The sequence below is a fragment of the Phragmites australis genome, chromosome 16 (genome assembly GCF_958298935.1).
Source record: "Phragmites australis chromosome 16, lpPhrAust1.1, whole genome shotgun sequence".
Classification (NCBI taxonomy): Eukaryota; Viridiplantae; Streptophyta; class Magnoliopsida; order Poales; family Poaceae; genus Phragmites; species Phragmites australis.
Window position 1 is genome coordinate 1,795,014 of NC_084936.1, and position 68,491 is coordinate 1,863,504.

The 68,491-nt window shown below is 44.8% G+C and overlaps 7 protein-coding genes and 1 pseudogene across 10 annotated transcripts in view; 3 read left to right on the forward strand and 5 right to left on the reverse strand.

Annotated features, from left to right (window-relative positions):
* Window positions 1-16,462: 16,462 nt before the first annotated feature.
* Window positions 16,463-19,806, forward strand: LOC133895865 (uncharacterized). The gene is made up of 4 exons (XM_062336384.1): window positions 16,463-17,141; window positions 18,216-18,647; window positions 18,735-19,047; window positions 19,246-19,806. Exons 1-4 carry the CDS (start codon window positions 16,626-16,628, stop codon window positions 19,416-19,418), a joined length of 1,434 nt encoding a protein of 477 aa, XP_062192368.1. The 5' UTR covers window positions 16,463-16,625; the 3' UTR covers window positions 19,419-19,806.
* A 199-nt stretch (window positions 19,807-20,005) lies between these two features.
* On the reverse strand, window positions 20,006-27,596 carry LOC133895866 (actin-related protein 3-like). 2 transcript variants are annotated; one of them, XM_062336386.1, is made up of 11 exons: window positions 26,917-27,596; window positions 25,768-25,790; window positions 25,556-25,617; window positions 25,210-25,464; window positions 24,210-24,356; window positions 23,015-23,107; window positions 22,492-22,611; window positions 21,136-21,246; window positions 20,921-21,046; window positions 20,679-20,771; window positions 20,006-20,434 (listed from the first exon to the last, which is right to left on the reverse strand). In XM_062336386.1, the coding sequence occupies exons 1-11, from the start codon at window positions 26,961-26,963 to the stop codon at window positions 20,354-20,356; spliced, it is 1,158 nt and encodes a 385-aa protein (XP_062192370.1). In that variant the 5' UTR covers window positions 26,964-27,596; the 3' UTR covers window positions 20,006-20,353. The 2 variants fall into 2 exon arrangements, with proteins under 2 accessions (XP_062192370.1, XP_062192369.1); XM_062336385.1 differs by having other exon boundaries at window positions 25,556-25,790.
* A 3,611-nt stretch (window positions 27,597-31,207) lies between these two features.
* Window positions 31,208-33,826, reverse strand: LOC133895864 (subtilisin-like protease SBT1.4). The gene has a single exon (XM_062336383.1). The coding sequence runs from the start codon at window positions 33,730-33,732 to the stop codon at window positions 31,369-31,371; it is 2,364 nt and encodes a 787-aa protein (XP_062192367.1). The 5' UTR covers window positions 33,733-33,826; the 3' UTR covers window positions 31,208-31,368.
* Window positions 33,827-35,004: 1,178 nt separating this feature from the next.
* On the reverse strand, window positions 35,005-42,055 carry LOC133895978 (BTB/POZ and MATH domain-containing protein 1-like). The gene is made up of 2 exons (XM_062336502.1): window positions 41,118-42,055; window positions 35,005-35,116 (listed from the first exon to the last, which is right to left on the reverse strand). The coding sequence occupies exons 1-2, from the start codon at window positions 42,053-42,055 to the stop codon at window positions 35,005-35,007; spliced, it is 1,050 nt and encodes a 349-aa protein (XP_062192486.1).
* Window positions 42,056-42,371: 316 nt separating this feature from the next.
* Window positions 42,372-43,352, forward strand: LOC133895980 (BTB/POZ and MATH domain-containing protein 1-like). The gene has a single exon (XM_062336504.1). The coding sequence runs from the start codon at window positions 42,372-42,374 to the stop codon at window positions 43,350-43,352; it is 981 nt and encodes a 326-aa protein (XP_062192488.1).
* Window positions 43,353-44,615: 1,263 nt separating this feature from the next.
* LOC133894838 (uncharacterized) lies at window positions 44,616-48,788 on the reverse strand (annotated as a pseudogene).
* A 1,251-nt stretch (window positions 48,789-50,039) lies between these two features.
* LOC133894857 (protein CHUP1, chloroplastic-like) lies at window positions 50,040-58,181 on the reverse strand. 2 transcript variants are annotated; one of them, XM_062335041.1, is made up of 8 exons: window positions 58,034-58,181; window positions 55,736-56,604; window positions 54,686-55,642; window positions 54,444-54,575; window positions 54,168-54,349; window positions 53,949-54,060; window positions 50,564-50,707; window positions 50,040-50,394 (listed from the first exon to the last, which is right to left on the reverse strand). In XM_062335041.1, exons 2-8 carry the CDS (start codon window positions 56,519-56,521, stop codon window positions 50,311-50,313), a joined length of 2,397 nt encoding a protein of 798 aa, XP_062191025.1. In that variant the 5' UTR covers window positions 56,522-56,604; window positions 58,034-58,181; the 3' UTR covers window positions 50,040-50,310. The 2 variants fall into 2 exon arrangements, with proteins under 2 accessions (XP_062191025.1, XP_062191024.1); XM_062335040.1 differs by having other exon boundaries at window positions 57,575-58,181.
* An 8,105-nt stretch (window positions 58,182-66,286) lies between these two features.
* The window catches only part of LOC133896155 (probable UDP-arabinose 4-epimerase 3), a 5,461-nt gene continuing 3,256 nt past the window's right edge, over window positions 66,287-68,491 (forward strand). The window contains exons 1-3 of one of the 2 annotated variants that reach the window (XM_062336676.1): window positions 66,287-66,627; window positions 67,337-67,463; window positions 68,329-68,453. In XM_062336676.1, coding sequence (XP_062192660.1) covers window positions 67,424-67,463; window positions 68,329-68,453 — 165 coding nt within the window. In that variant the 5' untranslated portion in view covers window positions 66,287-66,627; window positions 67,337-67,423. Of the gene's footprint in view, window positions 66,628-67,127; window positions 67,222-67,336; window positions 67,464-68,328; window positions 68,454-68,491 lie in introns of those variants that run through there. The other variant, XM_062336677.1, reaches the window with a different exon arrangement.

The window sequence follows — 68,491 nt, forward strand, 5'->3', positions numbered from 1 at the left end:
CTGCAACCCATTTTGCCATCCTTCCTGTAGCTTCCCGATTTTCAAACATGTTGCGAAGGGGTAGAGAGGTTGGCACTGTAATCTTGTGAGCCGTAAAGTAATGGCGAAGTTTGCGCGATGCCATTACCAGTGCGTATGCCACCTTTTCCATTTCGGTGTAGAATCTCTTCGGGCCCGCAAGAGCCTCCGACACGTAATATATTGGAAACTGTTGTAGCTTGTTATTTTCTTGCCTCTCCTGCACAAGTATGGCACTTAATGCCGAAGGGGATGCTGCCATGTACAACAACAAATCAGCCTCGGGATCGGGACTGGATAGGCCTGTGAGCTTCGTTAGATAATTTTTCAGTTTGTCAAAGGCTTCTTGCTGCTCCGTGCCCCATTTGAATGGGTCGGAGCCTTTTAGCGTCTTGAAGAAAGGTAGGCTTCGTTCTGCGGATTTTGCAATGAACAGATTTAGCGCCGCCAACCTGCCTGCCAGGCGCTGTGCTTGTTTCCTGCTCTGCGGAGGTCTCATGTCAATTATTGCCTGAATTTTTTGGGGTTCTACTGCAATGCCCCTCTTTGACACCAAGAACCCCAATAACCTCCCGGACTGTACTCCGAAGGCGCATTTTTCAGGGTTTAGCTTTAGGCCTGTGCTTCACAAGTTTCCGAAAGTTTCCCGTAGGTCTTCGAGATGTTGGTTCTTTCTGGCACTCTTGACCACTATGTCGTCGACGTATGCCAGGATATTTCACCCTATTTATGAATTTAACACTGTTTGCACCAACCTGGTGAAGGTAGCGCCAGCATTTTGAAGGCCAAAGGGCATCCTTACAAAGCAGTATATGCCGAAGGAGGTTCTGAAACTTGTTTTCTCCACATCCTGATGGGATTGTTGGCCTGATCTTCCGATAGGTAGCGATAAGTCGGTGGGTGGAGAACTCGACGTTGATGATCCAAAGGCTACGACCCGAACAGATCGTCTCCCTTGCAATCACTACACCACAGCTCCGTTGGTTATCAACCGTGCCGCGCGGTTGACCTCGCCAAGAAGGCTCAATCCCTGCAAGCGTACCGAGAACACAAGCAAGAACGTAGAAGATGCAATCTGAAATATTGCGAATAGAATTCAAGCACTCGAAGTTGGGGTTCCACAAACACTTGCGGCGGCCTAGTCGGTCCGGAACAAGAGCGAAAATCTCATAATCTGTGTGTAGATCAATATCTAAGCAAAATCCAACCCTAATTGGGGTGGCGGCTACTGTATATAAGATACTAGGGTCGGCCAAGGACCCCTGGACGCGTCCCTAATGGACTCCAACACGTTACATGGCCCAACGGGCCAAAAGATGGTGGCGCAGCACCCTGACAGATTCTGGATGTCCACTTGTTTCGACGATTCCTGTTGACTCAGAAAGAATTTGGACATGGGACCAGTCCTGTTGGAAAGTCTATCTCCTTAGCTTTCCAACCATGTGTAGAACGTCGAAAGCGGAGTCTGTATGCGTCCTGGGAGATGATTTTAGTGCAGTCTGGTCCTGGACTCCGAAACGGACTCGAACTTGATTGGACTTCCACCTTGGCTTGGGCGCCCTTGCTGGTCTTCTCCCGTGTTACTAAGTAACAATACATCACAATTATTCAATAGCATCCCATCCTTATCAAAATATAAAGGAACACTAAGGAACGAGCTCACCTCATGATTTAGTTGACGTGCACGAGCTCGTGTCAATGGACCTATTGTTGGAGGAATACTCAGTGTGTGTGTGTATCCGAAAGAGTGATGTCCTCATCACATCCTCCTTCGCCATCCAAACTTGGTGATACCCAGAGTATGCATCTAGGAAACTCAACATTTCACAACCAGCAGCAGAGTCCACCAGCTAATCAATTCTTGGTAGTGGGAAATCATCCTTCGGACAGGCCCTGTTTAGGCCTGTGAAATCTACGCACATTCTCCACTTGCCATTACTTTTCCTAACTAGCATCGGGTTTGCTAGCCACTCTGAGTGTAACACTTCACGTATCACACCAGCGTCGAGCAGCTTCTTTACTTCAGCCTTCGCCGCTTCTTCCCTCTCTTTTGAAGCTTTCCGCAACTTTTGCTTCTTTGGCTTCGCACTAGGGTCTACATTTAAAGTGTGCCGAATGATTTCCCTACTGACTCCTTGCAGATCCTTTGGAGACCAGGTGAAGACATCCTCGTTGCTGCGAAGGAACATTATCAATTCTCGCTGGTCTTCCTCTGGGACCTCCGCGCCGATGAAGATTTTTTTATCTGGCTTATCTGGACACAGCGGCACTATTTTGGTCTCCCCTTCCGGTACAGCCATCGCCACCTTCTTTACCTTCGGCTGGATCTCACATTCCCTGAGATCCATCGAAGGTCCCGTCACCACATGGACATTTCACCGACCTGGAGTGATTCCCACTTCGATCCTACGGGCCACTTGCTGATCTCCGAGCACTGTTATGACACCTCCGGGACCCGGCATTTTCATACACAAATATGCATGCTGCGGTATTGCTCCAAATGTGTTCAGGACTCCTCGCCCGAATATTGCATTATAGGGACAGTTGATATCGACCGCATCGAAGGTAATGTCCTCCGTCCAAAAATTTGACCCTTCGCCAAATGACACCGGGATTGTTATCTTTCCCAAAGCGTTGATTGCGTTTCTGCCGAAGCGTAGTAGTGGAGACCCAGCCTAGTCAAGGTCGCTTCACCGTAAACCCATTTTGTCAAAGGCATCCGCAAAGATGATATCTGCCGAGCTTCCGCCATCTATCAGGATTCTATGCACTTCATTTCCTGAAATGTTTGCTGTAACCACGAAGGTGTCCGTGTGGGTAATCTAGAACACTCATGTCATCCTGTGAGAATGTAATGGGCACATTGGACCACCTTGAGTGAACATAAGTTGGCCATACGCCAACGTGGTTAACCCTTCGCACATATTCTTTTCGCTGCCTCTTCGATTCTGTCTCCTGATTGGATCCTCCTAAGATTGCCAACACCACGTTGTATCCACGATTCACTATGTTTACCGACCTGCTGGTCTCCGGTGGTGCTTCGATCGCTGGTCTTGGTGGAGGCGGAGGTAGCTCCCCTTGGAAGGCCAATTGTCCAGTCATCTAATCCAGCTGGGTTGAGGCTATGGGAACATATTGTTGTGCCAGCACGAGCATTGGTCACCACTGGTTAGCGAACGTTATGCCTGGATTACGGTTCTGATTGTTTTCCCATGCTTCTTCGCACCTGAACTGTGTGGCGTGGTGCGCGGTTCTTGCTTGATCGAAGGATTTCTTCGCTAAGCTTTCTTTCATGGCCATGACCTGTGGGCACTGCTTGGTCCTATGACCGGCGCCTTCGCCATGTAACTCGCAGTAGAACGTGGCCGGATCCTGCGGAGCCCATCCACCTCGACCTCCTCGGCCTCAGCCTCTGCCACTTCGGCCTCCTCGAGTAGCCCCACTTTTCCCTTCGCTTATCACTTGAGCAACTTCGACTGGCCCGGAGTCTATCTGATTGACCTCTTTTTGCTTTGTTGTGTACTCGGATGCTTCGGCTTTTCTCACATGCCTCAATCCGTCTCTGGAGTGGCCAGTGCCTGCCTCCCTGGCCAATGTATTTGTTTTTAGTGCTTTTGAGGCTACCATTTCATTCTTCCTCCGAAGGTGATCGAGCTCGGACCTTGCGTATTCTTCCATCTTATTAAGCAGCTCTTGTACACTCCCTAGCCTCTTTCTTGTAAGCTTTCCTGCCAGAAGTCCCCCTCTGATGCCCTGTATGGCGGCATCGATGATTGTGTCTTCACTCAGCCCTTTCGCCTGACAGCGGATGTGTACGAAGCGACGCATATAGCTCTGTAAGGTCTCTATTGGCTGCTGCTTCAGTGCGAAGAGGTCGCTTGCGGTAATCTTGTCTACCCGATTTCCTTGGAAATTGCTGTATAGGGCGTTGCGCAGTTGCTCCCATGAATAAATGGATCCTGGAGGCAACACGGAGTACCACGACCTTGCTATCCCTTTTACAGCCAAAACAAAGGCCTTCACCAGTGTTGCGTCGTCTCCTCCAGCGAATTCGACTGCCGCCTCGAAACTCATTACAAATTCTCTTGGATCTGACTCTCCGTTGAACATTACTACTCTAGGCATCTTGAAGCCCGAAGGCCACGGCTGGTTCTGCAAGCCAATGTAGAGTGGAGACTCTGGATCGCCTGCGCATGACCGTCGCCGAAGGTCCTGCGCCGATCGTGCTGTGATTTTCGACGGCGTCACGTGGCGAGCTGTTTCCTCCGCGCGATGCAGCATATCGATCTCTTCTTGCATTTTCTCCAGTGTTTTCCTGGCTTCCTCTGCTCGCTTGCGATATTCCGTGCCTTTTCGACTTGCCGCCAGGCTATCCAACATGCGCTTTTTCTGCGCAATCTGCATCTCCAGTTCTTTGGCTTCCAGCCTGGCTGTTCTTTCCTCCTGTGTCTCATCTTCGTCTTCGTATTCTATGAAGTCATCCAGGTCTTCCCACTCTTCATCTTGCGCCTTGCCTCGCTCTTCTGCCGAAGCCTCCAAGCGGACGCGATCGCTAGTTTCTATGACCCACACTGCTGCTGCGTTTTCCTGGACGGCCGCTCCGTGCCTGTCTCTGTTGTCTCCTGGGGGCGCGGCATCAACACCGTAGTGTTGTTCGTGCTCACCGGAAGCTCCTCCGGCCGAAGCGTTGCTTGAGCCTGGTACCGCCGAAGGGGGCCTTTCGGCCGAAGCTCCAGCTGCAGCCGAAGGCTCCGGCAATGTCTACGATGTACCAAGTTGCTTCGTCTTCTTTTTGGGTGGCATAGCTTGGGTCCGTTCGATCGCCACGGACGGCGCCAACTGTTCGAACCGCTAACCCCAACCAAAGAAGGCCTTCGTTCTAGGGGAAAACCGAAGGCTCCAGGGTGTGACACGTGTTATGAGTAAATAATCTTGATTTCTCCCGTCACTTCAGGTACAGTATAGTCCTATTTATAGCCCGTACCTAACTACCTAATGCTAGGATTTACAGTTTAGCCCTCTCAACTGCCGCATTCCCGGCATATTCGAGGGCATTATGGTACAATCAAGTACATTTGCATAATTACAACTATGCCCTGGGCGGTTAAGTGGGCCTCGACGTCCATTTGTGGTCTTCGGCCAGTCTCATGGCTGCGCTGAGGGCCCCTCTCTAGCTTCCAACCGAAGGTTCGCCACGACCTTCACTCCTGCCCTCCGGCACCGTGGGTCGACCTTCGGCCTCCGGCCGAAGACACGCCAGTACCTTCACCCGCTCCGATGAGCTGAATCGCCGGTCAACCTTCAGCTTCCGACCGAAGGCCTGCCGCAGCCTTCACTTACGCGGGCGGCAGGGGTCGCAGACATACTTTCGGGCTTCAACCGAAGGTCCACCGTGGCCTTCGCCTGCACGGATGGGGGAGGTTGTAGGCCAACCTTCGGGCTCCGATCGAAGGTCCGCCATGGCCTTCGTTCTGCATTTCCTGAAACACCACTGCAACACCCATCAGTGTTTAGCCACCGGTAGACTTTGACTTGCCATACGAAAGGGGGCAAGAGATCATCCCCAACACTTACATAAATAGACCCCGTCGCTCAACCAATGGGCGACAAGGGCTAATCACCTGACCACTAGGTATTTTTTGCAAAAATCAGGTAAATACTGTGTTTCTTTGCTCTCAACCTTCAAAATGCCATCGACATAGTAAAAAAATTCTAAAAATTTGGTAGTACAGAGTATGGTATCTTCAAGTTTTCCACAAAAATGCAGCCCAAATGACTTGTAACATGAGAAACAAGAAAAAGACAAATTTCAGGGAAACATAAACTTATCTTTTTTTTCTTCTCGTTGTACAATCCATTATTTAAGCTGAAAATTTGTAGAGCACTTGAATATAGCATCCTATACGCCACCAATGTTTTTTTAGAATTTTTAGTAACTATTTGAACGGTGTTTTAAAGGTTGAGAGCAAAAGAACATAGCATTTTCCTGATTTATTCAAATATCGCCCAACAAATTTGCGAATCGAGGTTTTGTCGCCGGTTGGTCATGCGACAAGATCTAATTTTGTAAATTTTGAAAATAAGCGGTCTAATTTTATAATAATAAATAAATAAATATACTACTCCCTTCAGTCATAAATAGTTATCACTTTGACTAAGATTCAGTCAAATTTTTAAAACTTTGACCGTCAATAGCTTCCAAAATATTTAGTTAGAAAACATAAAAATAACACGTGTAGATTTATCTTGAAAAACACTACTACAAAAACTATTTTTAGAGGCAAAATCTGTTTTTACAGGCGTTTATCGAATCCGCCTGTGATCAAAGGCCTGTGAAAATCGACGATTTTCACAGGCGCAAAAGAGACCGTCTGTGAAAACCTTTTATCACAGACGGTTCTCTTAAGGAACTGCCTGTGAAAATCGTTTTCCACAGGCAGTTCCTTAAGAGAACCGCCTGTGGAAATGATTTTCACATGCGGTTCCTTAAGTGAACCGCCTGTGAAAATCGGTCCCCAAATCGACTTTTTTTTCTAAAAAAACGATTTTTTTCCAAAAAATGATTTTTTTTTTTAACCTGAGGAACCCTCGCTGCCACGCCATCGGAACTCACCCATCTCTCTATTTTTTCACACTGTTTTTAGCGTTTGCGTTCGGTAAGAATCGAACCCGGGAATCTCCCCTCGCACGCGACCTTCCTTACCGCCTCACCTATCAAGTACTTGCGATTGAAACGGGATATTTTATCATTTTGACCTTTTCTGCCGAGGATTTCCACAGGCGGTTCACTTAAGGAACCGCCTGTAAAAATATATTATCACAGGCAGTTTCTTAAGTGAACCGTCTGTGGAAATCTTCGGTTTAAAATTATAAATTATCCCGTCTTTGGTAAAACAGGTATAACTTTTGCATACGGACTCCGAATTTAACATTTTTTGACTCTACGGATATTTACAGAAAAAGTTACATCCGTTTCTCCCCGACTCTGTCGGGTTTGACCAACTTTTTGAGGCCAAAAACGGCTTGGAAGATTGAGTTCTCGTCCCCGGAAGTCTCTGCACCGTTTTTGGAGCGTACGTTCGTGTCGATAGCCATCACCTCTTACATCAAACTTGAGCAGAAATATACAATAGTTCCTATTCTAGTCTTACTGAGGTGAGAAAAAATAAGAGAAAAATAAAATAAAAATAAAAAATATTTGTGATTGTGCTAACGCTTGATGACACTTGATGCTATTGTTATTATCACTACTAATTCTGTAAGCCAAGTCTTGTTGTTGATAGTGAGCTCTTTGCTATTCTTCTTGTTGATCTTGTTGGAGATGTTGAAGTTGGTAGTATTATTTTTCTTCTCTGAGTTTACTTATATTAATAGGACTTGGGATAACAATAGTATATGTGTAATCGAAACTTATGTGTGAAACTTTAACTGATTATTTGGATATTTAAATGAATTTAAATCAAAAAAAATTCAACTACAAAGTTGTAGATCTGGTCGAGAACTACAATTTTCATATAAATTTTGTCTTCATCCGAGTTCATATGAAAAAGTTATGAATTTTTTAAGATAAGCTGTCCTTTATTTTCACAGGCGGTTCCTTAAGTGAACCACCTGTGAAAATGAATGGCTATTTTCATAGGCGGTTCACTTAAGGAACCGCTTGTGAAAATCAACCCATTTCCACAAGCGGTTCACGTAAGCAACCGCCTGTGAAAATGGCTATTTTCACAGGCGGTTCCTTATGTGAACCACTTGTGAAAATCAACCCATTTTCACAGGCGGTTCACGTAAGCAACCGCCTGTGAAAATAGCTATTTCCACAAGCGGTTCCTTATGTGAACCGCCTGTGAAAATCAACCCATTTCCACAGGCGGTTCACGTAAGCAACCGCCTATGAAAATTTATTTCTACAGGCGGTCCAAAACCACAGTAGTCCGCCGCAGACTGCTCAGGCGGATTTTCATATGAACCGCCTGTAAAAAGACCACTTATGTGTCTTGAAAAATAGTTTTTTTAGTAGTGAAATACTTTCGTAATATTATATTTTTTTAGATATTATAATTATATTTTAATAAAATATAATAATCAAAGTTACACATTGAAGATCGTGAAAAATCAAAAGCGACGAGTAAGGGAGCAATTACAGTCAGGTTCAAACCAGCCAGCGATTAAACATTTCCATGGGTAGACACGTGGGTCGGGGCCCACGCCGCCCACCATCCGTGCCTCCTCCCAGGCTCCCACAAAAGCTTCGCCCATGCCGCCACCGCCACATCATCCTCCCTTCCTCCTCTCGGACCTCTCCCCCACGCCTCCAAACCCCTGCCGCCCCGCCTCGCCGTGCCGCTCGCCCTCGCTCGCCGCATCTCCGTCCCCTCCTCTTCCGAAACGGTAACCTCCGACCCCTCCACTCCTCCGCCCAATGCCGCACCGCATCTGCATCGCCTTAGCACGGAAGCCAGTTCCTTACCAAATTTCTCTTCTCTAGAGAGCGCAAGTGAAGGGGAGCAACAGGGCGCGCGCTAAGGCGGTGGCGCAGATGGGAAACCTGAATGCGACGTATGCCGACCTGTCGGCGCCACTCTGGGCGTGGGAGGAGATGCCCGCGGCACCCGTGCCCCGCCTCGACGGGGCATCCATGCAGATTGGGGATCTCCTCAACGTCTTCGCCGGGTAGGAGAGCCTCGATCATGTGAGGAACTCACCCTTGCTTAGTTAACCGCGTTGTTCCTATGAATCCTTTCCTTTTTGCAATGTTTTCATCAACTCTTTCAGCGATTCAGTCTTGATAGGGTTGAATTGTTAGTGTTAGTTAGCTTATGCTGGTAAATGCTCAGAATTGAAGTATGCTCAGAATTGAATTACATTATATAGCCAAACAAACTTGTCTAATCTTAATTTCATTTATTTAGCTGTTAGGTTTGAATTGTTCGTGTGCAGCATAGAATTGGAGCATAGATTATTGCAAGATGAATCCTGCGCATCCATCACTGATAATGTCTAGCTGTTAGGTTTCAACTTTTCTGGAAACTGCCCATAGTGTTCAGGACTTCAAATAGTAGGATCCATACTTTAGATGTGTTGATGCGAGCAAGAGGAAACATTTCTTATTCGACAAATGTTACTATGGTGACAGCTCGACAATATCCTCCCTTACTGAGATATTGCTTTTGCTCCTCATCTTTTCAGGTCCATTCTCATGTGGGTGTGTACAACTTCACTTCTAACACATTTAGGAATGGCGTCAGATGTACATTCATTTATGCAGTTTCCGGTCAATATGACTGCAGTGCCGTGCCTCTATAAATCGCAACTTCGTGTTAGACACAAAGACAAAAGAGTAGCGTGAATTGCCCCCTTTACCACTTCCTAGGTACATATGGTTCAGCTTACTAACCATAACCTGTTTGTAGATATAGCATTGATACTTACGTGTTTTCTATGTTATTCTTTTGGCTTTTATCAGTAGATAATCATGGACATATTCGTTCAGAGTATGGTTCTACTCCATACGCATTGCCCATTCATGTTACTATCTATAAGAAAATGCTAACAAAGAAATACATAGGCTCTGTTTGGCAAGGCTCCACCTCAGCTCCATCTCAGATCTGGAGTTTGTAGACTCAAATAAAATATTATGAGTCTCTATTTTTATTCTAAAATAGAAACAAGATGGCTCAGCCAAACATCCCTACTGTAGCTCTAGCTCCAGCTCCACGAATTCTTAGAGCTAGGGATACCTAGCTTCAAGAATTCTTAGAGTTGGAGTTCTACCAAACATACCTATAATGTCAAACGTCTGCTTGTTTTAATTTTCGTTTCTAATTTTACATTGTGCTAATGTTTGAGCAGTTTAGATGCCTAAGAATCAAATTGTAGTATTATGTCGGGAAATTAATTGTTTAGTATGTCATGTGAAAGGCCTAAACCTACGAAATGAGCGATATCGGCCTGCATGGAATTCATGTATTTGTAAAGGCCCTCTATTTATCGTCAAAGGGTAGTTTTAAAATCTGCCGAGATGCTTCATTGCTTTCATTCTGTATTGCTCTAGCTGTTGCTGGCACATAGGACTAAGTAAATGCAATCTTAATTTATAAAATCTTTCAGGTATGCACCAGCTACTCAGCTTTGGCGTGGCCGGCTCTATGTGATGGGTGGAGGCAAAGAAGATCATTGCGTTTGTACCGTGGTGCATTGCAAACGCGATACACTTGTAAGTCTACATTCTCGCCACGAAACAACATGTAGTCGTTTCCACATGTATGTATTTTCTCTACTTCCAATCTCAACAGGCAAACAATCTGTTTGGCATGGTACTTGTTTTCGAGCAACACGTTCACTTTTAGAAGCAATTCCTCAAGAATTCTAACAATTCATTGAAGCCCTTATTGGCCCAACCATTACTAGCCTTCATTTGCATCAGTGTCTGCACAGTATGCAACTTGTTGTGCTCATCGTTACAGTTCGGGTAAACTGGTGTTTTAGAGTCCTCTACCATGCGCTGGAACTTTTGATGTTATCTTTCACTGGTGAAGTCCCCCTCCCCATCGCGCAACATTTGTTCTATGTCGTCTTCATTGTTGCCAACAAAAGTATCGTATCCATCGTTCTCGACAAAAGTATCTTCGAATGTCAACATATCGAAGTCTTCGTTAGCCGTCATATCGTTGCCTTTGTCTTCTTTGACCGTTCGTTGCCCTTCATGCACAACTTCTTCAAGTTCACCGTGCTCAATCCAATGGGTATAGCCAGCCTTGAAACCCATGCGAATCAAGTGTGCATAAATCTGTTTTATGTTTGAAAACTGTTTCTCGTTCTTGCAATAAACACACGGACAGCATATATAGTGATCGGCACACTTCCTTTTTAGCTTCTTGTACGCCGCGACAGCTCTCAAAAAAGCCTCAACGCCATTAAAGAACTCTAGCCCGCAATCATTGTACATCCATGACCGGTCCATCTGCAAATCATTATAATTAAACTCATATAACTTATAATCATTAAACATTTCAAAATCTAGAACAAATTCATTGAATTATCTTGCATCTTGATTGGTCCCTATTTGAGGGTCTATCTCCTTCCGACACTTGGGCCAGGTTGGGGGACCCGCCTTCCAAAGGCTGTCGTGTCCGATTACGACCCGTGGGTAGACATGTCATCCCTACAATACAGTATTTTATCAATTGTATTAAATTCACTACATTGATTAATGAATAGAGGAAATCCATTAGATTAATATTCAATTCAAGACTTTAAAATATATATTCAATCCACATACTAAAAAATTGGAGCTAGATTTTAATGTATGAACCCATATCAATTTACATGTGATTTTAATCTACTCTTTAAATCATCTCTATACATCTACAATGACAAAATTGCTACTTTTTCTAAATTAGATCTCAATTGGAGCTCTTGCTCCTTCCAAAATTTATTACCAGAGAACAACCACCTACATTCAAACTTAGAGCAATCTAGCAAGTAAATTCAACTGCAAATGAAATGTAGATCATCCTTATACATCTAAAAATGATAAAATTGCAAACTTTTCCTTAATTAGATCTTAATTAGATCTCTACCTCTCTCCAAAATTCATCATCATAGAACAACCACCTACATTCCAACCTAGAGCAATCTAGCAAGTAAATCTAACTACAAATAAAATATAGATTATCTCTATACATCTCACATGACAAAATTGTAATCTTTTTCTAAATTAGAGCTCAATTGGAATTCCACCTCCTTCCAAAATACATCACCATGGAACAAGCACCAACCATCAAATATAGGGCAATCTGGCAAGTAAATCTAACTAAATATGAAATATAGATCATCTTACTAATCTTGGAACACCTTGATTCCTCCAAGTTTTGAATGCTCCAAACGCAAGGATGGCAAAAATAGCAGACAGGTCGGTCGGCTCTGTTCTGGACGGCCTTGGGGAAGAAGGGATCGACCTTTATACCGTAGCAATCATCAGTGATACATTTATACCGACTATTAGTGCCGGTTCTTAGCTGCTCCATCATGGTTCAGACGCGGGAGGTTAAGAACCGGCAGTGATACATTTTCACTGCTAGAGTCTTGCACAACCGTGATGAGCCACCATCTATGGCAGGTTCTATAGTAATGAAAGATTATTCTTATTGGAAATATTCAATCAAAAGCAATGGAATAAGGGATAAATACTATATGCTGATCTATTCTTTTCCTAGCTGTTGCAAACAAGATGGAAATGGAATTTATTTGAGGCTTTGTTTTTTTCCTTTGCCTTTTATATTAAGCTTTGAATGTGTTCTCATAGATTGATCTAAACATGCCTCTGGCCAAGTTCGTTAATGTCTTGTTGTATACCGGTTGTAGTTGATTTAGCAAACACTAGCTGTTCTTTTTTAGTTTTGTTGCCTGCTGCAAACAAGATTCAATATCAGACAATTATCTGTTACAGCTGGGTTCTCTATCTGCTTGTATAGTCTTGTTCTGTAACCATGGCAATATTTGTCATTATGAATAGAAATGTTCTTCAATAATATAATTCCAATATTCCATCCCAGTACTAGAAAGAATTATTGCATTTTTTTTTCTTCTGATATGCCTTGCACGCCAAAAGAAAGAATTAGTTTTCCTGCTAGAATAATTATTGGATCCGATAATGGTGATAATTCTTCTTACATTTTCTCTTCATTATTCAGATCCAGCCCAGCTTGATGTTGGGTGATGACACGCCGGATGATGGTGACTCAAGCAATATTTCTCTTCTTGCTTTAGCATATAACCTTACCTGCGTTTGCAGGGCGCTGTCACGCTTAACAATGACTATATGATCACGTGAGGCTAGCTTTATCACCTTCTTTGGTAAAAAATTTAAGCTTTCCGCACCCTAAACTGTCGATCAGGCGGTTGCGGATGGACGGCCGGCGATGTGCCGTCGCTGTCGCGGCTAGGCAAGCTGCACGGTCACCAACTCCGGCCGCAAATGCACCTTTTTTTAAAAAAAAGTTTTCATGAACACTCCTAGGCCGACGAAAAGTTTTGTGTATGGATTGTCTATGACAGATGAGCCCCACAACATGTTTCTTTTTTTTAGAATTGTGTGTTTTTATAGTACAAGGAGAACTAGAGAGAGAAATTTTTCTTCTTTGACAAATGGATTAGACAGACTATGACTGGACAATGATCTTCTCATGTAGGAGCCCCCCTAACAAAACTAAGCAACATCGTAATCATGGTATCATGCACCAGCCTGGGTAATGAATGTTTCCCTGAACTGTAGGCTACACTTTTGGTCGTCGCCGTCGAGCCACACCGGCGGCGGTGTGTGGTGAGCCGTTTGTGTACATGGCTCTGGGTGGGTGATGCTGCTCCGTTTTTGTACTGACATTTTTTTGAGGCCGAGCGTCCCATCTTGACGTGACCAATCAAACGTGTCGGATGGCGACGTGCTAATTCGCTACCGTTTCTGTATATGATCACCTTTGACACCAGACTCTACACGCAAGAAATACATGACGACATGGATCAGGGCAAAAACTAGTTTGTGAAATAGCCATACTTTCCAGACTTGCAGCAGTCTGGATGCCAGCTAAACAGAGATTTGGTGCTCTGACTTTGTTTTATCATCTAGAGGTTACTTGTGTCCTCATAAGCTGGCATAGATGTTGCAATTGTTTTAATTAGCTCTGGGAGGCCGATACTATACTGGGGCTGCATCTGCAGACAAAAGACAAACAGTACATGCTGCTTATTTCCAGTAAATGAGGTGAGTGTATGTTGAACGTGCGGGTGTCTTTCATGTAATCGAAAAAGAAGTGTACTGGTTGTTCGCTAGCTAGCGTAAGTAACCGAAATTGGTTGTAATTACGCATCTCATCATTCAGTATAATTCTCCATAGCAAAAACTAAAACCTTCCATATGTTTCTTCAAGGATGTCCCCTAACTAAGGGGCTCACGCTTAAGGACCCGAGATGTCTTAGGAGGAGTGGTGAATTAAGAATTTTAAAATTATTTAATTTAATTCAACAAGATAAATCTAAATTAATTTCAATCTAAATGTGTTATATGATTATTTAGCGTGGCTACCCTATCGTAACAAAATTTTGCACCCTAGGTTTCAATCCTACCAACTACACATACAATTCTAGGAAAGATAAATACGGAAGATAAAACAGTGCAACAAAAAAGTGAGGAATGTAAATGAGTTAGAGAATACAAACTCGGCATGATGATTTTTTTTCTGGGTATCAGTGAGTTTCTTCTCACCACTAGTCCACATTGGAGCCTCTCGCAAGGGTCAAGCTCCTCGGTCGGATAATTTCACAATTCTAGCCATTAGAGCTCCCCACCCTTCGGTGGGCCTCTTACTAGGAGCAGCTGGATGCTCACTGCCGTCAAACCGTCTAGGTGGAGGCAAACACTGAGAGTAACAAGTGTGAATCACTCACTTGATTCAACTCTAGGCTAATCACCTAGCTAGATGCACAATATGCATAAGCTAGCATTAATCAAGATCTTCATCTTATGCTAATTATTTTTATCTTCAACTTCAACTCAAAAGTAGCAATGAAACTCTTCAAGATGAGTGTGTCTTCCCTAGAGTTTCAGCAACCTCAAATGGCCAAGGGTGGAATATTTATTGTCCCAAGTCCAAAAATTAGTTGTTGGAGCTCGAGCTGTAAAAACTCTTGTCATCTATGGTATGGTAGCCCCTACCGTATGATACAGTGACTATCATCATATGATACGATGGCCTCCTTCCAACGCTTAGAAATTTAACTATTGTGGCATGTCAATACCTCACTGTATGGTACGATGACCTTGAAAAACTTATGACGCCTTATGTCTTGACTCATCGTGTGTTACGGTAACCTCAACATATGATACGATGACCTATTTTTTAGAGGAGACTTTATCCAATTCAATCCAACTCAAGTTATGATCTTTCTGGCTTCACTTCTTGATGTTTTGGGTCTTCCTATAGTCTATTAGAGCTAGTTAAATCTAGTGTGTATCATCTACTTAGGTAACTAATGTAAAGATATTAGATCAAGATACTAAATTCAAACCCCTATTTATAGTACAACCAAAGAAAATAAATCTATCTACACAAGTGATGCTCTCAATACTATAATCACATGTTTAAACAATAGAACCTTATATTTTTATGAGTTTTTTTTATCTTGATATTGATCCATTTGAGATATTTGGAACATCATGTTCATCATATAGCATCCATGAGACTAAACATTATATACTAACAAACCATGTTAGTCCTATTGACTCTGTTGATATTAATCATCAAAATTATATTGATCCAATGCTAGGGTTATTAATCTTTCACATGCAACTGACCTCGCGCGAAAGCTCCACTGTTGTCATGCCCTTTGGTCCTCCTCCTCTTCCACCTCCTGCATCCTCGCCAACGGCGAGAGGGAAGGGGACCCATTTTCTTTCCTGGTCCAGTAGTGTTAGGATAGTTTAATACTTAAATAACACGTTCGAATAGTTTAGATCTACTAAGGTTAGGGTTTGGTTTTCCTATGGTGACAGGTGTGCTTGAGTACCTTTGCTTCTTCTATCTCTTCATCCATAGTAGCAACAACTTAAGGGAGTTTTTAAGGGAAGATCTAGCAAGATATATTTTACTTGACCTAATTGCAAACATGTTCGATGGAGTTTATTCTCTTGGTTTGAGTGCTTCTTTTTCTAAGTGGTTAATGGTTCAATTGGTGGCCTCGGCTCCGATCTCGGCTTGCTAATCTGCCAGATAAACGAAGAGGGTGGCCGATGCTCGCTCCTAGACTCTTGCGCGTGCCGGAGTTGGTCGCGTGAGGCCGCGCTCATGCCACATCCCTTGCAACGTTCCAAGATGTGGAGTCCTTTTGTTTTGTTTTGGTAGATTTTCTATGTTTCTTCCTCGGTGTTCTTCGTCTCCACATGCTTTCACGGTTGTTCAATGAGACCGTGGGGCGGTGGAGATACATATTAGACTTGAAGATGAGAATTGTCGCATATGTTTATGTAATTTAGTACATCTCCAACATCTTTTTCAATAGCAATTCATATCCTTTTCATTTCCTGTTATTACTTTAATATAATCCATATCCTTTTCGGAAACAATATGTTCCGTGACTTTCAAGTAGATTTTGCTTTCACTTTGCACCTGCCCCCGGGGTTCCACACCTCAGCAAACCATGTGGATTCTTCTGCCAGCCGTCACACGCATGCTCTCCAGTCTCCTCCCTTCCTTTTTATTATTTTTTTTGCACAAAAGCTTCCACCGAAATCGACGCAGGTACCAGCCGCCACGTCGCCGACACCAACCTGCGATCGTGCCACGTGTCGTTACCTTCCTCTCCGTCGCACGCATCACGAGACAAATCTCGCGCGCTCAAGGCCTAAGCAAGCACAAATCCCTCGACGCCTTGACCACTCTACCACCAGAGTCACTGACACGTGGGACCCACATAAAGGTGGTTTTGGTGGGCCCTGCAAGATCGCGAGTCTTAAAAGGCCCACCTCCTTGTCCCGACCAGTCGACCCTCCCAACCGCCGCTATTTACGCTTTTGCCCCTCCGGCGAGCCTGACCGATTCCCGCCCGCCCGCATGGCCTCCGGCGACCGCCTCGCCGGAGCGCCGCCGCCGATGCCTGCTCCTCCTCCTCCCCCTCCACCTCGTCCTCCTCCGCCTTCTCCGGCTCCGGCGGAGAATCAGAACCACACGGCGATCTCGTCGCCGCTGCTGCAGTCCTCCGCCAACGCGGACGCGCCGCTGGCGCGGTGGCTCCGGAGGCTGGAGGCGTTCCTCTCCGCGGCGGGTCTGGCTGCGTCCACGACGCTCGGGGTTGCCACCGCGGCGTCCGCGCTTGCCGTGGTGGGCCTTGCGCTGCCGGCCGCGGCCGTGACGCTCTCCCCGTGCCGCGGCCTCGGGAGGCGGTGCGACGACTTCGAGGTGGAGGTGTTCGAGATGTGCGTGCTGCTGTCGCAGGCGGCCGCGGCCGCCGTCGCGCTCGCCTGCGTGTCGAGGAAGATGGCCATGTACGGCATCCGCAAGTTCCTCTTCGTCGACCCGGAGCTCGGCATGCGGATCCGATTCCAGAAGGAGTACGTCGCCAAGATCCAGGTGATGTCTCGCTGGCCTCCTATCCACGTAATCTTGTGTTGATCCCTCGCAACTCTGCTTCGAATTTGTAAATTGAATGGTTTCATAAAAAACAAAATTGTAAATTGAGAAGGAGGCATTTAATTCGAATAGGTAGCGAGCAGTTGCTAAAAAATGGTTGCTTTTTCCAGCACAGCTTCTCGGCTAGTTTGATACTGCTCTGCTAGTAGACGAGTAGATGCGACTGTGCTATTTGGTCCAAATTTAGCGCGAATGGTGCAACTGAAAGAGGATGTAGTGAATTCACATGCATTTGATTGATTTGCATTGTGCAAGTTTGATGGAGACTGGTAGAATTTTTAGGCTATTGTTGTCAGTTTGTCTAGGAAGTTTGCATGTTGCAGTCTCTAGCATATTCTACTGGAACCTCATGTCTGGATCCTTGCCTGTGGCGCCTTGGATTATTGGCTTTGTCCTTACTGAAGGACGAATCGAAGTTGACTTATTCTTTCAGTTATCTATGTGTTTGCATGTGACTCCTTATGTCACCATGTGAGTGGAGCTCATATGCGTGTGATACTCAAGGTTGTGTTTGTGCCGACATGTCTATTTGTCTTTGTTTACTGTTTACACGTAAATGCCGATTAGGGGCTGATCAAAGATTTGTGCTCTGGTGAACTCACTTGCATTTTTTGTTGGATTTCTGTCATGTCTTTTTGGAGGGAATCGACCGAAGCATATAGACATATTTCATTTAGTTATTGATGATACCTCTAAGTTCTTGCTAGTCTACAGGAATATTTGGTTAAAAATGGTGTTCATGCCGAAGTATGTTCCTTTTTTGTACATTCGGAGGAGTTGTTCTTGGCAGTTGAAGGGTAAAAAAGCATGTCCATATCCTACCCATATCTATGGTCTGTGTGAATTGTTCTTGCCCTTCCTGAGTTGCCTCGTGCTTTATTTCTAGTGGTAATTTAAATTAAAATATGTCATGTTTAGGATGACAACCATCGTATCATACGTTCATTACTCATCATGCTAAGAGTTTTGGTATGCCAATCTTCTGTTGATAAGTGTCGCAACCCCCTATCACAGGATTTCTTCCGCACGCTTATGTGGTGGATATCGCCGTGCTTTGTTGTGAAGGTCACCCGAGAATTCTGCCGTTTTTCCCACATCTTCCAGGAGTCAATTTGGAGATCATGTCTTGTGTTATTTGCGTCCATCATGTCATGGATGTATTTGACAACAATCATATTGTCCTCCTGCATGCTTTTCAACTTGGTGTGCAATCTGCAAGTAATCCACTTTGATGACTACGGCAAACTTCTAGAGCAAGATGCGGATCCTCTAGTCTACTTGAAAGAGCACCTGCAGCTCCGGCATAATCTCTCCAAAATCAGTCACCGGTTCCGCATGTTCCTCTTGCTCCTCTTCCTTTCTGTTACAGCAAGCCAGTTCGCCATTCTTTTCAAGACAACAACCTATAACGGGCCGATCAATTTCACCAATGGCGGTGACATAGCTGTGAGTATCTCATGCATTTGCATTGACTTGCCCTTTTTGTCATTCGTTGGAAAATCAGATCATGGACATATTTCTTCTATACTGCAGGTGTCTTCAGTTGTTCAAGTTGTTGGTCTCGTCCTTTGTTTACATGCTGCTGCTAAAATTTCTCACAGAGCTCAAAACATTGCTTCATTAGCTAGTCGATGGCATGCATTGGCAACATGCTCTACTGACTCTACGTATGCCGCCACCCCAAACAGCTCTGGGAACCTTGTGCCCTTCCCAGCACATCTTTTTTTGAGAGATTATTCCGAGAGTGATCTGGAGTCTCTGGATACTGCCTCGCTACATGGCAATTCTCATGGCGCAGCTCAATTGGTTTCGTACATATCGTCATACCACAAGAGAGAATCACTTGGTAAGTAATCCAAAGCTTCCTTTTGAGTCTGCATCGCTTAATCTTTCTTCAGTTGTTCGATGTAACAGTTTGAAGAGCAGCACTCTATATGGCTTTGTTTACATATTGCCTGTGTTAGCAGTACGCACACCAGATGTAACCATCTTTTCTCCCCAACCATGCCCATGCTTAATTTGTTTCTTCTCTGCTCCATTTCAGTGCTGTACCTGCTTGCGAATCCAGGAGGCATCACGATATTTGGCTGGATCGTCGACCGAACATTCCTAAACACCATTCTGATGCTCGAGTTAACTCTTGTGCTCTTCGTGCTTAGCAAGACCGTTGTGATACCGGCCAAGACACTTGTACACAGTTACATCGGGTTCCCATGATGGAGATGCACCAATTCAGACAGTCAGGCTCAATTAGGAGAGGATGATGTTCCAGGCTGATAAATTTGGTTTTTATCAGCCTACCATTCTGTGAGGGTTTCCATGCCAGTGGCAGAAACTGGTAGCAATGGCGTCAAAATTGGTTTTTCCGAGGCTCAAATCATACGCGCATCAGCATCATGCAACTCCAGACACTTGATCGGTGTGCTCTAGGCTGCAGGCTAGGTTGTGTCGTGTACAGTTTTTGGCGGGAAAAGCCAGCATCCTCCATGTAAAGTGGTATGGGCTTCTATTCTTTTCTTTTCTTTTGTGTACATACGCAATGTATGTACTATACTAAAACTAATATGATATACCTCAATGAATTTTAAACCTTTTTTGCCAATAACCGAGTGGATTATGAAATGCTAATACACAGATCTAACAGGATGTGCCATTCGATCAATTGGCCCTCTTTACAATATACCTTTTCATTGCATTCATCAAAATTCCCCTGGGGTACCATTCATCAGGGTCCTGGATTTTTTTTCTTCTTAGCTGTCTCACCATACTTTTTCATTGAAAATAAGATGCTTTGCCACAGTTCAAGATCATCAACGAACAATTTGTATATAGTGTCCTGGACACAGTCCTAAATTTAGCCTGACTCCTTATTAACAAGAGTTTCATAATCTGTCTGGACAAACTAATGAAAAGAAAGGCAAATATTTCTTCCCAACTGTCCAAGGTTTTGGCTACAATCATGCACCTCGAACAGGAACCAAATTGTTGGCTATACACAAGCGATACAGAACAGACAACTACAAACAGCGCTACCAATCTAGTCAGGATGGCCCGATAATGGTTGCCATGGGCCACAAAGAATCAAAATTGACTATATTCTATTTGGAGAAACCTAAATGACCTCCTACTAGAAGATTGGATGTGTAGAAAATTCAGTACATGCCTTTGAAAACTGGGCTTGTTCTGCAGATGCTTGCTCCATGTTCCTCGTATTCTTCCTTTGTGTGGCAATACTGAATAAGAAAAGGGAAACACTTAAGGTTCCATTCGTATCTAGAATTCATGTTGAACGGAAATATGGTTGAATTCAGAACCCAGTAATAACACTGCTTATAGTGATATGAACTCATGACGTGCAATTATATTGTCACATTTCATCGGCAAATAATAGTGCACATAGCAGAAATATGTGCACAGTTTTTGATTCATTCATGTTTGCTGAGACCTCAAGAGTCAAGAATGTCAAGTGGCAGTTACCTCATAAAATTCAGGGTTAGATGCAGCTATTGAACCCCCAAACCAAACTGCGTAACTCTGTATAGGATGGGCGACCACGTTGACTTCAACAGGCTGACAAAAGAAAATATAAAAAGGTCAAATGAAAGTATGAAACACTTAAAATTATTCACATGCAGACTATCGAGTACAACAGTTTGACATTAAAATGGAACGGTTCAATTATTCACATGTGAACTTGAGAATCAAGCATCTCTACTTACTCTTACTTCCACACGATGACGGGCGCTAGTTGTAGCAACACGATCATCTACTATCTTCTTTATATCATTTTGGAGTCTCTTGTGGAAGTCTTTAAACATGGTAGATCCACCAGATAATACTATATTCTGCAAAAAGTAAAAAATTCATAAAATATCACAACATTTACATATATCATCTTATTCTTAGATGTCTCTGCAGAGTTCAAAGAAAGCACCTTATACAAAGCTCTCCTTGTGTCAATTGGTGCAGATTGAACACAGTTATCAATCAGTTCAGGTAAAGGAGTGGAGAAGTCGGCAGAGTAAATTTCAGGATTGAAGAAGATCTGCATTTAATGGTAGATGATTAAAGAATCACACTTGATTCCGATTTCTCTTCTTTTTGTGTCAATTGTAAATTGTTAAAAGTTTACTCTAACGGGAAAAAATTAAATACCAACACAAATAAGCTTACTGGAAAATAAACTTAAACTTAATAGCACCTACCAAACTTTTAGAGATATATTTCATAAATCATAATGTCCATTTTTTAATGCAAATTTCGTAACCCATCACGGCAAATGATAAACCATGTCATGGATTAATTCTGAACTACTTCAAAAGCTTATACAATGGATATCACTTGACAGCGTAAAAAATGATTCATACAGTTTTTATTGGAGGTACAGACCAAGATTCATACAAGAGGTAACAAAGCAAGATATTGCCGAAGGGTAAAGGCAGTTCCGGAGAATAATGGCAAGTCTTTCAATTTTGTTGATGAGCCAAGGAAATCGTGATCTAACTTCCCAAATTGTGGCAAATATGTATGCCAGTCAGAAGATGCTTCTATAAGTACTTAAGACTTTGTTATATTCAATTCTAAACGTACAAGGTCACTCATTGGTTTCACCCCTGGTGATAACAATTTAGCAATTCAACATAATTTCATAAATGTGAACCATCAAACTCACTAATTCTTCTGTTGGAACCCCACGTTTCCTTTCAATTGGCCATACATGTTCCATTCTAATATGTAGCTTTAGTTCATTATGATAATGTAAATGACTACAATTCATAGAACCAACATATTTCACTAACAAATAGTACTTCAATCATATGAATGGCAGTCCTTGACACGTGTTCCCATGAACTCCATTGATATGGCCGCAGCGCAAGAGTCGGTACAGCACGAAATGGCCATTCAGTGAAGTTTGTATATTTTCTTGAATCTAGGCTTTTGTGGCCATTCACATTGTCAATCATCTCCTTTAATACATAATTAACAGAAAGGAGGCTCACAAGAAACCGGTATGATGTCTTCACAAAGCTTATCTTCTCGTTCTTATTCTACAGCAACCATAAGTCAACACAAATGTTCTGTCTGAACTCTCAATGCACTGACAATACATGCAATATCTTTAAGAGTAAAGTAAAGATCAAAAGCTATGAGAAATTCATCATGTGCTTAGCACACAGCGTACTTGTAACTAAAAGGATGATTGTTGACCATAATATCATATCAGTTCGGAGGAGTTTTCTGGGGGGGAAAAGAACTCCACGAAAATTTGATGGCAGGAATACGAACAAACCTCTGGTCCAAGAAAGCGCTCATATCCAATGTCAATTGTATACGGGACCCCAGTCTTTGGTTTAATAGCGGACCACTGTTTGATGTACTTATCAGGCTTCTTGTCATGCTTCTTGAACTCCTGAAATTGTAATGGACATGCATATGAGTCTAAAATATTTCTCTTTGTTTAACATAGATTCTTGGCATGGCCTCTTGCTGGCAGAATTTAAAGAATAACATCATATCATACTTGTCAACAGATATAAAGGAAAAAAGACATAAATTAGTTCACATAGTGAGAAGCTGAAGACCAAAAGGTATTTGCACAGTCATTGTTAAGCAACCAAACAAACATAAAATAGTATTTAAACTTAATCCTCCAAAAGGTCAAGAGTAGTTCTTGCACAGGGAACAGGTTTTACATATAAATTTGACTTCATTAGGGAGACTTCAACATTCATTGAATGATTTAGTTGTGAAAATCACTGGACAATACAATGACAAAAACATTTTTCATCCATTAACTCCAACCAACGCAATACCTTGACAATGTCTGAAGAAGTATAGCAATACATTTCTTTCACCCTACGAGCTATATCTAAAGAATCCTCAGGTGGCAGAAGCTCACCTCTTTCCTGCAAAACCGCCAGATGACACTAATCATTAACAGCATTTCTAATATAATATACTTACAACAGCAGAACAGCATCCATGCACCTGAGAAATCCATCAAGCTTCACAAACTTTTACAGAATGGACCACAAGTAATTATTGAGAGCATAAAGGACTAATCTCAGATAACCCAAAGTAACAGTACAACACTAACTGCAAATATGACTTGTGTTCACAGTGATTCAGCAGTCAAATGTAGTTTCTCACCAGATGACTAGCTATGGCAACAAGCGAATTTCCATTATGTATAGTTTTTTCTTTCAATCATACAATAACAATCAAGGATAGGATGCCATTCAAATACTAGGTACGCATTCATGAATAGCATACCATACAATTTATTCTAGAAGAATAATCCAAATAACAAGTAGCCCGATTTCATCAGACCACATGTTCACTCAATGAGTTTCTAGTGATAATGTATGATCTGCGAGCAAAAACACTGAGGAGGGTCGAAACCTCAGATTTCCTGACATAAGGAATGCTAACATTTTCAAGTTATTCTCATCAACTATGTTAATGGATTAATGTAACATAACCAACAACATAACTTAGCATGAGCTATGTTGATTCGCTAACGCGTCTCTGTACGGAAAACAAAAAATTAGCATTAAGAATTAAGCAATTCAGCAAAACATATCTAGGGTCCATGCATTAACATCAATAATTTGGAGGCTTCCAAAAGCTATCCAATATATCATTTCACTTGATATGCATCATTCCCACCGATGTTCACCAACCTGCAGTCTTATCTAATAATCAATGTTACCGAACAATCCAGGTCAATATTCTCACATGACAATACTTGCTGTTGGCATACCTAAAACTCAATGGTTACATTTGGTTTGAGCAAAGCAACCATAGAAACATTATTATCCACTAATATCTCCTTGGCAAAAAATTTACCTCAACACAACAGAAAGAGCTGCAATTTAGAATAATGCTAAAATACACCTTTTGATTTAATAGCATGATACCGGCGATAGATACAGCCCTATTGACAGACAATATGAGAACTTCCAAACCTTAACGTAACCGCAAGAAAATGTGGAGAAGATGAAATACCTGTAAAAGCTGCAAAACAAACTGAGTTACGTCACTTCCGGAAAAAGGAAAAGATTTTATGCTACTCCCAATTACATAGCCATTTACAACTGGCACAATGTGTGGAGCTCCATCCCCAATATCAACTACGACACCTGTCATATCGGACTGACAAAACATATTGGTCAAAGTTAACAAGAAGTAATGTGCTCTACCAGAGAATATAAGGGTATCAAATGAAGAGGGACAAGAAGATTGAATACCAAACAGTGATTGCTAGTAACTACAAATGTCTACTTCAATCAGATTGCTCAGTCAACAATGGCATTTAAATAATTCTATCCTATCAATGCTGATCTATCCTAGAGAAACACTTAAATAGTCATAAAGTATGTGGTTTCATGGATACATACATTTCGCATGTTCCTTGGTATACTTTTGTCAAAAGAACATAAAAACAAAATTATATCCACCAAGCATCACAATCAGAAGCCCCAGCTACTGATGAGATACAAACTAATGTGTACTCATAGTGAAATTTGCCTGTGAGATATGAGCAGCAATGTCTTAGACAAATAATCAATACTGCTAAATATTTACATAACTCATTCTTCAGGTGGCCCCCAAAATAATTTCGGATATTATGACTATGCTTGTCTTCGCTCTTGAAACCCTTTGTAATCTGTGCTCATTTCTCTACCTGTATGCATCAGGAATAACAAAACAAAGTTCCAAATGGAAATCGAAGTTCTAGGTTTGACAAACAACAAATATATATGGAAGCTATGACACAAAAATGAACCTTTAAGACACACAATGATTCAAAAGAACAAATCTAATGTAAAAGGGGAGCCTATCTTAATGGGGGCAAGTGATCCTTACAGCAAGTTTACATTTGCCATCTTCAACAATTTTCAACAAAGGTAATGCTTGTCAATCAACAGGATGCAGTCCATGAGGTAATAAGCAACATCATACTTGATCAAACAAAAGCACAGAATGAGGTATTTTCAAAACCTACCGTAGAATCCGAATTCTCATCAGAAAGACTTTTCAGGTAGGCGTATCCAGCAGAAAGACTGAGGATAGATTGAACAGAAATATATAGACCAGGGACATTGAAGGTCTCAAACATTATTTCTCCTGTACATTCACGACTTTCAGGTGTACTGACAGGACTATCTGTAAGAAGGAAATAGTGTTCTTCGGGATTACACCGTAGATAATTGAACATGCATTGCTGCCAAAATCTCTCCATTGTATCCCAGTCATCAACCTGCAATAAATAAATAAACTTAAATGATAAGGCATAGGTCCTAACACACAAATAAAGGACAATATTACTAGACGGAAATGTATATACATACCTGACCATGATGAATTGGACTTTTTAAACTGTACAGCCCACTAGACCTAAAACGCGATAGAGCTTCATCTCCAATAAAAAAATCAAGATCAGCCATGACACCTGCATTATACTGTGCTATCCAGTTCGCACTATGCAACAGCTCTGACTGGTCTAGAAAAGATTCATTCACAGCTACTACAGTAGGGATGGTGAAAGACGGTTCAGAGTTACCAGAAAATCCAAGTTTGCTATACCTAAACATAAGAACATACGAATCTTGTAAGAAAAAAATGGTGAGAATCGTAGTAAAAAAATGTGGACCTGGTAATCTCAGAAAAAAAAAAAGTGGAAGCAGTACAGAGTCAAGCAATTGTAGAGAAATCAAAGCAATCCAGATTTAATGAAAAATTGTTTACATCCTAGGAAGATTCATTTTCTGTCTGTTATTATTTTAGGAATTGTTCCTGTGACTTACATTCTTAGTTTTCATGATCTGTTTAGATGTGGAATCAGGTAAGACATACCATATTACTTTTTGACAGTTGACAGTGTAATAGTGGTGATAAATCTATAGCGGTTCTGCAACATAATAGATATAAAGTAGAAAGAAGTAGGTGCTGTTTTGTTTGCAGAAGCAAAGAAATCATATAGCCAAATGTGCCAATTTCAAACTTTTAAGCCAGTAGTTTCAACAATGAACCAGACAAATCATAGTATAAAAGGCCTGAATACTGTTTGGATTTAAAAACTTGCAAATTAGGAAATATGAGTAACAGCACATCTCTTTCAAATAAAACAGATTGAACAACGATGCCCATGGGAAGCTCATAAACCCAGCATTCAAGATATATTAGTCACAACTTAACTTTCTGGAAGCTAGTAACTGATGTCCCCTCTCTACATACCATAAGAGGAAAAGCCACTGTAGAATCCACGGTACAAGCACAATACCTACCATACAACTCGATCAGACTAGGCATGCTTTAACAATTTTGAATGGGAAAAACAGAAGCCATCCCTATTCAAGCCTATAACTCTGAGATGTTCCCTCCCAATCAAGAAGCCAACCTCAGCTGTTTCCCTTATCATATACCAGTGTCATGCAGTTCGTGTTCCTCGTTTTTGTGATGTTGTTGTGCAGTGTAACCAATGGAACAGGACCATCACTATTAAGGAAGTGCCACTAACCTAATCAATGCCTCCAGTCTTACCATATACCCAGCCACGCCCACCCATTTCAACAATCAATCGCGTGCGCACACCAGCTAGAATCCTAACTAGAGCATAAGCGGGGATCGCGCACCAATAGAGCAGTACTAGCACCAGCGACTACCAGGTCAGAGAAGGCGAGCGAGAGAGGGAGGAAAGGATCGGGGTTACCCTGTGCCGTTGTCGATGACGATGGCCGGTCGCGCGGCGGCGTCCATGGCGGGCGGCTCCGGCGAGTCCCCGTCGGCTCATGCCTCCTCCGCCGCCGGAGGGGCCCCGAGGATCATCGGGGACCGCCGCGATCGGTGCCTCACTTATCTAATCGAGCCGGGGATGCGGCGGCCGGTGGGGCTAGGGTTCCGGGGGCGACTGATTCGGGATCGGCAGCGCGCGCGCGCGAGAGAGAGAGTGAGAGAGAGCTGGAGAGATTTGGGGAGGCGGGCGGTGCGCGTGCGTGAAGTGGCGGTGGGGAAGAGGAGGAGGAGGAGGAGGCGAGTCGATTTGGTTGAAGGATCCCCGTGCCCAAAGGGGGGGTTGCCTGGGTGGACGTGCGCGCCGCGTGGGTGGGTGGGGTGGGGGCGCACTACTGCTGTGACCAACGGCCGAGTCGGCACGCTTCCGACCGACCGCGTGTCGCCGTGCCGGGCTCCCCTCACCGGCGAGCAAGGCCGCCATGGCCGCCCCTGCGGTTCCCCTGCTTTAAGCCTCGGCCGCCAGCCTCACTGCTTCTCTCTCCATTCCCTCGCCTCCCACTTCTTCACTCGACCGCCAGCCACTTCTTCTCTCTCCATTTTTAACACCGGATCCCTTCTCCGAGACCTTCATTAAAGGCTACGAGACCGAGGGTTCAAACCCCGATCGACTCCCTCCACCTTTGAAGTTCGCCACCGGGCTACAAGTTACAACCCCGTTCGCTTCACTCGCCATTTCACCCCGGCGACCGCACCAACTCCGGCTCCGTGTCCCACCACAGTGAAGACCGGCGCCGCCAGCAGGCTGCACCTCATGGGGCTGAGAATTACCACAATCATCACCGGCCGCTGCTGTCCCCGTCGACCCATCGCCGTCGAGCCATGGCTACCGCCGTCGGTAGCCTTCGTCTGAGCATCTCCGGCCACACCGCTACCACCACCGGGACCGCCTGGTCGCCATGATGCCACCACCGGGAGCACCTGGTCGCCGTGACGCTCAATCGACCGGCATTTAGCCCAGCGCGCCCCACCCCCTTCCACCGGCCTCGAGTCCTTCCGCGCCGCGCCGCTGTTACCGTCGTTGCGCCGTTTCTCCCGCAGTCTGCCGTCTCCGCACTCAGCGACCGCATCTCCGGGTTCTCCACTGAGACGGAACATGATGCGAGCGCACCGTCTCCGGCCTCGACCTCGCCGCGGTAGCCTCCCGCTCCTCGGTCACCACCGTCTGCTTGCCTGCGCCACCGCGCCGCGCTCCAGGTCTCCACGAACGGTGACCCTAGCGACCACCCCTTGGCTCCACTCCGGAGGCTCGGGCTTCCCTATCTCTCCGACTCCGGCCACTTCGTCACTTGAGCACCAGGAGTTCGGTTCCCCTCCGGTCCTTCTCGTCCCCATCTCTCCTTCCGCTCCTTCACTTGGGCAGCACAGTGCGGCATCCTCACTCAACCATCAGCACACCAACTATGTTCCTTCACTTGCTCTTGCTAGTACATTGCTCTCAATTGATCCAGTGTGCAAAAGGCTGTCAACGGAGGTAGCAGCCATGGATTTTGACGCCCTCTTGAGCCATTAGCTCCACGTCTGTGCAGAGCGATAACATCGGCACCGACATGGCCAATAAGGGATCAGCGAGATTGGCACGATTGTCTGCCTCTTGACCCTGGACTTCATATCAACAACGAAAGGCACACAAGCTGCATCCTTCCAAATGGAACAGACAATTGGGACCCAATACCCTACCTATATTTGCAAAATATGTTCAGTGATATTTCAAGCGTGAGAGCAGAACACAAAAAAATGGGCACGACGATGTCTGGTTCATTCCCCGGCAGACCCAGCTGCGGCCGACGCCTGATGCTGATGGCAAGCCCGTGGAAGCTCAGGATTCTGCCGCTTGTGTTCTGTAATGGGAGCCCCTTCAGTGTGAAGGTCCTCCAGGTCTGGCTTCGACATTGGCCGCCCCATTCTAATTAGGTAATACACCTTCCAAAGATTGGTCTTCTTGTTGCTCTTAGGATGATTTGGGATTTACATCACTCAAGTCGGTCATGAGTCGACAGTTTTCTCGTGGGCTTGGTCTTCAAACAGTCGTGAGTCATGAACTTGTCGCTCTGATCTCTGGGTACACTAGCATTTCTTCGAGCAGTTCATGTGATCGTGTCGTATGCAATGCAACCACACAGATATGTTTTTACTTGTATTGGAGATAGGATAGAAGAATAACTGTGATCATAATTGGATGTTTGGGCTACAGAAAAAGTAGTGTCAATTCATTCTTGCTGACAGTGGCAATTCGCATGTCGATGTGGTGGTCTTGAGCATGCTCAACTGTAGGGGAGTAATCTAATTGCTATTTTTATCCGTCCCTGTGTTGTGCTTTAAAAAACATTGAAGCGGGCATTGGCTGGGGAGTTGATAATGTTATATAGGCCATGGTTTCGGGATAGTTATATACCACAATTCTTCTAAAAAGTTAGCCCCTGTAAATTTCCTCTTGGTGTTCTCCTCATAGAAATTAGTCTCGGTTATGTTTATTCATGGTGGCTTGTCTCTGTTTATGTTATTTTGCTTCTTCCCTCTCAAGTAAATGCATCTTTTAATGTCGTTATGCATGCCATGGCCTTTTTTATTTTCCCTTCCTTAAAACTTATCCAGTGCTTATTGTCTTCTTGGTGACTACATCATACTGTTGTGTTGCATAATTGCATTACAATCAGATTAAGTTTTGGATATCCCGGGACCGTTCATAAGGGTTCAATGTGGTTATAAATTCTTATTTATAGCTATTAACATGTTCACTAAGTGGATCGAATGTCACCTATCTTGTTAGTTATAGTTATGTCCTATTTATAGGTCATATCCAGTTGTTTCGGGTTACAGTTTACGAGATTACCTCTCCAACTACTACATTCTCAGTATATTTAAGGGTAATACGGTACTTTCCTAAATACATTCAGATTATTTACAATATTGCTCTTCATAGCCTTCGGTCACTGACAATGATCCTTCATTCGACCATTCCTTCGCTCTTTCCTCCGTCTTCGTGTTGGATTTGGGTCACCCTTCGCTTGTACCTCTAAAGGTCTCCGCTCAGCCACACCTTCGGTGTCCCTTCGAGTGACTCCATCGCAACGTCAAGCAAAACCCTTCGGTCGAGCTCTGAAGGCTTAATGAAGGCTTCGCCCGCCCCAGCTGCCGGAATCGTTTATGCAGCGTGAAGAGTCCAAAGAGTTTCTTCAGCTTGCCAAAGGTTTCCTGTAACACGACAGATCCACGGTAACCATAAGCCTTATTAGTTTATGGTGTCCATAGAGATCTTCGATTCAATATCCAAAGGGGTCTGTGAGACCATTCTCTAGCAAGAAACAGCCGAGAGCCATCTTTGATGATGCAGTGAGAAAGGTCTATTTTCATCACGCACAACAACCCGTCTTCTGTTGTGATGCTGTCTGTCGGTTATTTAGTCCTTGTAAGATTATCTTTTGATTCAATCGTTCAAAAAAACTTGATTTCTTTGAATTCTATCAGTTAGTACTGAGTTTTCTCTTGAATATGAATTTGATTTTACTCGCTAATCAGTGCATGTGCTTTGCAATGAAGACTTACTATTTTCATTAGACAATATTTATGCTCTATGTACTTATTCCAGGAAGGTACATAGAGACGAAAAAAGCATTGCCAAAATGGCTTACGAGCCAGGTGGTTTATCTATATCATCCATATTTGCACTGCACATAAGACAAAAGGCTCGTTGTGTATGCGTCTTCCTCGTTACCAGAAAAGAATAAATGAAAAATCGATTTGTTTCAATCGACGCTGTCAGCCGCACGATCTCCATCTGACGGCATGCATGCTTCTTCTTCCTCCTAACGCGCACGTCCTCTCTGTCGCGCGTTTTCTCTCGTGCGTGTGCTCGCCCCCCTACCCCAACCTTCTCCCGTCCCCGCCACTTGGTCTCCCCCGTCGCGCTAACCCATTGGCTGAGACGCTCCCGTCCCGACCTGATCCACCGGTTGTCTTCTCGCCGCCCATGGCTGGTGTCTCCCGCTGCCTCGTCGCCTTGTTGTCTCGCCCGCCTTCACCGCTTGGCTGCCCTGCCTCCTCTAAACTCATTTTTAAGCCTACCAGCTATGAATTCCCGTCGGAAACCCCTTCTCCCCTAACTTGGCACCCTAACTCGGTGGGAGCACGTCAATTGAAATTGTTCGTGATTTCAGTTGACGTGTTGTAGTAAATGCGAAATATATTCTCATGAAAAAAAAAATGAATCATACACAAACAACAGCAGAGTTTTATTTATGCATGTACAATACATAAATAATCACAACAGGATTATTTAGCTATTTATCACGTCTCCCTGACACATACGCCAAAGGAGCTGAAACTGGACAGACATCATTCGTAGCTAGATCATTCGAGAAGCGGCGGCAGCTCACATGACAGACATGGCGGCGCTCCAAGACGGCCAGGTGACGGCAATGGGGCTCCTCACCTCGTGCACGCCGTCGGTCCAAAGGATGGACCCGTGCGTGTACTCGCCGAAGTCGCCGGTGGACGCCGACAAGATGGTGATGGTGTACTCCCGCGTCTTGTGCTCTGCGTCGAACACCAGCTTCGACGGCGTAACCGTGACCTGCGTGCCCGGCGGGGCCACCACGTCGACGGTATACACGGCGTCCACCTCGGCCCCGACGTTGCGCGCGACACGGCGCAGCGTGGCCTTCTTGTCCCCATACGCCTTGAACACCACCGAAAAGGACGGGAGGTTCAGGTCCCCCACGGCGCTGCTCGGCAGCGTCGAGCAGTCGGTCACCGAGCCGTCCCTCACGAAGACGCCGTCGATTGTTCTCTCGGAGTAACCGAGCGAGCACAAGAAGGACCGGTAGTCCTCCTCGCCGGCGTCGTACACGAGCCCCGGGTCAAGGGCGCGGTTCGGGTCCACATGGCCGGCGCCGAGCTCGAACGGCCCTGCCGCCTTGCCGGTGGCCATGTCCTTGATGGTCTCGCCGGCGCTGTCCTCGTTGTAGGCCGTCGTCATCATGGCCGACTTGATCATCGCCGGGCTCCAGCTGGGTCGCGCCATCTTGAGAAGCGCAGCGATGCCGCTCACGTGTGGGCACGACATGGATGTACCGGAGAGGATGTTGAACTCGACGCGCCTTGTGTCGACGTCGGTCTTTGACGGCGAGACCACGCCGGACCACGCAGCGAGGATGTCGACGCCGGGGGCGACCAAGTCGGGCTTGAGGATCTCCGGTGCAGGGGTGTTGGGACCGCGGCCTGAGAAGGACGCGACCCTAGGGGCAGACGGCGGCGTGCCGATGACCGTGCCGAAGAACAAGATCTTGGCCACCGGGTTCGGTGTCGTGGATATGTAACGTGAGATCTCCACGGCGTCGACGTAAGGGACAGCCGCGGTGGGGATGAGGTACGGGGTGCTCTTGGCAAACTCGCCGCGAGCTTTTGAACTTGAAATGATAGCACCGAGCCCACCAGCTTGATCGACGGCGACTCCTTTCTTTGCATCGGAAACCACTCCGGCGTCGCAGAAGACAATCTTGCCGGCCACTTTTCGGTGGTCGAGTTTCCCGACTTCACAGGTGGCAGAGCCGGCATCACCACCGTAGATTAGTGAAGTCAGTGTACCATTCGGGTCGCCGGGGTAGAGCGAGGTGCCGACGAAGCTTTGTCCGTCTCCGAGGACGACGACGGCCGGGAACTGACGGTTCATGGTCGATGCGCCAACCGTGATCACCCATGGCGCGGAGTTGGCAATAGTAAACTTTTTAGGGCCACTGTTACTTGAGGAGGCAGAGATAATTATGCCCTTACGGATGGCACCGAACCCACCAACGGCCACGGGGTCAGCAACAAGGGTCTTCTGGGGTGACCCGAGGGATAGGGAGATGACGTCGACGCCATCGGCGATCGCCTCATCCATGCCGGCGAGGATGTCGGAGCCAGCGCACCCAAGTTTCCAGCACACTTTGTAGACGGCAATGCGTGCACCTGGGGCCGTGCCCTTGGCTGTGCCACTGGCAAAGCCGAAGAGGTCGGCGTTCGGCACCGGTGCGCCGGCGGCGGTGGAGGCGGTGTGCGTGCCATGGCCGTCGGTGTCGAGCGGTGACTTGGACTCCTCTGTCTCATCAATCGGGTGGCCAATCCCAGCCTCGTACCCTTCGTAGAATATCTTCGCGCCCACCAGCTTGTTGTTACAGTAGATGGTGGCGTTGAACTCACGAGTCGAGATGCAGCCGCCGCGGAAGCTGGGTGGAGGCGGCGGCAGCGACGGGTCGGCGGCGAAGGACGCACGATCCTTCGGGTAGATACCCATGTCTAGGACCGCGATCACCGCGTCCGCGGCGCCGTTCGACGCCTCTTGTAGGCCGGAAGATGGCGTGAGATGGAGGAACGAGGAAGACAGCGTGGTGTGGACCTCATGGAGCGTGTCGCGGACGACGGCGGCGATGGAAGGCTGGGCCTCGAGGTGCGAGGCCTGGCGTGCGGTCAAGCGCGCCGCGAAGCCGGTGGCGGCGTGCGCGTAGGAGTAGAGGAGGCGCGGCGCGGGGCGGCTGATGCGCGCGGGGAGGAGGTCACGGACCATGGAGGCGTAGGCACGGGCGAGGTTGCCGGGTGCACGGTGCGAGCTGGAGCGCGTCGCACCGGCCGGCGCGACATGGACGATGTATGTGGACACGGCATCTTGTTTGAGGTCTGTCGGCGTCGTCGCCGTGGCCACGGCGAGTAGGAGGAAGCATGCCAAGATCACTGCGAGCTGTTTGCCCATTGGTGTCATGGGAAAGATCGCTTGGCTGTTCAATGATGGATGATCATGTGCCTGGACTTGGAGAAGATCAGGTGCGACATGTATATATAGCAAGAGGCAGCCGAACCCGAGTGGTTCATGGAGGCTGTCCCCACATGGGAGATCCGGATTGATCCCTGGCTCCCACCCTGAGAGACGCCTCTGTGGACCTCTTTTGTGAAAGAAAAATATATATAGCAATCGGTGGCAATGTCACACTTTTATTCCCAACATACATGGCTAGTGGTTCATGGTTCATACCACTAGATTCTCTCTCTCTGATATTTAGGATTTCTTTTAGATTTTCATTTTTCTTTTGTAGCTGTAGCTAAACTCAATAATTACTCGCTGCTATGATTCGATGTGATGCAATCAGCACGTGCTTAAAATAAATAAACTTCTAATGCTGCGAGGCCTCCAATTCACGCGTGGCAATGGTAGGTTGAAATATGTGGACCGTGCAGCCTGATCGCAGGCACTCCATCATGCAGTTCTCCGTTGGTTATAATCATTGGTACAACCTACGAAAATGAGAGCAAATAGACCCGCATATCAATTATCGTTGCAACTTAATTAAGACTCTGAAAATGATATATAGCTAATAAAGTTGCAGATGGGCTAGCCCTAGAATAAAGTTACGAAAACAAGAGCATAACGAATGGCCAATGTACCTGTGTGCTCGTTCTAATCTTGTTGTGAGGACCACGAAAGCGAGGGCCATGATTATGTCTGTAATATGTATTGTTGTATAAATTCTTATAGATATAGAAGTACAGCATAGATGAGAGCGGTCCTTAAGGAATTTATGTACCATATGAAATCTTACTATTACTAATTCCAAGCTTCCCTTAAAGTTCTATGACGATTCTTAGATGGGACGCTAAGAAAAAAGAGAAATTCTAGAGAATCTTGAAAAAAATGCAAAACATCTGTCTGTTGATTTTCGAAGACTAAAAGATATGCATCTAGACAACAGAGACTCCAACAAGGATACCACATACGTGAAAGAAGAATTGGAGAAAGAAAATAGCCAAGCAAGCTGATCCTCTACGGGATGGTGTTTCATACATGGCACAAGAGTTACAACGTGGTTTGCACTGGATCCAATCTGGAACATGGCTACAAAGGCGCTCATGCCTAAATTCTCTCTAACGAACAAACGGTCTAACAGCTCTCGTGCTCTGGACGTGGTCACCGTGCTCTGGCGCTGGACCTGGACGTCATGCGATGGCATTCACTTGCAAGTGTAACAGACTCCCTCAGTCACAACGCCTGTGGTCTGCTCAGGTTGAGATTGCTGCAATTCCAAGTGAATGGAGCCTTTGACAGTGGTTTGGTAAACACATCAGCGAGCTGATCTTTTGAGGAGATAAACCTAACCTCCATTGCCTTTCTTGCTACTTGTTCTCTGACAAAGTGAAAATCCACTTTGATATGCTCGGTCCTTGCGCGAAATATTAGATTGGCCGTAAGATATGTTGCTCTAAGGTTGTCACACCAACGCAAAGGAGGCTTCTGCTGAAACACTTGCTGCTTGTTGCTCTAAGTTCTCTTAGCAGTGACTGAATTCAGATCATCTCAGCCGTTACATTTGCTATTGACTTGTATTCAGCTTCGGTGCTCAACCTGGATATCAGTGATGGAGCTTCCTTATGCCCAAGGTAGGCCATGCACCCCCCTCCCCTAAATCCAATATTTGTAGAAGTAATAACTAATTTTGCCACTTAATTGCTAAGTATACACTAATCCAACTCTCTTATTGTCCCCCTTGAATTCTTTGGCAAGCCCCTATATATATGTGTGTGTGTCTGTGTGTGTATATATATATGTATGTATGTGTGTGTGTGTATGTATGTATGTATGTACAGCGTGGCCTTACCCTTGACGTATCTACAGAAATTATTGACCATACGCAAGAAGTAATGCTTCTCAGAGAACGAATGCATACCTCTGGATTTTGGACTGAACAGGTGCCGATCGCCTTCTCACGTTGTCGACGCCTCGACGGCGTCCAGTTTTTTTATTGGGATCGATTTGGTAGAGAGATCGCCTGGGTAGGGTACGTCTGGACGTGAGCAAGAGCCAAGAGGAGGAGCGACTAAGGGAACAAGGCTGGTGAGAGGTTTTGTGTGGGAAATGTCGTGAGAGGGCTGTGTGCTTTAAAGTAGGCAACATAGGATGATGCTCCTTTTTCTTTCTTTTTTAGGACGGCCTAGACAGGATGGTAGTAAATGATTGCATTTACTGCAGATTTTAAAATGAGATATGCCCCTCCGCAAAATTAATGACCCATTTTTTAGCAGCTGGGCTCTCCAATTTATACAAACTCAGCAGCCCCAGCTCTCCAATTTATACCCAGGCCGGCCTGGCCCGGGCAGAAACAACCCGCATGGGCCCACTCGGCCGCGCGCGCCCACCTGGGCTGTGCCCCGCACCAGGCATACGCCTACCTGGGCCGCCTCGGCTCCCGCCGGCCCACCTGGCCTCCGCGCCTGGTCCGAAACGGGAACTTTTTATATATTTTTTCTTTAATATTTTCAAGAATCCACGCTGTTTCAAAAAATAGCACGAATAAACTACCATCGGTGTTAATCAGATGAGATTAACGCCCAGCAGTAGATTTAAAAATACAAAAATATGGTAAAGCAACTGTCACCGCTAAACAAGCGAGATCTTATGTGAGCAGACCCATCCAAAAATATCGCCCACGTTTTGGATATAAATGCTAGTTCACCTCCCGTTCAGATTCATGTATATTGTGTAAAGATGTTTTTTATTTAACTCTCAATTTTATCTAAGAATACAAGAGTAGCATAGGAATTCTAAATGTTTTTTTATAAATAAATTAGAGCTCACTAGCAACCCATTTTAATAAGTTTAATCTAAAAATCTTAAGCTAATATTTAATTAAAATTATCCAAAGAAGTCTACTTTTATAACTTCTAGTAATTATAAAAGTCTTAAATAAATTCCCAAAAATTAGAAAAAATTCACTAATATTCGTATCATGTGATTTACTAATTTATAAAAATATTTTCAACCCTATATTATTTGGTAAAAATGTGAATTACTTATTACAAAGGGACTCACTTTTTAACCATTTAAAAGGAGTATTTTTTTTTTGAAAAAGTAAATTCATTTGTAATGCTCATTTATGTGTATTTTTATTATTGGAGCATATAAATAGAGCATTACAAAGTAACTCATTTTTTTAATCATATAACCTAAGGCTAAAACTAATTTTAGAAATTATTTTATCACATAATAAGAATATTAGTGATTTTTCTCAGATTTTTGGGATTTTATTTTAGCCCCTAACAATTTTTAGAAGTTATAAAAATAGCTTTTTTTGAGAATTTTAGTTTAAATTATACACAATTTTTTTGGTAAATCTAATTAAAATTGATTACACATATATTATGGAACACATAAAAAAGTTCTATAATTTTTTAAGAAACTGAAGATCGCCGATTTTTATAGAAACAGAAGATCACTATATCTATAAACAGTACCATAAACACTTAACATAAACGTAAAAGTGATGGATTTGCGATACGTCGGACAAAAGTATTGGTGTTTATGTGAAATAGACGAAAAAATGGTGAATTTGTGATAGTTAGCTAAAAACTAGTAGGTTTGTAAAATTAACTTCTTTTATTAACAAAATTACAAAACTATACAGCCGTTTTGGAATTTTGCAAAATCTAGATCGCGGCGGCGACTCTAGCCATGCCCGATCGACATGGAGTCGAGAAGCGTGCTTCAAGCTCGTGTCAGATCCTGAGAAGTGTGGCCTCGTGCGGGTGAGCCAGAGCTATATATCGTGATGAAGAAACAATGCAAATTCTTTCTGGTTCTATCTTGATTAATGAGATAATTTATTTTCCCAAAATTACTCTCTCGGGGTGTGCACGCTCGCTCCAAGCATGTGCCAATTCCCCTCCTCCCCCAAGCTCTCTACGTCAGGGTTAAAAAACCGTCGGTAACCGCTCAAAAATCGCGGTTACCGACCTTCCCGGTCCGGTCCGGTTTCAAAAACCGCTCGGTAATCGAAATTTGAATTCAAAAAATTCGAAAAAATAAAAAATTTAAAAAAAATTCAACAAAATCTTAAAAAAAACTAGACATAATTCTAAGAACTTCTGTGAAAAAAAATTTCAAAAATAATATCGTTTGCATCATATTCTATAGGGAGAAAGTTTGAAAAAAATGAAAAAAATTGAAGCACGCGGCTCAATTATTAACTCACGTTAAGGAAAAGTGTAACATGCAAACACATATTTTTCTTGTATAAAACGTATTTTAAGAGAATCTTTAAAATTAATTTCAGTTTATTTAGAGTTTTATTAAATTTTCTATGATTTTTACAAAGTTCACAAGCATAAAGTGAATATGTTAAGAAACATCACTGTAATTAATTTTTTCATGTCTACTATTATTTTTTATACATAAATCATAATATAAATAAGCTAATGAAAGTGGTTTCACTAATTTTTAAGGTGTGATGGGTCAGTTATGAATTAATCTAGTCGCAACACATTTACACAATCATGCATTTTACAATAACTAATTCATGAGTTCATATATTTTTAAAAGATATAGGATCATGTAAGAAGACTAACAAAATTAGTTTCATGATTTTTGGATTAGCAAAGAGTAAACTATGCATTTACCTTGGTTTAACAAATAAAATTTCTCACAGAAAATTTTGAACTTTTCTATGAGTATAAATACTTTTATCATGTAGATCATGTTACAAGGAAGCCAACAAAATTTGTTTCACTTGATTTGAAGCTCGGATGAATTAGTTATTGATTTTACAAGATTAAACTTTTTTTTAGGTTTTTTTTGAACTGCGCTGAAATTCGATAAAACCGCTCGATAAATCGAGAAAACCGAGCGGTTACCGACCCAAACCGCTCGGTAACCGACCGAATCAAAAATGCGAGAAAACCAATCGGTAACCGACCCAAACCGCTCGGTTACCGAGAGGGCAAAAACATGATTTTTTCGCAAAAATTTAAAATTTGCCGAATGAATTTTTTCCGAATTTTTTTGAATTTTTTACCGGTGGTTATCGCGCATTTTCGGTTACCGCCGGAGCTCGGTAACCGAGCTCCGGTCGGTAAATGGAACCTTGAGGCTTATAAGTAGGTCCACATTCAGATCATTTCATTTTATTTTGTGAGGGGCAAAAATCATTTCGTTTGAATTAGTTTATGAAATAATAATTAATCTCTACTATATAAAATACGAGATGATTTCCGTATCACTTATTTTTTACTCTCCTCTTATCTAATAAAAACTACTAAAATTTTAATAATTTGCTCACTTTTGCTATCCACCCTCATCCTCCAGCATCCCCACCTTGTTACCGGCTACTAATATAAAATATATTTTACTAATATAAATAAATAAAGAAATTAGCGGATAATCTCCTTCTCCTTTTTCAGATCTTATCTAAAATCAAAGCATCACTCCCTATATATTCGTTATGTGACGTTTTTATAGTGCATCCACATAATTCATACCTTAGCTAGTACTGTTGTCGAATATCTAACTATATATATATATATATATATATATATATATATATATATATATATATATGACAAGTATAATATGTAGCTAGCTATAATATAGGTTATTCTGTAGCCAGGGGTACCGGAAGTGTTCTGCGCCACTGTCTATGGCGCGGACCCAGCATTCGTAGCTGGAGGCGATGGCGCGGGTAGGCGCCTCCGCACCATGGACAATGGCGCGGGTGTTGGTCGTGTTCGCGCTACAATATCCGCGCCATTATCCATGGCGCGAACCCTAGGGCTCGGAACCGGAGGTGACGGAACGGGTCCGCGCCATGGACAATGGCGCGGGTGTTGGCCGTGTTCGCGCTACAATATCCGCGTCATTGTCTATGGCGCGGACCCCAGGGCTCGTAACCGGAGGCACAGGTCCGCGCCATGGACAATAGCGCGGACACGGCCGTGTCCGCGCCATTGTTCATGGCGCGGACTCACTGGAGATCAAAATAGGAAAAAAAAACTCACAATTTGAGCAGATGATATGTGAGTTGAGTCCGACCATAGAATATGATATTCTATAGCTAGTTATATATAAATACTCCTATATATATATATATATATATATATATATATATATATGACACCTATTCTATACTCCTAGGAGTATGTACTCCCACATGCAATATACCACCTAAACAAACACTTTATACTCTTTTATCATTTTTAGTATACTCTAATACTAATTCTAAGATACTCCAATATGAGTTGTATGAAAAAAAATTCAATGTTAGCCTTTCATTTTTGCTATATACTCTTTTTTATACATAAAAGAAGTATATACGCAAATTAAGATAAAAATCATGGAATTTTATAAAAAATTTCGTGGAATTTGTATTGTAGTATCTTATAATTACTAATGAAGTATATTTAAAGTTATAAAGAAGTATAACACACGTGTAAAAGTGGTATATGAGAGGTGGGAGTATATACACCCAAGAGTACATACTAGTTTTCCTATATATATATATATATATATACACACGGACAGGGTATGTCGTGTGCACACTTAACAACTTCGGATATTAAGGATCCAAATCTGTAGTACCTGATACTTTCAGAATCTAGAATGTATATACTAGGAAGGCATCGATTGCTTATCCAACTCGAGAAGACTAGTATCTATAACAGATCTATCTACTTAGACGACAATAAAGACTCGCATCGATTGCTTATCCAACTCGAGAAGACTAGTATCTATAACAGATCTATCTACTGAGACGACAATAAAGACTCTATCGATTATGGATGGATAGGAGGCGGTATATCACCCCTGTATAAGGCGTGGACCCACACCCTCTGGTAGAGGTTTCTTTTTTCGGCTACTCGAGACAAGCATCAGGAACTTGACACAGGAGGAACTCGGTGACTTTAGCCCTAAGACTAGATCTGTTCTATTTCTTGTCATAAATTTGCCACATTGCTTATACTCGAATGAATACATATACATAATCATACACACAGGACATAAGGTATTACTCCAACCGAAGGACCGAATCTGTATGGTCGCTTGTGTCTTGTTTCATGTTCGATCTCTAATTCACAAAGATAACTCTATTATTTTTAGGACATATTGTCAGAATCAAATGCTCGACAACCGTAAAACTTGCAGCTAACATGCCAAGAAAACCAAGGTTTTTGTGATATTTGAACCACATAACATTGATAGCCAATAGATAATGGTTAACCAAAATTAAAGTGAACACAAACATCTTTCGTTAGTCGACCCGGAAAGAGAGTTCCCGTTTACACACGATCCGATCGTAGCATCATCCTTGGAATCCAAGGGACATAAACTGAACACAAACATCTTTCAGTGCCTTGCAGTAGTGTTGATCAGCTAAGGCGAGTGTAGTCGCCACCGTGCTCTCATCAAGGCTCCTGCACAAGATGCTCTCGCAGATCAACTTCAACCGCTCCACGCCGTATCGATCCGCAGCCTCAAGGAGATGACGCACCATCTCCTTGTAGCAGCAGTCTCCTTCGAGATCGCCCGGGAGCAACAAGATGTCGGTGTAGATGAAGCCAAGCAAAGCTCGAAAGACCACAGGCTGCATGTCGTCAATGGCGATGCACTCCATCCCCTTCTCCATCATGTCTCCGTAGAGCTCGGCCTTGAAGACCGGAGACCGCATGGCGAGCACCACCTTGTGTGCATGGAAAACCTCTCCTCGGACGTCGAACGAGATGTCTGCTTGGTCCGGCTGGTTCAGCAGATCGCCGAGATGCTTCGACAGGTCCGAGGGCGGCACCCTGAGCTGACACAGAGCTACGGTCTCGGGCACCCGTGCCTCGTCGGCGACGACGTCGAGGACGCACTCGATGGTGAGCCGGTCGTCGCGCAGGTACGCCGACGCCTCGAGCTCGCTCCGTGGCATGAACGCGCGGGCGCCCCTCTTGCCCTTGCTCCTCTTGTGCCACACCGAGTAGTCGAACACGACGGGCTGCGCCGCGCGGTACACGGAGCGCGACAGCCCCGTGGCGCGGTCCACCAGCCGCAGGTCGAAGCGCGCCCAGGCCCTGGCGTTGTTGCTCATGAGCTTGACGAAGGCCGACACGTACGTGCAGTGTGGCGCCGAGAAGCCGCCAGGATAGAAGCGGACGGACCACCGGTAGCCACCGGCAGCGAAGGTGCCGGACCGGACGAACTCTCCGGCGGCGAGGCCCTTGATGAGGCTGTAGCCGACGATCTCCAACTGGTGCGTGCCGCGGACGGTGCACGTCGACGACGGCATTTGTGATCGTTGGGAGGTTCAGTTTGGACGGAATTTGACGGGGCAGAGTGCCTATATAGACGAAGACGGCAGCAAGTTCCAGAATTTTAATGGACGAAAAATCTCCCATAGAAAAATTAACACGACGTTCTCCTCGATCTCCATAACTCTAATTAAAATTCTTGACCCCTCGTGTTCTTCAGTAATCAATTAGTGGACCCTCTAATCCACTCAAATCCATTGAACTCAATCTGAAGATCTGCATATATACATACATACACGACCCCGTCGACCAACACCGGCGCAGCAACGACACCTTGACGAGTGACCATAAGAAATGGCATCGTCGCCGAACACCAAGTCCACGAGCACGAGCAAGACCGTACGCGGCGAGCACCGGTTCAACATCGCCAGGTACAGCCTAAAGCCGGTCGGCGTCGTCACCTCCGCCACCTTTGCCGTCGGCGGCTACGACTGGTCCATCTGCTACTACCCCGATGACGGGAAGGAGGACGAGGCCTACGTGTCGGTCTTCGTCAGGCTCATGACCAAGAACGCCAGCGCGCGGGCGCTGTTCGACCTGAGGCTGGTCGACCGCGCCACCGGCCTGCCGCACTCGGTGCGCCGGAGCGGGGCGCCGGTGGTGTTCGACGCAAACAAGGCCAATAAGCACGAGAGGGGCGCCCGCTCGTTCATGCCGAGGAGCGAGCTGGCGGCTTCGCCGTACCTCCGCGACGACTGCCTCACCGTCGAGTGCGTCCTCGACGTCGTGCAGGAGCCGTCGCTCACGCAGACCACTGTGTCCTCGGAAATCGTGGAGCCGCCGCCGTCGGACTTGTGGAAGCACCTCGGCCAGCTGCTGCAGATGCAGGAGGGGACGGACGTCACCTTCAAGGTGCAAGGGGAAGCGTTCCGCGCGCACAGGGTCGTGCTCGCGACGCGGTCGCCGGTGTTCAAGGCCGAGCTCTCCGGGTCGTCGCTGCCGACGAGCGAGGATGACACGAGGGAGATCATAACCATCAACGACATGCGACCTCTAGTGTTCAAGGCCCTGCTGCATTTCATCTACACCGACGTGTTGCCCGGCCTGGACGATCTTGGAGGGCAGGAGTACCAAGAATTGGTGAGGAATCTTCTCGAGGCGGCGGATCGATACGCCATGGAGAGGCTGAAGCAAATATGCAGACTCATCCTGCGCAAAGTACTTGATGCTAAGACCGTGGCAGCTGCGCTAGCTTCAGCTGGTCAGCACCACTGTTGCGGAGCTCCAGGAGACGTTTGTGTTCAGTTCATGCCCTCGGCTGGATTGGAAGGATGAGGAGGAAGCGAGACCATGCATTGCCCGTTATTTAGCCCTTCTAAGATTATCTTTGGATTCAATCGTGCAAACAAAACATCGTTCAGAAGACTATCTATGGATTCTACCAGTTAGTACTGAGTTTTCTCTTGAATGTGAATCTGATTTTACTCGCCAAGTGCTTGTGTGTGGCAATATAACTCCTTGTTTTTGTGTGCGTCTTCCTCGTAATCAGAAAAGAATAGGAGAAATATATTCTCATGAAAAAAATTTGTGCGTGCGTGTGTGTTCTATTTATGCATGTACAGTACAGAAAGGAAATTGCACTACCAAAATGGCTTACGGGCGAGGTGGCTTATCTACGCTATCTATTTTTCGCTTAGATTCGTGCAGTGTACATGAGACAAAACATATATGCAGTGCACACGGCGATGGTGTACTGCCGCGTCTGGTGCTCCGCGTCGAACACCAGCTTCGACGGCGTAATCGTGATCGGCGTGCCCGGCGGGGGCACCATGGAGACGGTGTACCGGCGTCGACCTCGTCCCCGACGTTGCGCACGACACGTCGCAGCGTGGCCTTCTTGTCAGCATACGCCTTGAACACCACCGGAAAGGACGGGAGGTTCAGGTCCGCCACCGCCACCGCCACGGCGCTGCTCGGGAGCGCCGAGCAGTCGGTCACCGAGCCGTCCCTCACGAAGACGCCGTCGACTGTTCGCTGGGAGTAACCGAGCGCGCACAAGAAGGAGCGATAGTCCTCCTCGCCGGCGTCGTACACGAGGCCCGGGTCAAGGGCGCGGTTCGGGTCCACATGGCTGGCCCCGAGCTCGAACGAGCCGGCCGCCTTGCCGGTGGCCATGTCCTCGATGCTCTCGCTGGCGCTGTCCACGTTGTAGGCACTGCCGCGGATATCCAACCGTCGACGGCGACGTACTGCCCGCCCCGCGGCCTTCAAGGCGCTGCGCCATTTCGATCGCCCACACCGCCTCTCTTCCGTCTTGCCGTCGTGAGCTGCCGCACCGGAGGAGGCTACCAGAAAATCTTGCAGCATTTGCTCGCTCGTCGCTGCAAAGCACAATAGAATGGGAAAGCTTCAGCAGGAGCTGTATGTATGGGTTCAGGATGCCGAGAAGCATGTATCGAGTGCTTGCGCCTTTGCGTGCTCAACGTGCAATGAACAAGACTTATCAACAGACTGAGAAGTGTGCTAAATGCCAACACCAAGAATTGTACTTTTACTCAAGGGAGCGGCCAAACGGTTGCCGATATAACTTGAGACAGCAATTCATGCTTCATATATCAGAACAAATACAGTTGAAGAAACAGGATGCAACAAATACTGCATTGCTCTATTTGCCGTACTGTTTTGGCTTCGTTGCAAACAGCTAAACACTTGCTTACACCTCGATGAATTACATTGTCGAGTTAGTACACATTAAGGAAGCTCAGTGATAGCATTCACTACTGAATAGTGGCGTAGCGATTGGCATAGGTTACAGATTCATAGCTGCACAACCTGACTCAAAAGAAGAGAATTCATCATCGAACTTAGAGGCGAAGTTCTCATCAACTTCCATCCTAGTCGGCAACTTTGGGAAGGAATAAGACAGTGTGACTGCTGCAGTTGATTCTTGGACGCTTCGCAACAACTCCATTCCATTTGACTTATCCATGGAGGAAGCATTCTCATTTGCAAACAGCTGTGCAATAATATCACAGCAAGGTTTCAAATCATCCTCGCTCTGCTCTCTTGTCAGCTTACCAAGCAGCTCGTTCATTTTTGCAATTCTCTCCATTTTCTGCTTTGTGGTTAGCTTCACCTGCTTTGTATGGTCATCTAGATTTTGATGAGAGGGGCTGTGATCCTCAGAGGCACTCTGACTTTCTAACAGTTTCTTCAGCTTCTGGTCCAAGATAGTGGCAACCCTCTCCTTAAAGCTATCTGCAATTTCGTTATCCGACTTTAACCTCACCTTTGCCTCAGAAACCAACATATCCATCCTTTCTTCTGAAGAAGTTGCTTCAGTTCAGGTTCCACAGCAGCATCTTCTGTGGGACAGAATGTTTCCTCTAGTAATACAACATTCTGTGTGTACCTCTCGTATGCTTCATTTTCAATATCAATGTCTGATTGCATATGTTCCTTTAGCTTTATAAACCTCCACTTGTTTATGGTCGCAACATCCTATAACAATAAAAGAAAGTTTAAACCATAATACAATAAAACAGTTCAAAACAAACAGAGAGGGTTAAACAGCCAAGAACCTTTTTGGTAAGCGACTTTTTTGTTCTGAGAGAATTCAGAAAATGGTGAGGAAGCTTTTGCAAGGAAGCCAGCCTCGATGAACTGTGACAAATGGCAAGCAAGCATTAGAATCAATGCAGTTCTTTGCACAAAATGAATTATAAACTTATGTTTTATGCTCTTACCCGGTTGAAAGTAAATTGGTAGATGACTGTTCTGACACTAGAGCAGCAGCAGGTGATGGCTTATCTGGCAATGTGTTGTTCTGTTTCAGAACTATCATGATTCAGTGAAGCGAGACAAGATCTGTAGTGTTGTTCAGAATGCAGAGTCAAAGATAAACCACAAAATATGTAGCGCAGAGCCACGGACATGATACTAAACAATGTAAAAGAAAGTTTAAAATGAGATAAATGAAACTGACAAGCAGATTGAGATAGCAATATCATAATTAAAACATCAACAGTTATAAGAAACTACTCTAACATAACCAGTAACCCTGACATGAATAAATGAACGTTGGTTCATAGGAAAGAGATTTTCTAGCGCTGCTTGGCTAGAGTAGGCGTTTGGAACTACAAAAATATCCTGGCTTTGGAGGCAGTGGGCTAAAAAAAGAACTCTCTGATGTACTCTCAACGGCCAAAGCTTCTATCACTAGAAAGAAGGGTAGATCAGGCATTGTCCTGCTACAGCACATTCTCTCCAAGAACCTCACACCTTTGCCGTAAATCAAGAAGAGCATAGATCCATTGATGGTTAATGCAATGCCTGATCAATAACCCATTTCACTTTACCTCCCCACATATTGGACATGTTCCAGGAGGCATGACAGGATGATTACATCCTTGCATGGTCTGCAAGCATTCACCGTAAAAGTTTGTCCCCTTTTGCCTTCTATTGCTTGTTTACGTTTTTTATTTCTGTTGGACGAGTGGTGCTGGCAATTTCAGATTTATTTAAAAGATTGTAATAGACGTTAATTGTGGATGATAAGATCTCGGTCTCACCATCATAATCAGTTTCTCTGGTGTTAGAACCAAACGAATAACCACTAAAACTTTCCTTCAAAGGGTTAAAAAACGAACAGTAAGCCAGTGTTAGGATGGCTTAGCGAAATTGGCTAGCTTGCACCTCTAAGCTAGCTCATCCCGGCTAAGAAACCAAATGCACCCCTAAATCCTAACCTTCAAAAAAGTCTGGAACAACTGCTGAATGATGAGTGAGGCTAAAACAAGAAGAGGGTGAAAAGGAAAATGATGCCTGGAAAACAATAGGCTGGACCAGATAAGTTATTGTGCAGATATTTAGATGGCGTAATACCGAACTGTTTCTGGGTCACAAACTACAACTACAGATCACGGTACACGAACAAATCTATTCTCAGCCAGTGAACAGTTTTACACTAACATCAGACATACCATGAATGTGGCAAGGATTCTGGGCTTTGTAGCAGCAGCTCTTACAGTACTGGAACGGGCACCTGAAAGGCCAGGCAAAGCATACACATATAATCCACAAATCCGACACAGTGGTCTATAACATAGACACAGTGGTCTATAACATAAACACAGTGGCGTTTGGATTGTTGGAAATGTGAGGTGAGTTTGGGAAATAAGAGGTGGGATGAAACATTTCCATTGTTTGGCTCATGGGTTTGGAAGTAGAAAGTGGATTGAGAATGGGATACAAAGACTTCATTTCCCACCATTTGAAACCCAGGGTAGGGGTGGTAAATAGGTGGGATAGATGTAGAAAACATGTGAAATTACATATTTGCCCTTTTTATGTTGCTCTTCATTGGTTGTTTCATTATTCTGAAAAGGGTATTTTGGTTATTTTAACTTATTTTTCATATCCTTACCCCATGACAAACCAAACAAAAAAATATGAATAAAATTTATAACCCTATCCCATACCCACTCATTTTATCCCATCGCATTTTTCTTTCCCTTTCCCATGCTCCATCCAAACGCCACCACAGGTGAAGGCCACACTAACAACATGAGCAAGCAGTTTAGCCTAATAAGAGCATCTCCAACCGAGCCCTCTTCTCACCCTCTATCCTATATTTGAAGGAAAAATGATAAAAATCGGTCTCCAACCAACCCTCTATCCGACCCTTTTTATTTGAGGAGCCCTCAAATCTCCTCTCTCACCATCTACATCTAGGGGCTCCTCATCCAACCCCTCACCCGCGCCGCCGCGCCCGCGCACAACCCCTCCCGCGCCGCCGCACTGCCCCACGCCTGCCCGCCCGCGCTTCCCCGCACCTGCTCGCCCGCCCACGCTGCACCGTCGCCCCCTCACCCGCCCGCCCGCCCGTGCCGTGGAGGCGTGGAGAGAGAGATCTCGAGGAGAGGGAGGTCGGGGAGAGAGAAGGAGTGGGGAGAGAGAGGGAGCTCTGGCCGACGTCGGGAGAGAGGCTCTGGAGAGAGAGGGAGAGAGGGGAGAGAGAGGAGAGAGAGTTACCAGATATTAATAAAATAGAGGTGATTCGAATATAGGGGGTTAAATATGAGGGGTCGGTTGGAACGCGCTGAGAAGTAGGGGATGAAATCTGGATGAGGAGCCCCTAAATAAGAGAAATATGGGGTCAAATATGAGTAGTCGGTTGAAAATGCTCTAAGAAAGCTCTACAAACTTTGCCTTCTTACCGGGAGCGGGCGACGTTGCCGCACTAGATGCACTTGGGCTTGTTGAGGCCGCGGAGGTTTAGCTTGGGCATATTGAAGGCAGCGGCAGGAATAGGAGTAGATGGCTTCTGCGGTGTCTCATTGCCGTTGGCGGTCGCGTGAACAGGGGCGGGAGAGCCACTAGCCGCCTTGCCGCCGGAGGCAAGGGCGGGCTTCACGTCGGCCATGGGGGCACCTCAGTTGAACCAAACCCCCCAAATTTTTCGGAAAATAAGCTGTGCCCGCGCCTTGGGTGGAGAACAAGAGAATTAGAAATTTGGATTTGATTGAAGATAAAAAGGAATTCAATCCATGAGTCCGAGCAAGCTAGGGTTTCCTACCAAGAGAAGAAGGGAGAAATCGATCCAAGTATTCCCCTCCGACCCACGCCAGTCCAGCCCCAGCCGAGGGCGGGGAGGGCGCCTCCCGACGAGGGAAGGCTAGAATTCGGTGGAGGGAGACCTCGCCGGAACAGATGGTGGCGACGGCGGTCAAATGGAGCGAGAGGGGGAACCCGAAACCATACTCCAGGCTCGAGCTCCGGCTCGGGGCTCAGTCTAGCCAACCTGATACTTTGTCCATCTCGACACAGGGTGAAGCTTAAGCCGAAATGAGTCTGATAATACTTTACTATACATCTAATAATATATATAAATTTATATAATTAATATGAGTAGTTTATTAATAAAAAAATTCTTTACTCTGGTGTCAGTGCATCACCCAAGCTACATGTAGCTTCGCCCCTGCTCAACACCAAGCTCTCGGCTGAATTTTTTTTTGGCATTTGGGTTAGGATCCAGGTTAGAAATTAGTAGTTTTTCTAATTTTTCCCACGTTTTAATTTTGTTGGCTTGCGTGTTGAAATTCTGTGAAAATGGATAAAGTCTAATATTGAGAGAACAATAAGGTGTAAACCTTCAATTGCTTAATGACGTTTCACCTGGGCACACTTATTTAGGAGGGTTATTTCAAGTCTATAAATACTCCAAATGTAACATATTTCCGTCTTGAATTCAATATCGTTTCTTGCTGTTACAAACAAATTTATCATTATGGTGTTGAAACCTTTGTGCGGCAGATTTCCATCCCAACTTTGAGCTTGATAAGCAAGAGATCCTTGGGGTTGAGCGCTATTGTAATTGCAATATTGCACAAAAGAGTGTTGCTATGGGGTTCTCATAAAAAATCTAGAAAAAAAATTGTTGATAAAAGCCTCCGTCTTTCATCTCAAAATCAGTCATATTTTCATCACCTCTCACACAGGGATATAGACACATATATTCACAGCTCTCGTATATAGTACATATGCTCACACTGGTAAATATCATAATCCCGAATATGCTATGTATCGTGTCTATAACATGAGCGTCATGGGCCCTCATGTCATTGATCTAATCGATGGCATATCTAGGATTGGTAAAGTTTGCAGTAGCATATAAGAAAATGTCCCAAACACTAAAAGCTAGATCAAATGATACGTATTTGTGGCTTGAAGATGCACGTGGCAAGGGTGAGGTCGAGGAGGGAACAAACACTAGAATGATTGAAGTTTTTCGATCGTTAATTTTTCGTGCAAGTTAATGGCCATGACGTGATATCTCGCTTTTATATATGTGAAGCAACGTAAAGCTGAATTGTAGTAATGTAACGCCGGCTCCGCTCCTTCGCCGCCGGCAACGGCTGTGCCGACGGTCGCCGACGGCGCTGGGTAGATTGCAACAATTGGGAGTTCAGAAGCCATCCATGACCTGTAATAGTGCTTCCGACCATGCTCAGTGCTCACCAAACAAAGCATGTTCCTACGCATTTTCTAATTTTCAGCAAGGTTGCTACAAAAACCTACACAAGCTAGAGCCAGCATGCAGGTGGTCTCTTCAGCCCACTACACACATAGGAGTGTATATATTACATTGCATACACACCAATCCTACAAACATCACAAACCAAAAACCAGCTAACTGTCTGTTATGCTTACTGAGAGGGTAAGCCTGAAGTTAATCTTCTCTTCTTCTCTTTCCAGCACTACATTGTCCAGCTTGTGGCGCTGCATTGTCCAGCTACTGGGTGCTATTTCGGACATGAACAAGATTCCTCAGCTCTTCAAATGCATCCATGGTCTCCGTGTCGAAACCTTCAGCAAACTGCGAAAATGAGCTGGGAGTTTAGAACACTTGCAGATTCAAATAGAACATGCAAACTTGTGAAACCCAGAGTTCCCTACATACAAGCAGCCGAGGAAAATAAATATGTGGAATGGAAATAAAGGGAGAGATGCAATGTTACAGTATCTGGCAAAACATAATAGGTTACCTGATGCATCCTGAAGGCAAATCTCACTGCCTGAAGTAGCATGTACTCCAGAGCTGGATCCTTGTTCAGAGGTCCCATAAATTGAAGTTCCATAGCAACCCTTTTCATATACATCTTCGCTAATTTCACAGAAGCAAACTTTATCTGCAGTCATCAAGAAAAAAAAGGTAAGGAACACTCCATGTCATGTACCTCGATAGATCGGCAACCAATTCACACACAAGCACACCGATTCAATCACTCAAATGAACTGATTAGGCACCCAAGTCAGTACACAGAAGGATTACAGCTTCAGAGGAGAAGAGCAGCAAGTTTAGACTAGGAAGGGATGAATGAGGCTGAGAAAGGAAGAGAGGTAAAACAGCAGCAGCACGGGGATCAGAGAAGAGAATACCGGGGAAGGAAGAAGACCAGAGGAGGAGGAAGAATTGTTTTGTTTTCATCGATGAATTGAGCCACTGCCTTTGCTCCCTTTTGTAGACACCTCCCTAAGCTGTGGGCCCACTTGCCAGCCTGGAGGCCTATACGTGACATTACCCACCCCTAGAGATCCAGCTTGCCCTCAAGCTGATGGATTGATATTGCTTGACGACCCTTGTCTCTACGCCCCTATTGCCGAGCTCAATGATGGAGACGAGGCCTCTCTTGTCATGGAAGACCTACTGAAGCCACATTCCAACAGGAAGCCCTGCCAAGCCCCCTTGCAGTCCACATGTGTTCTGCCCGTCGGTGAGGAGCGCTATGAGGAGCTCGCTCGCGGAGAAGAGCGCCTTGACGATGTTGTCGATGAGCGAGTCGACAAGGCCGTTGTAGCGTAGCGTGAACATCGATTCACTCTTGTTGCGTGCATTGGGGACCCACGCGAACGCGGCGAGGCAGGCGACCACGCACACCTGACCGTTGCGTAGGAGACACAGACCACTAGCCTGAGGAAGACGAAGTAGATCGCCGGTACCGCATCGTGACTCACGACGAGGTTGACGCCGTCACCAGTGTCGAAGACAAGCCGCTGTGCCTCAACTTCGCTCTCAATTGGTGCTCGCACTCGGTCCATGTCGTTGGCAGCGCCTCTCATGGTTAGTCACGCATGCCCTTGCAGTACCTTCGCGAGCACCACAAGGCCCATTCACGTGCCCCTTCAACGCGAACCGCAGAGGTGGTGACCATGGTTGTGGCATTGCGTCGAGCACGATGTGAGCATTGTCGCTAGCACTCATGCACTGCATACAGAACTTGCCCGCGTACAGGGTGTCAAGTGCCGGGTCGGTGCAACCACTGAAGAGCATAACGATGTCCTTGTTGTGGTTGTCACCGATGTATATCACGAAGCACGCGACACAGGTCTCAGGTGCGACGTGTGCGGCAATGTGGTAGACAGTGAGGTCGGTGGAGGCGTTGTTCACGACGTCAACGACCAAGACACTGAGCAGTGGTAACATGATCAGCCCGCCATCATAGCCACCGGATATGAGGAGCGAGTTGTCATCGTTGAGTGCAAGGCAGTAGAGGGCGCCGATGGTGTGGGCGCAAAAGGAGCTTGCGATGTCGCAGGACAGAAGCGTGTCGGCATGTGCGCGCCCAGACACGCCGCTGATGAGGGAATCCACGGGGACGGTGCCAGAGACAGAACCAAGCGTGTCGGCATGGCGCGCGACGTAGCGGATGTCGAGGAAGATGCCGACATGGGTGCCACCAGTGAAGCTGGGTCCAGGGTCATAGGGGTCGATGATGATGTCAGCATGCTTTGGCAAGCGACACGTAGGCCCGGAAGCTACTTGCGCCGGTGCGACCGATGAGGCCCAGCCCCTAGAGGTACTTGGCAACGACGTACTGTTCCGCGTCGAGATCCGCTCGCTTCCCGCCGAGGTCCAATGAAGAACGAGGTTCGGCGTCGAGGCATTTCGTAGAATGGTTGGTGGTCGCCTCACCGTTGATGTCGCTGAGCTTCATGTCACCGAACCATGGTGGAAAGGACTGCGAGGCATTCGAGAAAATGGTCGGCAAGGTGGCCGCACGGTCGCACTTCACGTAGTTGGTGCTCGCTGTGTCGTGGTTCAGGGTGGAGGCGTCGATCGACGTCGGCGTCGTGGCACGTAAACTTGTGGGTGCACTCGTGCCCTATGCGAGGAACGAGATGACGTCCGTGCAGTTGAGGAAGTCCGAGTCGATGACGATTTCCTGGGTCTCGTAGATTTCGCGCAACACCACCGCCCTTGGTCTGTAGCCATGTGGCTTCTTCACGTCGTCGGTTGGTCGCAGGTAGTCACCAAGGAAGCAACGAATGATGGCTGCCGCTAGACTCGGAATAGCGATGAAAGATGCCAGTGAGGTAGTAGAGATAGGGGAAGTCGATGGAGAGGCGAAGATGCGGTCCCAACGAGCGCACAACCTCGAGCTTCGCCAGCACCCGTGCATACACCGCCTCCCGCCGTTGCTCCAAGAACTCATCAACTGACATTTGTTCGGCATCGGCAGAGGGCGATGACGAGGAGAAGGTGGTGGTGGAGGATAGGCTCTGATACCAATTGCCATGTACCTCAATTAATCGACAACCAATTCACACACAAGCACACTAATTCAATCGCTCAGATGAACTGATTAGACACCCAAGTCAGTACACAGGAGGATTACAGCTTAAGAGGAGAAGAGCGGCTAGTATAGACTGGGAAGGGATGAATGAGACTGGGAAGGAAGAGAGGTAAAGCAGCAACACGAGGATTAGAGAAGAGAAGACCGGGGAAGGAAGAAGACCGAAGGAGGAAAAATAATTGTTATGTTTTCATCGATGGATTGAGCCGCTGCCTTTGCTCCCTTTTGTAGACACCTCCCTGAGCTGTGGGCCCCACTTACCAGCAGGTACCTGACACTCCAACAATATAAATAGATATTCCAGCAGGTCTTTACAGGCTGCTGTTGCTTTACAGGCTTCTGAGACATCAAGAGAATCTGCAATCGCTGGCAAGCAAACAAGACTGATTCCTGGGGAGGCCAATCATGTTCTATAAGCAACGATGCTAAAAAACAATGTACTAAGTATTCTTTAGGAAAATAGAGAAAATTATTTTATATTTCTTCATTTAGGGTTATGAAGTATAAATATAAGGATGTAACAAGCTCTTTAAGGGAAAAAGAAAAGGTAAGGTATTTACAACAACTGCTGGACTTTTAGTAGTCATCATGCTAAGCATTCTGAGTTCTGACTATTGAAAGATATATATGAATGTAATGGGCACCTAATTAATGATTACAAGTAATAGACAACAAGCTTTGATTCATTCTCGTGAAGTAGTGCAATTCTGACTAGGCTATTTCCAATTTCGTTAGCTGATGGAAGTGCACTAAGAATTTAAACCTGCTGAGGGGCAGTCCAACACAGAAAATTTACCTTGCTAATAAGATTGTTATCAAGCATCCAGTCAGTAGGAATATTAAACTCCTTACAATGCCTCATCATAGCATCTCTTGTCCTCAGAAGGTTGTAGACACCTCGCTCAGTCCTGAATTAAGAATTCCAATCAAATTCTCAGTACTTGGTGCAACTTTACGGGTAATAACTATTAGCTAGATGTATCTTTGTTGTATAATTCAGTAAACTTGGTCATACTTTTCAGATATTGTAACCATTTTCTTCAGTGCAATGTCACAGGGAAGGCGTGCATCATCTTTGTAGTTTGAAACTTCGGATTCCAACTTTTTCAGGTCTTGGTAGCCAAAAGCTGCCTCTCGTAGAGTATCCGCCTTCCTCTCAGGCCAATCAAAATGCTTCAACACTGCTCTCTCATCCACCTTCATGTGATGCAATTAAATAAGAAAATAACTTTAATGACTGCTGCAACTGAAAAAGATTACTCACAAATCGGTGATATTAGAATATGCATACCAGGAAGCCAAGTTCATCATCTAGCCACTTCACAAATGCAACCACATCTTCAATATCTTTGTAGGCTGCATTAGTCACCTCCTTAATCAACGATTTCACAAATTCACCTTGAGTCTCGACATCCGCCTTGATCTGAAAATGGGATAAAAGTCAAAACATACAGTTAGTGCAAGAACAATCTGATAATTGCTATCTGCATGATCACCAGATTTCCAGTAAGCTAGAATCATTGCACTACTTACAGCCTGCAGATGGGACGAACGGTTCTCGATTTCACCAATCATGCTACTCCGCACATTCGCAGAGTTGGCAGCTTCACACATTCCACCATTGGAAGTATCCTTTTTTGAGTCCCTTCTCATAAGTGAATGGTAGAGCTCTGCGACCTGTGGTGCCCTCTTCATGACCCCACTACTCCTTGTGGAAAACTTGGGGGGAGGAGGAGGCGGCGGTGGACGAGGCGGATTCACAGTCGATACATTTGATGGACCAGAATTTGACACAGAAACAGAAGGTCTTGGTGGAGGGTTAGGGATGCGCAACGCACGCTTTTCAACATCCAGACATTGAGACTTGCATACTTCTGACTTGTCAAGATCAAATCTTGAACTTTCAGATCGACCAAAATCATACTTGTCCACGAGAAGATCACGCTTCTCCCTTATTTTCTGATCCTTATTACAAGAGACCGATTCATCTGTTGCGTCAGGAAGGCCAATAAAGGTATCAGATTGCCGCCTCTTCACAATGTTGAAGTCTTGTGCGCATCCCTTTGGTCCACCAAGTGAGTGCCTACGTGTTGGGCTTTGTGCTTCTGCAGCTTCAATCCATGCCCTATCAAGAAGTGCTTCCTTTTTGGATGCTTGACAACTCTTATCATTCTGAGACCACTGCTTGATACGCTCTGCAATGCTGAATTTTTTATCAGAACTGTCCTCAGTATTTCTTGCATCACCTTCACCACCATCATCAACATTGAAAGCCATGGCACCATTATAATTTATATCAATCATTGTTCTTGCTGTTTGATCTGAGTTACAGAGCTCATGGCGTAGACATGAATTGATCCAACGAAGATAAGCAAGCTCTTCAACCTCTGTTAGCCGACTCATTTGCAATCCCTCAACTTGCTTGCTCAGGTTTGCATTTGTGTGCCTCAACAACGATGCCTCAGCTTTAACCTTGGCAACTATATCGCTCTGGTGACAGTATTTGCATCATACCAAAAAAAAATAGATTAGTTGAAATATTTTGTGCACAAATAGAAATAGTCTAAGTTCAAGTAATGGTACCTCTGCACTATTCTCAATGCCAGACAATTTGGACTCAGCTGAAGAGAGCTTGATTGCAAGATTTCGTTTCTGAAACTGAAGCTCTTTGTTTAACCGGCGTAGTTCAACAACTTCAAACTCCAAGTTTCCTGAAGAAGGTGCATTGTCCCCATCGACAATAGGAACCCTATTGCCATGTCCATCTAATCTTACATTTTCTTCATGATGCTCCACCATAGAAGATAGAGCTGATAGTTGTTCAGAAAGGCTTGTTTTCTCAGCTTCTAATGAAGTATTAAGTCTTTCAAGCCTGTCAATTTCACTCTTCCTAGTATCAAGCTCCTTTTCAAGTTCTGAAACTCTTGAGTTTTCTCTGCATTGCCGCAACTCTGACTGTAATGCTAGCTCCCTTTCCTTCGATTCACGTAGTTGTTCCCTGAGATGGTCCAACTCAAGAAAAAGATCATGAGATGCCGGGGACCTGATACTGTGGCAATCGAAGACATGGGGATGAACTTGAGCACCAGCAGGTGAGCAAGGAAAGTCTCCAATAAGAGATCTCTTAACCCTAGAGTGGTATGGAATCTGTTGGTCGGTCTGGTTGACATTTTTAACACTTGCAAGAGGTGGTTTCTTGCTTGCAATGGCTGTTGTCTTCTTGGTTTTCTTGTCTGTTGTAAACCCTTTGACAATTTGGGAACCCCATGAGGATCCAAACTTGGGCTTCAGAGAATTTGGATTGCTTTTGGAGTCAACCCTCGATCTGCAAGGCTTTGTTTGGTTGTCAAACATGATATCCTCTTTCATCTTTTCCCAAGATTACCACGCTCCAAGCACTAATCATGCAACTCTGACCGAACGCGATCACTGCATCACTCCAGTAGTATGACCTGCAAATAAATGAGGAAAGCCGTTACTAGGAGTAGCAGCCGTAAACTGATTTTTGCGAAAGAGCTAGAGAATAAGGTGTCCATTTTTTAACTTTCCATATATAGCCGCACGACATATATAACAAATTCATCAAACTCAACTAGTAGAGTTTTTATCAGCAACTCTATGCATGGATCAATTAACAACGTAATGGGCCATTTACATTTTAACATCGAAAAGCCAGTTTTACCTAGACACAGGCACGGGTGTCGGAATCCAACTCGGATTCGGGTATCCGATTTGGCAAAGAAAATTTAGACATGTGAAATACAACTCAGAATCTGACATGGGTGTCAGAATCCGACTTGAATTCAGGGTGTTCGATTCGGCAAAAAAAAAATGGACATAGGTGTCCAGGTAATACTGCGAAAAGTGCTCCCTCTTCTGGTTACTTCTAGTTGCCTCCATGAACCCTTTTATGTAGCGTTAAGAGAGTAGCATTCATTAGTGATGAAATTGGCTTTGTCTATCCCTGTACACAGCAGTTATGTGAAGCAAAGAGAGACGGCAAAGGTCTGAGCAATCAAGTTTAGTACCATGATGTTATTGTTTTCCACAAAGTTAAGTAATCTTATCAACCTGAATCATTGGATTCCTAATTCTTTCTGTCCATACAACATTTGTTGGGGAGAAAAACCAGCCCCACGAATTCTACAAGGAAATGTGCACAGCAACAACCTCATTTCCCCAACCTCCTAGGTCCTAGGCTTACATGCAAAGACGAGCAAAACCCCAGCAAATCAAAAACCTTTCCGGCGTCCTAGAGCCAAAAAGGAAAAACAATGGCAACTTATTTGGCAAAGATGAATACAATGCCTTCAAAGCCCGAGGTTTTCGGCCTATTGCAATGGAACCAAAAGAAATGGCACATCTGACCGCAGCAAATACATTCCCCTTGGCTGATGACGAACAGGGGTGAGCAACTCTTACCTCCCATCCCACCACGGAATGCCGCAGACCCGGCCAAGAGCACAAACGAAGGACGAATCTGAGCTCGAGCACACTCCATTTAGAAACCCTGAATCTTCCCCCTACTACCAGCTCAAAATCATCAGTATTCAGTACGATGCGATGAAAACCTCTGCTCAAATCGATCTTGGAATCCCCCACATAGACTGCACGCCCCCGAGCAGCTCAAAGCCGATGCCTTTAAGGCTTTAACCCCCACCAAGAACCCCAATCAACTCAACCTAACCTGAACTAAAAAACCGAAGCCAGGACCGCGGTGGCCGCCGCCACTCCCGACGATTAGAAGAACACTGAGCGGCTGAACCCCGTCCCCCGAAGCAACTGGCTAGCAGTACCAATGTCGCTCTAATCAATAGAGAACGAAATCACAGCGAATGGAGGAGGACGGAGACAAGTGGGGTCGGTGCTTCGGATGCTTGCCTCGCCCCAAGAATCGCCCCCCACGCGCGGATTTCTCTATGGATTCCTCCCCGAATTTTGAGACGCCACGCGACCACCTCGAGGACGAGGAGTCTCTCCCTCGTGGCTCGTGGGGAAGAGAGAGAAGGGAAGGGAGACGAGGAGGGGTTTGAATTTTGAAATCGGATGGGGAAAGGTGGGTAGCCGTAGCATAGCAGCAGCACGCGAGCTAGCGGGGGCAGGCAGAGCGGGTGGGGGATGACTGACAGGTGGGGCCCGCGGTGTCGGGTTCGGCCTTTTCCTCCTGGACTCGTAGGGGTGGGCCCACGACGCTTCCTGAGCTAGACTTGTCAACGGGTTTTGTCCGTATTTTCGACGTTCAAGGTGTCTACGGGCCTGTTTGGATTTGGCCTGGACACGCACACGCCCATTCGGCCGCTGCGATTTTAGTAGTGCGTGGACGGAAAAATGTACTAGGGTGGTACTGGGTGTACGAGCGAGCCAAATCACAGGTGTCGAATCAAACGTATGTTTAGGCTGGCTGGGCGTGTCAATTTTTTGGTGGAGCGAGCGTCGGAGTCGAACCAAACATTCTCCAAGTCATACTTAATTTAAATTAGATGAATTCTATATATATATATATATATATATATATATATATATATTAAGATCAAATTTCTATATACATGGTGATGTTATAAGTAAAATCATTATAGTATCATTACATAACGATAAAGTTCAATATAAAATAATCTGTAGGTTTGAAAGAAAAACATAAAATAAACCAACGGTAGAGAGTCTTCTATCAATCTATAGGTGTTGTCTCGGGAGCGCCAGCTTAGACCATCTTCTCTTGGTTGAAGTCTTACTCCATTTAGAACTTAGCTCCATCGTCTGGGAGATCCTCGAAGTCTTCACCTTCTCAGTACCAACAAGTGGTTAGGAGGAAGCAAGCGTGAGTACAAGAATGACATGAGGGCTTCAAACAAGAAAGGCTTAACTCAGATTTATTGCATCTATGACATCCTATCCTAAGACTCAAAAATACTTAACAGTCTTGTTTACTATGTGTGATGACACCAACATTAAGGAAAACAACTTATCGGATTCCCTTCGATTATCAAACTCACTAGGTATCCCACAACCTAGCTACCAACTCATTGGGTTACCACCACCTAACTACCAGAACCAACCATCCAAGATCCCTCCACTAATCACGAAGAAGTCCAAGCCCGCTCTTGATCGTGAGCGCGACTGATATATTAGTTTTACACTCTGCAGGGGTTACATATTTTACCCACAAGTCGTGATTCTCATGTTGCTTCACACTTTTGAGTTGTAGAGTCGGGGTTTCGCTACAAAGCCTTTACAAAGCATCTCCAAATATGTGCACACCCACTAAGGTTTCACCGCTAACAGGGATTTTATTCACTACAGAAGCCCCCTCTTATGCAATTCAACTGTCAACTAGTGTGTACAGAATAAGGAGAACGTCTAATTAATTGCCAGGTCGTATCCATATAAGCCTCGTGGTCGTGCTGTTGTGCTGAGTTACATGTCTATGAACCGGTCCTTATAATCTAAAGCATGTACTCGCACATTACCCAATGCGCACACAATAGCTATACCAACCAAACCAACATGCCTAGATCCATATGATCCATGTTGCTACAAAGATTACCCAAACCGGTTCATGTTGCATAAACAATTTAACAGATTAACATTAAACCACCAGACTCGACAACATTTCTGTCATTAACATCCAAACTACAACACAAGCGACAAGGGTAATCATGGAAGAATCTAGTAAACCCTAGCAATGGAATTGATATTAACAAGCATGCAATTAAAAGTAAAAAAAATACTTTCCTACAATAGGATCAATGTGATCAAGGACACTTGCCTTCAACAGTGTAGGTTCACGAACTACTCGTCTCATATTGCATTCACGAACACCGAAAACAAGTGAGTACAAACATCTAAGAAAAATACACCAAACACTAACAAAGCGCTAAAAAAAAGTCTACTAACGGAAAGTACTTGTTACTACGATCGCGTGAGCGCAAGAATTGCCCAAAACAGAGCTATAACGAAGAAGTTATAAATGTTCAAAGTTATATGGGTCTTTCTGTAAAAGAGCATAGACTATTTGGTAAAATAGAAAAGTTCCAGGGACTTATTTGTAAAACTTTAGGGACATATATGTAAATTATAAAACTTTATGGGGCTAAATGTAAAATAATAGTACTTATAGGATCTTTTTGTGAAAACAGAAAAGCCTAGGGGTTAAATTGTAATAAGACCTAATTTTAGAGAATAAAATGATTTGTTTTTGTATTGAAAATCCTAATTAATGACATCACCAGGACGTCAGCATGCTGACTGGGCTACACGGGCTGATGTGGTCGTGCCACGTGGGATGAAGGTGCACGCGTGTCAAACGGTAGTGCCGCTTACTAGGGAGGGTTTGGCATCCAACAATGACAGGAAAACAGCAGTACCGTTGCGGGCATGGCTGAAGCATTGCCGACGACACACGATCTAGCGTTATGGGCCACTAAACACGATGAGAAACGGTGCAATCGAAAGAGATGACGGCGGGAATTCTCACCGAGGGCTTCATAACGAACGAAGATGGCTCGGCGGTGGTCGGTGATGGAGAAAAGTGATGGTGAAGGCCGTAGCTCGACGAGAACTCGGCTACGGCAACGGGAAGATGAATCCGAGGGGTGGGGAGGCTTGCTGGGGTCCTGCAGTGTCGGAGAGCCAGTTAGTGGGTCTCAGGGCGCAACGAGGATGTCCGACGACAGTGAGATGACAATAATGCTTACTGGAGCTTGGCGGGAGACAGCTTGCGGTGGCGGAATAGCGTCGAGGAGCAGCTGAGAAGGCTTCACGTGCTCTTGTGATGCTGGTGGCATCCTTGAACGCAATGGGGAGGGCTTGGGCACGGCGAATGGTGTGCGGCGGTGCTCTACGAATCTGCAATGGCGCAAAGAGGCGATGTGGTTGCAGTTTTCGCCGCGCGAGATGATGTGGGAGGGGGCGGCGGTGTGCTATAGAGGCTGCTATAGAGGCTGCTATATAGGCGCGGAGGGAGGGCGTGCGGTTACGGAGTCATGGGCACGGGATCATGGGTGTGCGCTGGTGGTTTCGGCATGTGGTTGCAAGCCCAAGTGTGACAGAGCTTGGAGAGGAAAAGGGTTGAGAGAGATTCGGCTCAAGGTGATCGAGCCCCTCAACAGAGACGTAGGAACCTCTAGTGGAGGTGTCTGAACTTCAGGAAACAAATCGTGTGTCTTCTATCTTGTTTCCTTGTTCTTGATTTCTTGCTTAACATTTGTACATATTGCTCGATCTACTTGCTCGTGTGAAATTAATTGTAGGTTCTCTGTTGGTCTACATGGAATCATCACTTGGAAAATATAATTTTATTTGGTTTGAGCTAGAACTCTTTATGCGTACTTTAATTTTAGTTTCAAGTTCATTCTCTGTTGAACCCGGAAGTTCCGGATTTAACCCGAAAACTCCGGATACTATACAATCAGCTCTAAACTCGGAGCTTCCGAATTCAACCCAGAGTATCCGTTGAACAGTATTTTCAGGATTTTCAACTAGAGTTTTCTTGCATATCTTTTGCTAGTTTTGAATAATCTTTGTCACCCTAGGATTGTAACTTTTAAACTTATTTAGGGTGATTGTGCACTAGCTGAATCTATCATATTTAGGATTTTCACTTGTGAAAAATCCGTAAGTTTATTTTTCACTGCAAGTTTAGACCAACAGTAAAAGATGATAAATTTTTGTAAAAACGTCTATGCACCCCTTTCTAGGCGACATCATTGTCCTTTCAGGGGTCCACTTAAACTCATTTCCTTTATTTAGCAATTATGTCATTGGCTTGGAAACCTTGGAGAAACCTTCTACGAAGCGACGGTAATATCCTGCTAGAACTAAGAAACTCCGAATCTCTGAAACCGTCTATGGTGGCTTCCAATTTAGAACGTCCTTCACTTTGCCGGGGTCAACAGATACTCCTCCTGCCGGGATGATATGACCTAGGAAATAGATTTCTTTTAACCAAAACTCACACTTGCTCAACTTGGCATACAGCTGATTCTCCTAGAGCTTCTGCAGAACCATTCTCAAATGTTCCTCGTGCTCTTCCTCATCCTTCGAGAAAACCAAGATGTCATCGATGAACACTACCACGAACTTATCCATATAATCCATGAAGACCTTGTTCATGAGGTAGATGAAGTATACTGGAGCATTGGTCAATCCAAAGGACATAATTGTAAACTCATACAAATTATAACGAGTAACAAAAGCGATCTTGAGAATGTTCGATGCTCGAATCTTCAGCTGATGGTACCCTGATCGAAGATCAATCTTGGAAAAGATGCACGCTCCTTTTAGTTGATCAAACAGATCTTCAATGCAAGGCAAAGGGTACTTGTTCTTAATGATAACCTCATTTATTGCATGATAATCGATGCACATTCTCTGAGTCACATCCTTCTTTAGCACAAAGATAACTGGGGCTCCCCATGGTGAAGTACTGGAGCGAATAAACCCCTTGTCTAATAGCTCTTGGATTTGCTCCTTGAACTCAGTCAACTGATTGGTATCTATTTCGTATGGTCTCTTATATATGGGAGCAATGATAGGTACTAATTCAATAACGAACTCAATGTTTCGGTCTGGTGGCATACCTGACAATTCTTCAGGGAAGACATCTGGGAACTCATTGAATACTTTGACTTCCTACACTACCTTAGGCTGGTTGAGCTTGATATTTTCTATTGATTCTGCGCTATCATGATCTAACTGGATGAAGGGGTATGTGGCTTCTAATCTCATCTGTTCATCTACGATCGAACGAGTGAGGGTGATTGGGGAGGGTTTGGCGGCCGGTGACGACAGGAAAATGGTTGTGCCGATGCAGGCATGGCCGGAGCATAATCGGCGACACACGATCTAGCGCTACAGGCTACCAAACGCAATGAGAAACGGTGCAATCAAAAGAGATGACATCGGGAATTCTCACCGAGGGCTTCACGACGGCCGGAGATGGCTCGGCGGTGGTCAGTGACGGAGAAAAGCAACGGCGAAGCTCGGAGCTCAACGAGAACTCAACTACGGCGACAGGAAGAGGAATCGGAGGGGCGGGGAGGCTTGTTGGGGGTCCTGTAGTGCCCAGGAGCCAGTCAGTGGGTCTCGGGGCGCTACGACGACGATATGACGATAATGCTTACCGGCGCTAGGCGGGATATGGCTTGCGGTGGTGAAACGGTGTCGAGAAGCGGCGGAGAAGGCTTTCCGTGCTCCTGCGATGCCGGCGGCGTCCTCAAATGTGATGGGGAAGGCTTTGTTGCGGTGGACAGCGCGCGGCGGTGCTCTGCGTGTCGGCAATGGCACAAAGAGTCTACGGGATTGTGGTTTCACATGCGAGATGATGTGGGAGGGGGACGTACTGTAGAGGCCGCTATATAGGCGCGGAGGGAGGGCGTGTGGTTCGGGAGTCGTGGGCGTGCGCCGGTGGTTTCGGTGTGCGGTTGTGAGCACGGCGCGACTCGGCTTAAGCGAGGAAGGGGGATGACAGGTGGGCCCGTGCTGTCAGCGGGAAGAAGAGAGGGAGGGAGCAGCGGGATGGGCTGGGCCGCATGCGTGGGGAGATGGGCCGACCTAACGGGAAAAAGAAACGATGTCACACTCTACATCTCTCATGTTTGTGTACATGTATCTTTTTTAAAACATTGTTATAGCTAGTAGACGCATGTATATACTCACACCACTATATGCAAGTATTCATAAAATATCTACTGAAGATTAGAGATGTAGAACTTGAAGATTGATAGAGTCATCATATATGTCTCGCTGTCGATAGAAATATTGTCTACCACTGAAAGAAACTTCCAAGTTGGTGAGACACACCAAAAGCAAACCTAGAGTTTGATTTCTTAAGCCACCTTCACTACCTATCCAAGCCAAGGTTGATTCTCATGTACATATATCTTTCTCTAGAGTGTAATGCTACATCTTAATTATCAGTACAAGTTGTTTTGAGTTTCATATTTGTACTCAAGTTGGTATGTTTAAAGCTATTGGTTGACATTTTATTTGCTGAAAGAGATAAAGCATTGGAAGAAAATAAGTTTATCCTTAGAAGATGGTGTGATGTCGTGCGTAAGGATGAAAGTGGTGTAAATACCTCCTTGGAAGTGGCATGTTTCCGCTAGTTTTGATGATGATAGGAAAAAATAGAGGTATCATGCATTATTCTTCACTAATTTGGTAGCATAGCTCAACTAAAGTGGGGTGGTGACGCAGAGAGATAACGTACAAATCCCTCTGCGGTTCAACATCATCTGTTTTCCTATCAATCTTTATACCTGTTATGGTACAAATATTAGTATTTTGTGTGCATACATCTTCTATTATCGACAATGCATAACTCATTTCATTATGGTACCATGGGTCACCTAATAAAATGTACCACTTTTCACTTAATTATATGATTAAATTATTATTTCAACATGCTACCAACGGGTTTTGGTTTCCAGCGGCTTCCCTCTCCACTGTTCATAATCATTCCAACACATATCCCATATGGAATTAGTTGATTTCATGCTGTAGTACGTTGTTGCGAAGCTGCATCCGTAATCACTTGAGAGGCATTAATTATTGAGTACGTTTTGATTGGATAGTTTGCATCCCATTTTTGGATCTAGCTCCAGCGGCAGCGGAATTGTACTCTAGGCTTTTTGCTTTTGTTCACCTATAGTGGAATCTGCCAGATTTCTTCCCTCCTCCTTCCCCTTCATTGACAAGGCAATGGCCGATGTTCAGTCACAGTTTTTTTATGCATTTCGATGGTGGGATCGAACCGTTTTCTGTTGCGATTTTTCAAGGGTTGAAGCTCAAGATAAGGATATTGTTTCTATGTTGTTGTTCATCGGCGTCATCCTTTGGTGCGGTGGTTCAAGGAGCGAGCGAGATTGGAGATGGAGAAGACGAGATGGAAGACCTATTTGTGTTTTTAATGTAATTTTATTTTACTTTAGGAACCTTTTTTAATATGTGGGATGTAAGCTGCAATTCGAATTAATGCAATCCAATCCTTCCCGCAAAAAGAAAAACACTGTCCCATAAACACGTCTTTAACTTCATGTTCCTATTACAACATTACACGACACTTCGCAAAAAAAAAAGAGTAATTACTTTTCGAGATAAATATGTATATATGTCATAACTTAAATATTTGTATATATACATTATGTCTAAGATTCTACAAAGTTTGATTGCACACACCAAAAGTCAGTTTTAAGATAGTATTGATGATGGGTTAGATGGTAATCAATAAAATTAAGCGGATAAGACCTGTTTTCTCGAGGTCCAACCAGGGCAAAACCCTGATTCAATTCATGCCACCTTTAATCATTGGAATTACCTGGAATTTATAATTAGGAAATAGCTCATCTTGTCCCAAAACACCAGATGCAAGAGAGACCTACCTGGATATCACAATGACCTCATGATGACTCATTAGTATTGAATATGCTGATTCATAAGAAACCATGTGGCATGCATGTACATACATATAACTACACACTGAGTACAGACCCTACATATGCACTACCAAGTTGGATTAGAAAAATTGATTTAATGCCATGAGATTTTGGATAATGACAAAGCTATAATTGCATCATCTAAAACAGTTCACAGCCCACATGCATTGCTGATTAGAATAGAAGTAGCTAGAATTTGCTGCAGCAAAGGTGATGAGCTAGTAAGTTATGTCCAATCCATATTCCTAAGACGATGGATTTTTTTTTTTTGGGAAATCTCATCTTACATTGCATATAAATGTATTTTTTTTTACATTAGCATGGTTCAAAAATTGGCAATTTTGATCACTATTTTTTTGATCTTGCGGAAGGTGTTTGGAGGTTCTTAATTTTTTCTGATTTTCCATGTAAACAAACCTGGGTTTTGGTTAGAAGAACATACCCACAGGTAAAAAAGTGTAGCATATCAAGATGTCCAATTCCAATCAAATCAATTCGATGGCGACCCCAACTCTACTTCTTTCCAAGGAGTTGACATGCCACGTGTAAAAAAAGTGCTTCAGATGAGCGTTGCTATTAACCCATCATAACAGTTTGAAGGTGGCATTAGATACCCAACAATTTTAGTTCTAAAATAATTACTATTTGTTCAAAAAAATTAATCAATTGAAAAGCTGCAGACTTGCAGAGTTCAGACCCCTGATTCCAAGGGAGAGGGAGAGTGACTGTGCACCTCCTAGAGAGAGAAAATAAAAGAGAGGCGACATGGAGAGAGAGAGAGTGGAAGCAAAGACTCGCAACTCCAGTTCTCTCTCTGTCTACAAAATCAACCAGACCCGGTCCAAAACAACAGCGCAACGATCTCCCCTTCCTCCTCCCCTGCCCTCTCCCAGTCTCCCGTTTTTCCTGTTCCTGCTCCCTCCCGACTTCTCTCTCCTGGCCCTGCCACCCCCACCCTCCTCTCTTTGCACACACACGGTGAGTTGCTGGTGCGGGCCGTGCAGTGGACTCCTCGCTGCAAGTTCCGTCCTTGCGGCATTCGCGGTTAGTTTCTTGATCTGGACCCGCGACGTTTCCTCGCGGTTTACTGGTCCTGCCTGGGTTGGATTGGGCGTTTCCTTTTGCTCGGGGTTCTTGGAGTTGAGCTCTCATGGCGTTTGTTTGGGATTGGTTAGTAAAGGTGCGATCTTGATGTGATTTGGTTGAAGAATTAGTGTGTTTTGATCCGTAGAGGATTGGAGACACTGGTTAGGTTATTGGGGTGCGTTCTGGGGATTGATTCTGTATGTAAAAGGTGGAGTTTTTGCATGCAATGTTGTTTGAGATGTCTGCCGTCCCGATTGTTTTTTGGAGAATAGGACTTGATGTTGATTTCTCTTGCCATGTGCTTCCTGTTGCTTTCTTTGGATCTGTTGGAATCACCAAATTCCATGGCTCATTCTTTTGATCCCTGAATGCTTAGACATTTTCTGCTGTTTGATTTGCCTTTTTCTGCACGCCCAAACGATGTTTTTTTGCCCAATTGATACGTTTTTTTTTACTACAGAGCTCCCAACCTTGGAGCTTGCCACCAGGCTCCTTGCCTGTCTGCAACAATTGATACATACAGCTCCAGTATTGCTGATTCTGATTTGAATTGTAATGTTGTTATTGACCTGTTTGAATTGCCTGCCTTGTTGCTGATTCTCATTGTATTTCATGGATATGATTCTATACCATTATGACTGATGCATGCCATGTGATGGTTCTGCAGTTGATCTTCTGGCTGGAAAATCGCGTTGACGGCTGCGAGTAGGTGTTCTACCATCGGCAGCTTCACCTCAAGGAGCAGAATTCTTACATGATCCCTTTAAACAGGAGGGCAAGCCTGCCTAGGGCTGGTAGATCTCGATGCCCCTTGTCTCGGTTATTACTGTGGCTTTAGATATATCTAACAATGCCTTTTTGATCTCCAAGGGCCCTTAAGCATGTGTACCCACCAGCACTGGGCTTTGTTTATGTTTAGTTTGTCCATTCAATGCATGCTCCGTGAAAGAAATCGAGTTTTTTTAGTGCTCCGCTCAGAAAGCTGTCTTTTTTTGCCTTTCAATGGGATTCACTTGGTGTACAAGCACATGCTAGCTTTTTAAGGTGTTACGCTTATCTATGAGTGGAACTGTGGTTTCGTATAGCAAGTGGTATCTTCACTGACAGTATTTTTGTTTGCGGAGTGCTGTTGAGCAAAAGGTCCTTTCAGCTATTCAAATGATCCATTTCTTCTGCTTTGGAGCAAAAACTCCTGCCTGGTGAAGGTGCATTTCCAAAGAAGGAAATAAAGCACTCATTCCTCAGAAAATTCCTTTTTCCTCAGAAAATTCCTTTTTTCTGACTTTTTATGCGATCGGAAAACGAGAATTAGTGTTTGTTTTGTGCACATTAAGATTCAGTTGCTAGAAAGATAGGCAAGTTGAGCTAAAGCCATTAGGTGCAATATTTGAATTGAAGTCAACTGGATGTGTACAACCCTTTAATTTAGATTTGGTAGATAAATCTTTAAGCAAACAGCCGTCACTTTGCTAAGATCACATTCCAAGTCAAACCCACAGTATACTTACTGCACATTATGAATAACGGCAGGGTCATTTATGTATCCATCTACCTTTTTTTTTCTTGGAGCAATTGTATCCATGTATCTGATCATGAGTGTGCTTCATTTGTAATGATTGAATGTATGACTGGTCCTTTTAATGTTTCTCTTGTTGACAGGGATGGAGTACTTTGATGCAAGGCGGAAGCCTCATAATGTTGGGAAAGTCATTGCGGCCCTGGTCCTCACAGCACTCTGTATATTTGTTCTGAAGCAATCTCCTGGTTTTGGTGGCAATAGTGTGGTAGGATGTCCATGTTTCTTCTTACCTTTCCCCCCAAT

What these genes read in the sequence shown, in the direction of transcription:
- LOC133895865 (XM_062336384.1), top strand. Translation starts at nt 16,626, where the DNA reads ATGGCCTCCGGCGACCGCCTCGCCGGAGCGCCGCCGCCGATGCCTGCT. An exon ending in AGTACGTCGCCAAGATCCAG is followed by an intron (nt 17,142 to 18,215) that starts GTGATGTCTCGC and finishes CCCCTATCACAG; the next exon opens with GATTTCTTCCGCACGCTTAT. An exon ending in CCAATGGCGGTGACATAGCT is followed by an intron (nt 18,648 to 18,734) that starts GTGAGTATCTCA and finishes TCTATACTGCAG; the next exon opens with GTGTCTTCAGTTGTTCAAGT.
- LOC133895864 (XM_062336383.1), bottom strand. Translation starts at nt 33,732, where the DNA reads ATGACACCAATGGGCAAACAGCTCGCAGTGATCTTGGCATGCTTCCTC.
- LOC133894857 (XM_062335041.1), bottom strand. Translation starts at nt 56,521, where the DNA reads ATGAAAGAGGATATCATGTTTGACAACCAAACAAAGCCTTGCAGATCG. An exon ending in GCATTGAGAATAGTGCAGAG is followed by an intron (nt 55,643 to 55,735) that starts GTACCATTACTT and finishes TACTGTCACCAG; the next exon opens with AGCGATATAGTTGCCAAGGT. An exon ending in TTGCCTTCAGGATGCATCAG is followed by an intron (nt 50,395 to 50,563) that starts GTAACCTATTAT and finishes TCATTTTCGCAG; the next exon opens with TTTGCTGAAGGTTTCGACAC.
- LOC133895978 (XM_062336502.1), bottom strand. Translation starts at nt 42,055, where the DNA reads ATGCCGTCGTCGACGTGCACCGTCCGCGGCACGCACCAGTTGGAGATC. An exon ending in CTGAAAGATGTTTGTGTTCA is followed by an intron (nt 35,117 to 41,117) that starts GTTTATGTCCCT and finishes AATGGAGGTTAG; the next exon opens with GTTTATCTCCTCAAAAGATC.
- LOC133895866 (XM_062336385.1), bottom strand. Translation starts at nt 26,963, where the DNA reads ATGGACGCCGCCGCGCGACCGGCCATCGTCATCGACAACGGCACAGG. An exon ending in TTGTTTTGCAGCTTTTACAG is followed by an intron (nt 23,108 to 24,209) that starts GTATTTCATCTT and finishes GCGGTTTTGCAG; the next exon opens with GAAAGAGGTGAGCTTCTGCC. An exon ending in CTAACCCTGAATTTTATGAG is followed by an intron (nt 20,435 to 20,678) that starts GTAACTGCCACT and finishes TTTCTTATTCAG; the next exon opens with TATTGCCACACAAAGGAAGA.
- LOC133895980 (XM_062336504.1), top strand. Translation starts at nt 42,372, where the DNA reads ATGGCATCGTCGCCGAACACCAAGTCCACGAGCACGAGCAAGACCGTA.